Below are 72,089 nucleotides of genomic sequence, written 5' to 3'. Positions count from 1 at the left end.
CTTTTGGAAAAATTTTTATTTTTCTAATACCGCACACCATGCTTGCCATTCTAATAATGTCGGCCCAAGAACGCAGCAAGTGTGATTGTTAATTCATTGAAATGCTTTTCAGGTTGATTTCTTAACCACACGTGGCAGAAAAGGACTTTTATACACTTTCTTCGCAATGTTGGAGTGATTATATGGGAGGAGCTGCTACCCGGTCAAAAACATAGGTGTAGTATGTGGTGGGGTGACACTAATTTAAAACTTGTGAAACAGCCTCAATTTCTCCCAGGTAGTTCTGCTGTAGGTCGCACCGTCTACTACAGCATCAAGGATGAATTGTCAGAGAGGAAGAGAGGAGGCTTTATCACGTAGGGGCAATTGTGAGTGCGAACAAACTCGAGCATATAATACATTTTTGAGTATGCAAGTACCTTGGAACAAAGTTTTCCCAGTTTTAAAACACCGTTCTCAGTAGATACCTCAGTTTCGCATGATCTTGTATTTGGAACTTGATGTCAAGACCATCCGATTCCGTACGTGCACGCCGATAAACATCATAGTGTAAACAAAAAGACACGCAGTGTTTGACCTTTTCTTTCCACTTCGGTGTTGGGCCTTTTCATGCCACTGTCCCATACACTCTCTAGGAGACTCCCGGCAAATCGCCCATATATGTACACCGAGTGATAGAAGAAATGCTGCATGGATCATGCTTTTATTTTGTTGTGCTAGGTCTTTACTCGAAAAGCACTTCTGCAGCAAGCAAAACGGAAGTTAGCTGACGGAGCACACTTCCGTTTGCTTGTTGTCTGCCTTCTCTTCCGGGTCCATGCACACAAAAGCGCTGCGGGAGCAAAGCGTTCACGCGTGATGAAACAGAGAGCATCAATTTTTTCCCACCTGAAAGCAATCACGAACCTCCATTAAGGATCTTCGTTTACACACAGAACTATAGACATTTTGAAGTGCAAGCACTTTTCAAAAATAGGTTCAAGTGAGATTTCACTTAAAGGCTAGGGAAAGGCTGAAACCGCTATCTCGGTAAATCGTAACCGCTTAAATACGGGGCATGTTTTGCAGAACACGTACTAACATATACACTAGTAATAAATTCTTGGGAATGCTGTCTGATCCTTCAACAAAGCAAATAACAGCGCTTGTAATGGTGACGTGGCTAGCACGGAAAAATCTCTACGAAAGTGTGCCATAAATACGAAAAAAACATTTGTGTGTTATCTCGCCACGCCTCAAGCATTTTCGCGTTGTCAGAATGAATAGACTATAGGAATTCGATCTGTGCGCGGATACATCGTGGCATTACTATAAGGGGTATCTACTTTTCAAGAAGTGAAAACCTTACTGGCAAAAACATCCTATGTGAGAAGTTACCAATGGGCTTAAAGGCAGGCGCCTGTTTCGGCATCCTGGTCAAGAGGAAAACTTACGCCCAAGATATTCAAAAGGCTCCAAAAGGTGAGGCATTCTTTTTTGTTTACTTTTCTGCATCCACTAGGTTCCCGAGACAGGTCGCTTTTTGAGCTTGGAGTCACACCCCTGGCGGTGGCGATGTCAGTGCGAAGTCTCTTTGTTTTTCCTAAAGGCAACTCACTTCTAAAACTTTGGCTTTGTGTAAAGGTTTACTTTTTTAGGTTTCTAGAGATCTCTTCGTTTCGCTCACGGTTTTAATATTTTTAGTCATCTGCCAATTGTGTTCCCAACCTTTTGTAATCCACCACAAAACTTGGGAGAGCTCCCACACTCATTCCCTTGCCGAATCTTTTCCCCTAGCCACAAAAAAATTCCGGGCTTGTAAGCTAGCCCGGGCCACAGTGAGCACCTTTGGCTGGTTGAAAAGGCCGGGCAGGCAGCGACCGCTCGGGTGCTTTTCGACTCGTACTTGGTACAAAGAAACTTGATTCGTGCTCCTACTTGGTAATGCCCTCATAGGCTAGTTTTCGGTTTATTGATACCAGTAACGAGGTCGCAAGAAAATGCAGGCCTGCTTCTGGATGAGAGAAATGTAATTGCTGGTTGGAGGGCTCGCACAATGTGTATTTACATTTCTAAAGGAGGGCAAGGTGCATAGGGATAAAAAAAACATGTTTTTACAATAGATTAGATGAGCAAAATAAATAAGTACGATAAGAGCACCGCAAACAATTAGGCATTTCGTCTTATTGAGTAGAGTCTGTAACAAATTCCGTTTACGCAAATGAGGGAACTGCTAGAATGATGCTATCGAGGCAACTTGTGTTCCGGCGTTCGCACCGGTATGAGCCTCCGGCAACATAGCTTCGAAGTGCGTAGATGTAATGTTTATTTTCGCAATTACGGGCAGTAGCTGGGAAGCATAAAGTACTGGAAATAAAAAAATATGTACGACTTGCCGTACGCCTCCAAACCATTATTTGTTCTCAGTCATTCTTCTAAACAATATCACTGAGTCAAATCATTGTTTTAATAGTGGTGACGAAAACCCTAAGAAGGGACGAGTGATAGAGCGTCAAACAACACCCGAAAAGGTTCGGGCGACCCACCATCCTTAACATTAATACTGTAGGTGTTACAGGCTGAGCACCCAGACCAATCAAAACCGGGTGACAACAACCCGATTACCTGCATATTACGGAAATACGTTAACACACCCGCTGTTACCTCTAGAACAGTCTAGCAAAATCCTGTGAGGTAGTTATGCATAAGGTGGTATAAAATTTCGCGACGTTTAGAATAAAAAATAACAGGTTAATAAAGAAAGAGTAATTTATGGGATGGAAAGAAATCACATAGATGTCGGCCATATGTTAGAGGCTGTGGCCTGCAACTCTGTGGGAGGGAAAGAAAAGGAAGAAAACACCATAGAGAGGCGGTGACAAGTATGAAGATACGAATAAAGGTGAAGGTATATTATACAAAAAAGTGCCTGCGCCATGTACAGTACATAATAGCTCACCAGAACGTAATTCGGCTAGAATCGAGCTGCTTATTCGCTACTTTTAAGAATGCCAGCACTCGCTTCAAGGCCTTGTCCTAGCACTCCGGGTCTGGCCAGACATCAGACAGCACGTCCTCAAACAATGGTAGATTGTATAACCGGGACAGCAACCTGGCGAACCTTCCATGCTGATGCCCGCGGCAAAGGCAGTTGCACAGTACATGTTAAAAGTGTCTAGTATGAGACACAAATCACAGTCATGCGCACACGAACCACCGATGACGTGTTGTTGGCGATGAGTGAAACCTACGCTGAGGGCAGTCGAGAGAAAAACTAGCAATACCTTTGCTTATTCCCCGGGAGCATCGTGAGCCTGCAAACAGGGTCCAGTCGATGAATCCTGCTGTGAAAATGGTCAGGGTGTGCGCGATATTTCGTCGCGGCGTGGCAGAGAATAGCGTTAAGGAAAGTGGTCGTGGCCGGTCTTGCGAATGAAAAGCGCTCAACTACTGCGTCTGCTGAAGCCTTTTCTGCCTCCGCGTCAGCCCATTCATTTCCCTCCTACCCACAGTGGCCTGGAACCCACCAAATCGTAAAAACATATACTTGCTTCACTGAATAAGAGCATGGCTCCAACACTTCCGCAGAGTGCATAATTTACTCATTGCGTCATAACGCCATTAAGGACGTGGAGTGCTGGTTTCGCGTCACAGAACAGGGTCGAGACATGAGGTGGTCCACAAGACTAAAAAAATTGCCTGCGGGTTGGCTACCAATTCTGTAGCAGTATGTTGTCTTGTGGTCTATTGCGAAAACTCTGGTTACACCCACGCTTGTAATTAGCATATCCGCGGGTGACCTGGACTCAGTCACAGAACATCTGTGTAGACATGTGTAGTTATGGTATATGTGTTTGGCAAAAACCCTAAAAGCAACTGTTGGAAACCACTAAGGGCAAGCGAGATGTCTTAATATTTCCAGGGAGGGAAAGGTGAACTGATGGTCTTGAAAGCACCCACAGAGGATCCTCTGAAACCGTCATTCGGGCGTAACCCGAGGGAAATATGCATTGATCGCGCGAAACTGCTTTTGGAAAACTCATTTTGGAGCACGTAACAGGAATACTGGACAATGAATAGCGTGCTTGCTTCGTCAGATATCGGAGGTAGACAACAAAAGGTTCGCACGAATGGAGTGCATCCAGCAGATTCTTACGTGCCTCGGCAGTCGTACGCCGATGTTTAGTACTTCGCGAAAGATCCAGGAATACTCGTAGGAATCATGCTCGCATGCCTTACAGTGTCCTTAGACACGAAATGCGCAAGTTGGAGAGGACTGGCAGGTTATAACGAAAGAAACTCCAAAAAATCAGTGCATTCCCACTCCGTGAAGAAAAATTACCTGCGAAACTGGACGCAGTACACCAAATGCTCGAAACAAAACACGATAGTTTGTAACTTGCGCTCGCGCAATTAGAACTTAGCCCAATGAAACTATGAAGGATGCGAGATTAGTTATACTGGAAAAATATGGAGCTGTCTGTTTTCCTCCCACGTCGTAGGCGTCTTACTTTCTGTGTAACAAATAAACACAATCTGCACGACCTCTGAGGACGCCGGGAAGTTTGCATTTGGGTGGTGGATGTACACGTGTTAACCTCCCGCCAGCACAACGGACATGCCATCAGTGACGCCATAAAACCTACATATGGTCGTGCACACCCCCTACACTCCACTCCGTATGGTGGTTAGTAGGTAGCTGGAGGTGTGTGGCTGTAATCGTTTTCTTAATCAAAGTACAAACGTCTCCGCTTTTTTGGGTTGTCTGTGTGTAGTAGCACGGGAGTAGGGCACAACCGCTGATTCTGGAATCTCTATTATGTCTGGGGGTGCTTGTTGATAAGCAATATGCTGTTGAAGGTCGCCTTTCTTACTTTTTAATTTCCTACAATTCCACCTCCAAATGCAGTGAGACAGCATGCATTTCAGTGGCGACTAATGGTCATTATGATGGATGGGGACGCGGAATGATACGGCTTCTATCTGCGTACGAGACGGCCTGGGACGGACGTAGTCTGGAATTCGAGACTCTCAACTCCATATTGAGTATTCTGTACCTTCGCCAAAAGCTGATTAAGTTGGGAGGCCATGATTTGGAGTTGGCGCAGTTCCGGGCTGTAACATCACAGAGGCTGGCATATAATATTTCTATGGTGACATACTGGGGGTTTGACTCCATCGTGTCTCCTTCTTGGTTCTCTATTTATCGCTTATACTCCATTATTGGCTTTTCGTCTGGTGGACTTCCTGACAAAAGTTTTACAATTCGCCCAGCTCCGTCTCAACGCGTCCGCCTTGCGGTAAGGTGCTCGAAGTTATGGGGGATTATACATAAAACTGCGCATACGGACGGGACAGGGAAAAAAGACAGGGAAGTGCCATGTCACAACTAGTGTAATAAAAACTGAACACGCGAATATACCCACACCAGCACATGCGAGCACATGTCGCCCTTTTTATCACCTAATATAACGGCATAAAAATTCTTACTTAATTTTATACAAAGATATGGATGGTTCAGACATATTGTTCGACATGCTTTCTAGCGACAGGTGATGGTTGGTTTACATTTTTGCTTTTGGCTGATTGTTTACCAATAATTCCCCTTGTTAGCTGAATCAATAGCAGCAATTTCAAGAGCACATGCTAAAGAACGACATTAACGCTGTTCATAAATCAGCCAAACTGAACACATAGATGCAAAGCGTCTTGTTTACTTACAAAGGAATACTCATATGCTAATATTAAATATCCTCGGCTACACATTTTTTCTCATCTCATTTATGTTGACAAAAAACACCGCCAACCGAGAAAACATAGTCGCAAGGACTGGTCAAATATCCCCTCGTAACTTCTCCGGCAGCTGCGGCTCTTAGAGCGAGGGCAATGAATCCTTCAGGGCTACAATTGTTTTCTCGTAGAGAAAGCACTGCGTTGGGTACATCGTTTTGAGCTTTTATTGAGCAGTGTGCTCCTTACCTTCTTTTACTCGGATATGCACCGAAGCGACTAAGGATAAAAATAGTAATACAACTGGTGTTCCGCAGTGGAGTACATTTATAGCTTTGTCCTCTGAAACCTTCAAGAGTAATCTACGCTCTCTTCGAGTGTTAGACGAAGTACTTTCAGAGTTCCCTGCAAGTGAATGTGGGGACAAACAGGTGACGTCAAGCTTGAAAGTCCCCTCGTAAAAATAAGATGCTACTGAATAAGCGAAGCAAGCTCGAGGATTGAGAGATATACTGTCCTGTAGAGCGATACATTTGTTTCGTGGAGCATGGGGACTATGGGGCAACAAACAGCCCGGCATTAGGTGTTTTATCTCAAGCTTGCCTGTGAAGCCACATTCAATTCTCTTTTTTTAGGAACAACTAACTTAGGCTGTGCCCATTAAGATTACTGGCTTTGCGATGGGATGTGGTACCCTTGATACAGAAGTAAAATTCAGAGTCGAGCTAGATGGTGAACATACATTGTTGAAAATTAAGCCCCAACTATAAAACAAGGACAAGAAAGAAGGAGGCACCGGCGCTTACTAACAACTGAAAGGTTTATTATCACAGAAAACGCACATATATCTGGTTGCTGCAATAATGTTGGCCTTAGGGAGCATCACTGTTCTTTGTAGGGAAACCCCTGCACGGTTTGGCCTCGCATTGTTCGAAATGTGGCTGTGAACCGAGCTTTTACGACACAGAAGCGCTTTTCAAGCACCGTGATCGCACAACAAGAGAACTGGGCAAAGCATTCCACATACGAATTAGGGGATCGGGCTGTGTTAGCCATCCCTCTCTCAGTATTTCTGCGAAGGAAGTAACAGATCTTCAGCAAAGAGGGTAAAACCGGGTGTTAGCCCAGTGTTTTTGTCTTACCCACACGTGCGCATGTTCAGCGATGACACGTTTGTTATGTGGGCCCTGAGGATGTAAACATGTTTGTTTTCGGTGATAATAAACCTTTTAGTTGTTAAAGAGGACTGTTATTTGTGCGAGTTCGTGAACGTTGATCATTGAAAAGCAGCGCGGAAGAAACACAGCACAAAAAAGGAATGAGAAGTAGACAGGACAGCGCTGTGCTGTCTACTTCTCATTCCTTTTTTGTGCTGTGTTTTTGCCGCGCTGAATTTCAATGATCAGCTTTCAGTTGTTAGTAAGCGCCGGTGTCGTCCTTTTTTTCTGTACGTGTTTTATATTTCGCGCTTACTTTCCCACCTCCCATGAGACATTCAGCAAATGAAGTGTTCGGCGGCAAAAAACTTTGAACAAACGGGCGTCTAAAAATGTAGCAAACAAAAAACATTTTACCACAAAGTAAAAAAAAAAAACATAGGAGTGCTTCGGGCGCTAGCCTGTACAAAACATCCCAGTAGATGTGTCTAATTTTATTTTTTTTTTCATTTCGATCGAATACAGCCTATTGTTTCAGTAAGAGCAGACTTAGAAGATGCTTAGAATAATTGATGTATCACTTAAGGCCAGTACATACTCACTGGTAGTGATTAATTCATGTGAAGTGTCAGAGACCGCGCCCGCATCCACCGGTAATCACACAGAAAAAAATCCGAGTACAAATAACAGCCTCCAGGGGCTATGGATTCGCCACCGTTATGACCGCCGAGTCGAATGATTGGAAATTTTGTGAAGCCGGCTCATTAGCCCCTAGAAACTTCAATTCCCGGCCAATTGCAAAAGTGGTCATACGCCAGACAGAAAGCAATAACAAATTTATATTTACGGCGGCAACTAGCTTGCGTGTGTTTGCCTAAATATTGAGTCGACCAGTAACGCGACGTTTTAAAGTTCACTGGGCAGAGCAAACCTCCACAGTTTGTATTGCGGTAAGAGCGGGCCGGATGCGGAAGAGCGTCATAGGAGGGTGGGGACGGAAGAGAGTCAATCACGTTGGAGGAGCGGCAGTAGAGCATTGTCTTTTGATGATATTTGCAGCAACGGAAGCAAACATGCGTCCAGTTTTGTACTCATTTTTACCACAGAGGTTATTTTCTTGGTCGGACAACTATAACAATAAGACCAACAACAGAAACAACAACATTCTCTCTATCCAACAGGATCTTTCTTTTCCCTCAAATATTAGGTTATTTTTCTCGTACAACACAAAGACTGCCTTCGGTAGGGTTTCCTGCAGTCGCTGTACTTTTCCAATTTGCTCTTCGTCGGCTACGGGTCGGATTGTGAACCTATTTCTTTTGTTTTTCTGTGCTTGTATGGCACCAAAATAATCACTTGGTCTCCATCGGTAGTGTTCTATTATTATACGTTTTTTTCTGCTTTTTTTGTGAAAAAAACACACGTAAAAGGTGACTCGTGAACTCTAAGACCAAAATACCTTAAAATGAGCTCACTTTTATTTAGGTTCATATCATACAGTCCTCCAGAAATAATGAGTGAATATAGCGCGGGAAATGGCTTAGTTATCATGAACAAAATGAAAGCAAAGTCGACAATTATCAATAGTGCCTGATGCTTGAAAGGACTATGTTCAGAGAGAGATTATCTGATAAGTGAAACCAACACCACCAAAAAAAGCTTCATTTATAGATCTCCAAGGATAAACTTGACTTGCTCACTTTATTTTCTGGAGATATCGCGGCAGGTCACAATTTTAAGATAAAAAAAAGCAACTACTTGAATTCGGTGTCTTTATATTACATTTTTTCAACGGAGCACAACAAGAATATTTGGAAAGGGAAGAGCAAATCATGTCAAGCCCTGCAATTGCGTTCGCGCTGAACTGTATGGAAGTAAACTAGTGCCTTTTACTCAGTTAGCAATGCTTTCAACAGTGCAAACCGTAAAAGATAGAAGTCGCAACAAGTCCTTTACAAATAGCTCTGGGTGATTCTGTGACTCATTTGACGTGAACAAAGGTTTTACGCAACAGTCGCCTTATCTATGCTTGTGAATTTATTATTAAGCCATAAAACAAACAGAAGTCGTTTAAACCAATGCACGTAAAGAGATTTTGCTTTTGAAAGGTGCACTTGCTAATCCGGTGAACTACAAAAAGATCGTAAATATATTTTTCACCTAGAACAATTCTACCTTTCTAAGACAAACGGATTAGGCTCCAGTATGTTTCGAATAGCCGCGTGTATTCATACGCCTGTACGTACTAACACAATTCCAGAAACGAAGGGGTAGAAGTGCAAATTCACTGCATCCGTTTTTTTACAAAAAATAAATAATGCCAAATGCATTACAGAACGCACATTGGTATTTCTTTATCTTGGCGTAGTCAAGGTTAAAATGTGTGTTTGAAGACCGTATTAATTTTTTTTCGCTTATGGTTTATTTAAACGACGTTCACGGATGGTCACTCTAAACCTTTGAGGCATGATGTAATGCACAACTTCAAAAGTAAAGACTTCTGGAAAGTTAAAACGTGAACGGTCCGGCCATTGCAATATCGTTCACAGTTAAGAAACTTTTCAAAAAGGCTCAGGTCACAAGCATGGTTTCGGAGATTTAATCTGAGAGTACGCCATGGACTTTATAAAAAGCTCCCATGACTTAAAATGGCTTATTTATGGAAAGGTAGAACTAAATGGCTTTTACTTCTCAATAACGCGATGAAACAAAAACGATAGACGCGATAGTAATCCACTGTGCTTTATATTTAACTGATGTGCGGCAATACGGTACGCCTAATGGTAACTTGCCAGGCGCTGGAGGCCGACAATACCGAAAAGCCAATTCATGGCAGGGAGCATTGTAGCTGGGATTCAGTAGCCGGATGGCAGGCTACATGTTAGCACTAAGCAATGGCTGCTCCATTGCTGTTAAGGTTGGCACTTCCATTACCGCCATCATCAGGTCATGTTCCCTTCGACATGCCCTAAGTCATGATTTTAGGTCTGCTGCTGTACCCTTGACAAAAACCATAAACACTTTTCTTTATGCTATTGGCAATGCAATTCCCGTGTAAAGTTAGCGCTTGTAGTCAGTTGGGGATTCAATACAATTTCGGTCATGTGGCGCTACACACAGTAGCCCAAGAGAATCGGTTTGTGAAAGCATTTCGCATGTGGACCATTTTAGTTGCAAAACTACACCATCTTGCTCTGCGCGGGGCCGCCGTTTGACGTTTTCAACTCAAATATTGTTCACAAAGAGTTCACCATTCAATTCTTTCCTCCACCAACCTCGGCTTCTTACCGGACAATGATCGTCCCTAGCATCATCATCGGCTGATTAATGGGCGCTGCAGGATGACAAGGTTGTGCTTGAGCTTTGAACAGACCCTGCCTTGCGAGGTCCAAAGCTAATATTTACTTCGAAACCTGTGAACAAATTCTTTTCTTTCATATTTTCACCGATGGTTTTGCTTCTCGCTATCGCACGACTCTGAGTTTTGGCAATGGTGGCCAAGGAATATGACTTCTCTGCAATATCGGCCCTTCCACACAGACGTTTTTGCTTTGTTTAGGTGAACCTCCTCGCAGAAAAGGTATTTTCTTCATTTGGGAAAACCTGATTTTCAGTGCTTAGGAGTTTCTTCTATTAGCCAATTAAGAATATCGCCGTCAACAGACCGCGTTTTTAATCAGAGTGCTATTTCCCATTTGTTTGACCATATCACAGCACTGGAAGTAAGAATTGGTGGCATATCAATAGTTTAACGACGGAACTAAGTTAGTATCTAAATTTCGAGAGTGCTTTCTGAATGTAATGTAATGTCATGTAATGAATGTAATGTCGACTTACTAACTCTGTGATCTATTCACATAAAATTTAATAATCTTAGATGCTTTAAAGTAAGCTTCCTAAATTCGCTATGCACGGGAAATAGTTTTTTTCGGAAACACGCAAAAAACGTAAAGCTTTTACAAAAAACATTTATGAACTGATTTGCGTCGAAATATTTTTACCTAAAGTGGCTCTTGCAAAATCATCAAGCAATAAATCACCAAAAAAAGAGCTACCCACTAAGCCAAAAATTCCGCATGTTGCATGCTGTGTACGGCTCCCTAAAGTAGCCGTGTGCACATAGGATGGCAATGGAGTCATTAGCTTCCCACAGAAACGCAAACATTTTTTATCCAGTAAACACTTTTGGGAATTTCGTCTTTCTTTTAATTTAGGTACAAACTCAAGATTGCGTCAGCCTTAACCATCTCACCTGAATTGTCGTCACCGGCTATAAGCGGCGCACAGGCAACTATACCACTGTGAACATTTATATAAAACTTCATCTGCACTGGCAGTGCACGAAAAATAAACATATGCATGCACACAGAGAAACAGCTTATGTGGTTGATGCTCACGTTGTAGTCAGTACGACGTACTTATTCATATTTTGTTTTTAAAAGTAGCAGGTGTGAGCACAATTTTACCTGCAAAAATATTTATTACCTTTCGAAAACCGTGATACTTTCGCGCTCATAAATCGCACCGTGGTTATGTGGTACCGGTTGTAGTATTAGAAGATCTCCAAATCTGTATAACATGTGTATCACGATTATTATGCTCAAAGGTTTTCCTTTTCTGCCTTTTTAGGACGCTATTCTCATTCCCGAAAAGAAACGCCTACTACGCTATTGTCTCCTAAAACGACAATGTATTTTTCAGAAAATTCTGATCCCATGGTTTCGCGATTCCACATCTTCATACAGGATAACACTTTGCTGCTTCCCCATACAGTCTAGAAATAAGCACCGTTCGGGTGTTAAAAAGTCCTACTTCACTACAGTGCTCATTACTGGCCCGGCTCCTCATTTAAGACCCTTTGCCGATTAATAATCTGTCTCAGGGTCTCCCAGGGCCGCTTCAGAGCATTGTGGAGTGCGGACCGCCTTGAAAACAAATGAGCCTCGAAATTGGACGCTGTCTATATTGCTCCTTGTCTCGACTTGCGGTGTCTTTCACCTCTTTAATGAGCAGCTTTTAAGTATGCACACTTCCCCCCGGCTCCTCCACAAAAGCAGCCTAAACCAGTTCTTGTTCAGCCAAAATCATCTAACAATTACTCTGCAGTCTGAAAGAAGAAGGTTAGTTAACATCCCTCCTGATTTTCTACAATCCCGCTATGTGACATCTTTCATTTCTCGCACACGCCTATTTTAAAGATTCCAGAGGGCAGACGTGCAGAAAGAATATTCTCCTATTATAAACACAGCGAGTAGTCATTGCTAAGTATTTCTCTTTTTGCTCTTACTTAATTTACATCTCTATCCGCACATAAGTTCCAGACATGTGTTTTTTTTTTACCTGGAGCCTATGCAGATGAGGCTACAAATACAAAAAGAAACAAAGATGAGAATGGCCATACATTTACCTAATAGGGTACAAAGCTTGGGTCGCACGCAGAATTTGTCAAGTTTGGCGAGAAAAAAGGCAGCTTCAAGGCGCGACTAATGAGTGGGGTAAGAAAATATTTTTTATGATGGTGCTTGGATTTTTCTGGCGCAAGGGCAGCTGGGGCAAAGAGCGCCAAACAAAAGTAGATTACAGAAAATAATCGCTAATAACTTGTGTAAGCCAGAATAACAGTAAAATCAAGTAAAGGAAATGGGGATGGCTGGTGTATAGGGCCAGTTTTGATTACGCATGACAGGAAATGAGGATTAAAAGCTTCACATCAGACAAATATATAAAAATGCGTTTCACAGAAACCATGGTATTGTCACCCAAAAACAACAATTGGTGAAGCGGAATGTGTTATCTGTATAGTTCTCTGAAGTGTGTGTGTCCTGTTGTGTCGAGTGCCTTTCATGTGAATAGGATGTGGACTACCGAAAAGCCCTCCCTACACGTGCTACACACGAGTCTTAAAGACCCAGTAAGCAGGTGTGAGTGCGCCGCATGTGTGTGGCCTATCCGTAAACTAGCCATGGTGACTTCAGAGTGTCTGTTTCGTGTGTTCGTAGTGTATGGTCCCAAGTTTGGTTTTATGAGGTGTAACTTGTTGCCTGTCTCGGTATTCCAGTGTGCTTGCCATGTATTGCGAAGGTGCTTTCTGATGTGAGGCTTGAGGTCAGTGCAGGTTAAAGTTGGTATGTGCAGCCTATTTGAAAGTACTGCAGCAGCGGCCATCTGATCTGCGATCTCATTACCGGCAATCCCAGAGTGGCCAGGGACCCCACACACCGTCAGTTCATGATTTCAGGCATATGCAGAGATAATGGTGTTTAGGACGAGATAATGACATAGTTTTTGGATGACTTTGTGGATGACAATGCTTCCACCAAACTCACCAAGTCTGTATAAATTACAGACTTAGGGACATTATGTTCAAATATATGACTTGTAACCAGAAAAATAGCATATGCCTTCGCCGTAAATATACTGGGGTTTATATTCATAGTTCTAATTTCAGTAAAATTGGGACCGTGCGCGGCATAAGACATGGTGGACGATGTTTTGGACGCATCACTGTAAAAGTCTGCGCAGTGATAGTTAAGTTGTAAAAAAAGAAGTGCTGCAAAATCGCGCTTCTTGGAACTCAATTTTTCTCACTTTTTACGAATGACAAGTCGCATAGCACGGGTCGTACTTTCCATGGGGGTAAAAGCGTGCTACAGGACGTTTTAGAGGTATCTAAAAAGGAGACAGTCACTTCAGACACCTGCTCTTTGACTCTGAGTGAGAGAGGTGCAGAAATGGTTGGGTGATTGAAAGATCTGGGATGTGGATGTATCATTAAAAACATGTTTAAAAGGATGCTTGTCCATTAGTGAAATATTTAAAGGCGTATAGCAAGTCAACATTGGTTCGCTGCTCTGATAAGCACTTTTTGTCACACTCTGCGTAAAGCCTCAGGACAGGTCTAGTACGGAATGCGCCTCAAGAGAGGCGAAGCCCCAAGTAAAGCACTGGGTTGAGCATTTCAGGTCGTGTTTTTTGGCTCACCCATACACAACGCTCCCATATTCCAAATGAGATCCCATTAAACTGGTCAAAACACGCAAGAGGCGTTTATTATCGGGCCCATAAGATTGGTGTGAGAGGACCTTTAGAATGTTTATCGTTTTGAGGCATTTATGCTTGAGTTTTTATGCGTGGAATGAATTGGAGTTTTTTATCTAAGACTACACCTAAAAACTTGCGTTCCATTTTTATGGGAACCGAGTCACAATGGAGCTTAATGTTAGGGTCTGCTTGCATGCCGCGCGTCTTTGAAAATACGACGCTGGTACTTTTAGAAGAATTAAGTTTAAACCCATTTTCGTGTGCAGAGCGAGCAAGTTTGTTAACCCCAAGCTGGACATGAAATTCACATATGGACATGTTACATAATTTAAACGATATCTGAACGTCATCTACATACATCAAGCAGGAGGTGGTTGGCGGGTGTGCCTTTCGGAGAGAGTTCATCTTTACTATAAAGAAGGTGCAGGTCAAAACGCCACCTTCAGGCATGCCATTTTCCTGCGCGTGAAGCGTTTGAAAGTGCCGAACCAACTTGAACACGAAATGTTCGTTCCGACAAGTAACTGGAAAGAGTGTTATGCATGTTATCTGATATACCAAAGAATTTCAGGTCTCTAATAATGCCGCAGCGCTATGAGGTATCGTATGATTTTTCAATATAAAAAAATACTGTCATGCAATATTGGCCTTGTACGTAGGCATCTTTAATGTAGGACTCCAATGCAACCAACTGATGATTGGGGGATAGCCCCGCCCTGAAGCTTCCCTGGCACCTCTCGAGAAGACCATTGTACTCTAAGAAGTACACGAGTCTCCTGTTTATCATCTTCTCGAAAAGCGTGCACAGGCAGCTTGTGAGGGCGATCGGTTGATAGCCAGCAGGCGAGAATAGGTGGTTATCTTCCTTCAGGAAAGCCACTACAATGGCCTTCTTCCAAGACCTTGGAAGCTGCCCCGAAAGCCATATTTTGTTGTATAGGTGTAGGAGTGTCTGAAGAGTGTCTGGGTGTAGGTGTTGTATCATGGTGTATGTAAGGTTATCTGCGCCTGGAGCTGAAGATTTACACGTGGTCAAGGCAGCCCTCATCTCATAGAGTGTGCATTCAGAGTTGTAATAAGCTCTTAATTAGTCTTTGTCATGTGCGGACTTTTTCTCTGCAGATGTCTTGTATTGCATGAGAGTGTTAGTGTAGTGCGCGGAGCTGGACACGTGTTGGAAGTGTTGTGCTAGTGTGTAAGCCATCTCTACGAGTGTGTCCCCTGTAGTACTTACAAGGGGCAGGCAGTGTGTTTGTTTTCCTTTGAGTTTTCGTATTAGTGTCCAGACTGTGTGCGTCTGTCTATGAGTTGACGGAAGTAAGGAAGGTGCGCCAACGCTCCCTTTTCGCCTCCCGACGCACCCGCTTCCCAAAAGCCTTTGCCCGTTTAAAAGAAATGAGATTATCCAACGTGGGTACCGACGGAGGATACCCCACGCCTTGTTCAGGGCCTCTCGTGTCTGCCTACAGTCCTCATCCCACCACGTCCTCCTTGGGTTGCACGGTGCACCAGAGTCGTGGGGGAATAGACTTTTCGGTGGCGTCGAGGATGTGCGCCGTGATGAGTTGGGCTGCTTCCTCTACGTGTAGGTGTTTTATGGATGTGTGGTGGAGTTTAGATGTTTCTGTTAATGTACTCCAGTTTACTTTTGATTCTTTAAACCTGTTGTGGGAATAGAAACGGCTTGCGCCTTTATCTATAGACGTTAGTAAAGCGGACAAGTGGTCACTACCCTGTGGGTCTGTGCCCACAACCCACCCAAGACATGGAAAGGGAACTGCAAAACCAATAGCCAAATCAAGATGGGAGTATGTTTTTTGTCCTATGTTATGATACGAAGGCTGTTCTTTGTAGAAAAGGCATGCTCCATACGATATTGGCAACTTCTCTATCAGGCAACCTCGGGCATCCGTTCTGGAGGAGCACCAAGGAGACTTGGGCGCATTATGGTCGCCTGTGAGAATATATAGTTCGGGTAGCTGGTCAACCATTGCCTCGAAATCAGAGCTCAGAAGTGCAAAATCAGGAGGGATGTAAATGAATCATAGTATTATCAACCACTTAAATATTTTAGATGAGAGGCATATTTTGCTCGGGGGGATTCCCCGCATTCATTCCGCGTCCGCAGCGCCTCTGATGATGCTTGTGGCAGGATGCCCCTAGGGATTGGCCAACCCAAGAATCCATCACGAGATAGCTTCGCGTTCAACCACCGTCGTCATCTTCCCACAGGGAAACCGCTGAAGAAGAAGTTTAGATGCGAAGCATCTTTTGCTCAGGGGGATGTCCCGCGACCATGCCCCGTCCGCAGCGCTTCTGATTATGATTGTGGCAGGATGCCCCAAGGGATTGGCCAACCAAAGAATTCATCACAAGATAGCTTCGCGTTCAACCACCGTCGTTATCTTCCCGTAGGGGAACCGCTGAAGAAGAAGAACGTGAAGAAGACAAAGCTGCGAACAGGGGGGCGTGTACGTTGCTCTCAGCTGGTGCACCAACGTCAACAACCTTTACCTCACCAACGCAGGTGGAGACTACCGATTCTACCACAGAGACGACAACATCGACAAGAACACGATGGACGAGATTTGGCACATCGAGAACCACCGCCTACTCACTGTAACACAACAGTACTTGTGTCGCTTTGTCACCAATGTGGACCCGCACGCGGAATTCTCTCTGGCGCTACTAAACACCAGATTACTCAACATAATGCCAGCACAATGGAACCACACAGAACCCCCATGATGCTTCGCATCCTCATCAGGGTTCCCCACGGGAAGATGGTGTAATTTTCCGTAAGGATTACTACAGCCTCAAGCAAAGTGTTCGAAGTTAGAGGGTGGCATGCTAAGGATTTCCTGGTGAATATAGCCACACCGCCCTAAGAATTTGTGCAGCCAACCCTGTCTTTTCTGAATACCATGTATTATTTAGGAATTTGTTTGTTTCGAATTGAGGTGAGTTTCTCGGAGGCACATGATACTTGGCTTATTGGCATGCAGCATCTCATACACATCGTCAAGATGTTTAAGGAGGCCGCTGAAGTTCGATTCGATGATGTTTTATGTTCCCAATATTTACATTTAGGAATGACTGGAGTGTGTGTGTTTGTGTTGCTTTCGCGGCTTGTACTCTTGTTGAAGGATTGTAGGGCTTGTAGGGTTCGTAGGGGCTTTTTGGGCCTGTCTGTTGGCTTGGATGTCGGGGGCCACTCCTTGCGCTGCGTTGGAGGCAGGAGCGACGCGACCCGACCTCTTCAGATGTCAGACGGGTGCTCGACAGCCGGGCCTTCTGGACATGGACCCCCTTCGGGGGCCCTTCGTGTCACCCACCACCGCTGAGGGCGGCGGGGGTGCCAGAGGTGGCACGGGCGGTGCGGTGGCAGTGGGAGCAGATGCGGGGCCCCTGGTGTCTATCCCCTCCGCACCCTCCAACACACATGAGGACGAGCAGGCCGAGGCGAGAACAGCATCCTTTTCGACGAAAGCGGTTGGCAGCACAACCCCCGCTGCCTTAGCAGGCGGTGTGGTGACGTGTTTGGCTGCCTGCGGCAACCCAGCGGGTGGCTGGGATGGGACCAGGTCAGACTCACCGAAATGAGTCCTTGTGGAAACCAGACGCCGCTCCGCCCTCCGGTGGGCTGCGTTGGTGTATTTCCCCAGAGGGAAAGAGGCGAACCTCTTTCGCGCCTCTGTGAAGGGGATAATCTCAGTTACTTTGTTGTTGATTATCTTTTTCTTGAGTGTAAATTTTTCCCATTTGCAGGAGTACACCACATCCAGTTCATGGCAGTTCACACAACTGAGGGTGTCGGATGGACAGTTGTCGCTCGTATGATCTTGTGCCGCGCATTTTATACAGGTTGTTCGGCCACGTCAAGAGTTTGTACCGTGCCCGACCCCCTGGCACTTAAAACGGCGCCATGGGTTTGGGTTGTGAGGACGGATGGAGCCCCGGATAAAGGCTGCATTTATATGTTGTCGAAGAATCGTTCGGTCAAACGTCAAGATGATGTGCTTGGTGGGAATCTCCTTGCCCACTTTGCGGATGGTGATGCGCCTCACGGCAGTGACGCCCTGATCCTTGAAGCCCGCGAGGAGATCCACATCCGTTTCGTTCAGCACATCTGGCTCGGATATCGCACGTTGGGAGCTGTTGAGGCTCCGATGGGGTGTGAACCTTAAGTTCAGATCCGCCAGTTTACTTTGAGCTAGAAGCTTTGTGGGCTGCTGCTTGTCATGTACGTCGATGAGGACTTCACCAGTCCTTTGTTTTTTAGCCTTATACGATTTTCCTAAAAAGGTTTCAAGATATTTTGCGATCAAGAAGACTGACTGCAATACAACAGGGTGGGCTGGTTGGGGATAAAATGAGAAGAAATCGAGAGTAATTATCCGGTCGGGGAGGAGGGGTGGTTAGACAATACCATATAGCATAGTGTAGAAGCAGGGGACGGGGGTACTTTCTTCGCTCGGGTTACCCTGATAACGAGAGAGGTCTCGGAGCTCCCTGCCTGGTAAACAGACAGGGCGCCCACCGACGGCCACCGTTTGTGGTTTCTTACCCTTTACGTTTAAACACATCACCACGGTAGGTCACAGCTTTTGTTGGGGTCCGCGGTGTCGCCAATACCGTCGCCAAGATTTCTCAACGGGCCCCGTTTGAGGGAGAAAAATATTTTGCATGAAGCTAAATAAGGAATAAAGGTGCGCCTCTCCGCTTCCAGTTAACGTTGTGTCCTTTAGAACTCTCGCAAGTTACGTTATTGAAAAAAAACAATGGCCATTCTTTTACATTCCCTCAAAATAAATAACCACACTCCGTCATTGGGGAAGTAGAGCCTCCCAAATTTGTAATAATAAAGCGGGAGCGACGACCGATCGGCATGTCAACGCCTTATCATGGTGTTCACCGGAAAAATACGCGAGAGTACATACGTGCACCCGCATAGAACTATCTGCTGTATTGAGCGTCGTCTGCTCCGCTATTCTTCTCAGGGCAAAACACCTTCTGTGTTTCTTATCTTGCAAGGCCGTTTCGCTACTGCCAAAGGGAGCTAAGCAGTATGGGGCACAGGGTTTTATTATATATCTGATTTGCTACTTATCACATGATATCGCGCAGAGGTCTTCGGCCATTCCGGCCAAAAAAAAACCCGTCCTGTCCTACTTTTATTTATCTTTCCAGTGGCATTCCTCACGCTGTGTGGGACACGTGATCCGAACAAAAAATTAAACGCCCCTTTGATATGCCCATGCGCTTCAATAACCGCGGCTTCTCGTGAAAAAAGTCATTCAGATGCTCCAGCAGGGGGTGTACCACTCGTAAGCAAACAGCGTAGCAGACGACACTCATACACAAGCCAGTCCTATGCGGGAGCGTGTACTCTACCCTATTTTGCGGCTGAACATCATGATACGGCGCTGACATGCCGAAAGGTCGTGGCTCCCGCTATATTAATAAAGACTTGGGAGGGTGTACGTGTTTTTTATCTCATTTTGCAAACCCGCCGGGTAGGACGCAATGAGCATCCGTCGCCTTCGGCGACTTGGCCGCTGTGGAGCAGGGAGAAAAATTTTTTAGCCTGTTCTGGAATCTCGTTCCGGTACGTGCTCTTTGTTCAATGTCAGTATTCGTAGTACTGAAGATCACAGTTTCATTGTCCGGATTTACAAAGATAGTTCTGTGGCTTTCAAGCAATCTCGTAAAACACAAATTAGGCATTAGGATTCTTTCATTGTCCCAAGAAACTACAACACAAAAAATGGCTTCCACGCCTTGTTCAGAAAGGCGCGGACTACCTAAAATTCGCCAATACTGCTAGTGACGGAGCAGGCCACAAAACAAAAACAATTTTTAACGTATCTTTAAAAATCCTAATCCCTAAACCAGCATTCTTAAAATGAGATTTTGAGCCTCCCTCACGCGTGACCCAATAGAGAGCACGAAGTTATACAGCTGTATAAACAGCGTGGCAGTACATCGCGACGCAGACACTTATGCGCAGATACTACCACATTGTCTGCTGTACCGAAATTCCAGGACTCAATATAACGACTGCAGACCAACTAATTCTCGTTTCTTAAAAGAGCACTACGTTGCGTTAGTCCAGTAAAAGGGAGAAAAACGAACGCTGCGTTCACAAATTGCCTAATAAGACTTGTGGTGTCGAGTTTTAGGTAAATAAAACTTTCTAAGCGAACTTTTCTACCCCGCAGTCATGGCGTCGTTCGTCGCGCAAAACGCACTACCAAAAAGTCAAATTTACACAACGTGCTCTACAAGTGCTTCTTGTCCATTAGGCGACAAGAAGAGAGCGGAGTGGGTCAGGGAACAAACATGTGTTAAGGACATATTAGTACAGATTAAGAAAAAGAAATGGACGTGGGCAGGGTATGTAATGCGAAGGCAAGATAACCGCTGGTCATTAAGGGTAACAAAATGGATCCCTAGAGAAGGCAAGCGCTGCAGGGGGCGGCAGAAAGTTAGATGGGCAGATGAGATCAAGAAGTTTGCGGGGATAAATTGGTCACAGTTGGCACAGGACCGAGGTAATTGGAGAATAATGGGAGAGGCCTTTGCCCTGCAGTGGGCGTAGATAGGCTGATGATGATGATGATGATGCTCGACAAGAAATACAACGGCTCCTGTGGTCGGAATCGAGCATGGATCCCTCGCGTTATCAAGCCGATGTCTATCCGGATACGGCCTTCCCAAATGGTCAAAGCATTCTGCAATTTGGACTTCCACTTTGACTGAGGTGGCATGTGAGAATGCTTAATCCTTTAATCATCTTTCTCTTAAAAAACGCTTCAGTTTTTTTGCTTGTGTATTTTATGGCGCAAGACGTCAGGCACAAAAGCGCCCCACCTTTTCGTCTATTAGCTTCGTATTCTGCGTCAGTGCAACAAACCTTTAACTCAGTGGACATGACGTGCCTTGAACTTGAAACAGTCGTGCTGGTACACAATAATACCGCCTTTATAGTTTCTTGAGGGTGCTAAGGGTATTAACGTTAATCAAATACTTCAATTCTTGCAATGAAACTAAAGCCAACCATTGTTAAATGTGACTTAACACGAAATCGATAAAAAGGCCTAATCGGATCGCGTTTCACGTGATTTGTCGGAATGTGCAAAAAAAAATTATACACATCTACTACTACATTGCCAACGTGTTGGCATTGTCTTATCTCCGCCTGCACCGGTGGTTTTCGTGATAAGTTTGTGCGCTTCACGTTTACGTGCTATCGCGATAAACATCTATCAGTTTAGGTGCTTCCTCCTACCTTTCTTTTCAAGGACATATAATTAAGAATCAGAAAAAGTTGCGGAAACTTATGGTGACGTCAATACAGATTTCTTTTTTTAACCTAAAGGACCATAAGATGCAAAAGTAATGTGGCCTGCTACCAAGAACCAACGTTTTATGGCTACACACTTTCTATATACAACACACCCGAATAGCTGGAAACAGCGGTCAAGTAAAAAACGCATGTTTCGTCTTTGCGTTACCCTTCTTTGTGATTCGACAAGTCGTTTAGACAGTTATACGTTTTTACATTTTTGCCCCTAATTGCTAAAATAAAGTAAAAATGTTTTACACAAGGGTGTTTTAAAGAAATCTCAAGAAACAAGAAACCATCACAAGAAACCTTCGCATTGAACCATCATCGTGGTTAAACGGGAGTGTGAAGAATTTTTGTTTCGTTTCGCCAATGAAATAATATATACCATTATAGCAGTACCATTTATTCCGTTAGCTTGTACTTAAAGCATGTTTTTTTTGGATGCAAGACGTGGTAAAGAGTTGGTTCGTTTGCAGTATTTTTTCATTGTATTTTCAAAGTTCTTTCTCGGAATTTTGTTTACTCCTTGGTGTAAAATGTATAGGATATTTTTGATTGTGTCGATTATTTTTGGTAATTTTTATATATATAATTTATTTTTTGGTTTTTCAAAATTCTGTCCGAACTTATATCTTACTTTACGCTATTACAACGATTACAGGTTAAACCTCCGCCAAATCAGCACTTTATTGGAAATGCAGGACGTCACACTGTTTCACTTTGTCACCTTAGCCACTGAGCCACCGCGGCGGGTGACAATGTGAAACACTGTTTCACTTTGTCACCCGCCGCGGTGGCTCAGTGGCTAAGGCGTTGCGCTGCTGAGCACGAGGTCGCGGGTTCGTTTCCCGGCCGCTTTTCTGATGGAGGCGAAAAGCAAAAACGCCCGTCTGTACGAGATTTCGGCGCACGGTAAAGATCCCCAGGTGGTCAAAATCAATCCGGAGCCCTCCACTACGGCGCGCCTCATCGCCTGCGTTGCGTCGGCGCGTTAAACCCCACAATCAATCAATGTTTCACTTTGTCAGCTATTATTTATATCGTAGTGAACGTTTTTTTGCAGATGTTTTTTTTTATTCTTCGTTTGGGGGTGTAGATGTATAAGAAGAATATTTTGATTATTTCCGATCATTTTGAATAAATTTTGTTTTTCCATTTTCCAATAATGGGTTCCTAAAAATTTCTCCCACCAAATATATCCATTTACGGTAAAATAACCATTAAAGCTGTAACTCTTGGGGAATTCGCCTTCGTGTTTAAATGGAGGGTGCGTATACATCCGGATATTCACCACTTTCTATTTAGGAATTTGAACGGTCTTTGTATGGCTTTTTAATTTTTCAGTTTGTGCGGGAAAAGTATATTATGCATATCTTTTCATTTTGTGAGAACAGGTTTGATTAAATTTTACACACACCCACATATATATATATATATATATATATATATATATATATATATATATATATATATATATATTTTAATGTTTTCGTTTTTCAAAATTCTGAGCGACTAATCATCTGCAATAATGCTATTACAATTAATTAAAGTGGAACTTCCTCCAGATCTGCATTTTTGCTGAAATTCAGGTTGTTACATTGTGCCGGCTGTGGTTTGCAAAGAATGCTGTGGAGAAAGAAAGAAGCCGCCGTGACCCGTTCTGAAGAGTGTTTTATTGGAACATGATGGCACTGATGATGATAATGATTGCACGAGGGAGTCGGGTCGTCTTCTTTTTCTACATCCTCCCCCTCGCGAATATGGTTACAAGTTTATGTGTTCAGAGTCCATGTCATATAAGCAATCCTGGTGGCGCGCAAACGTCATTAATTCCCGTAGCAGCAAGCAGTGTCGTGCACAGGCGCTTCTGCTTCCACCGGTAATAACTGTGTTTCTTAGTGTGACAAAGCGTAGATCTTCTCATTTGGCGAGTCGCCGCTAAACTGTGGAAAGGAGTCGACGAACATAATTTTTTAATTGTCTCTTCTGGGTGGAAAGTTTCCACGCCAGCCGGCCGTCTGTTTGTCCCTCTCAGACCTTGGCCTTCTTCGTATCTTCTTGAAGCACCTGGCAGGCTCCTTTGGTATCATAGTTACTATATTGCAATTTGCCTTCTCTTTCGCTTTGAGCTGCTCAGAACTCGGTACATCATCTTCATCCTGGTCATCCGCATGCTATGGTGCCGGTGGCGTAGTGAATCTGTTCCATTATAGGGCAAAACAGTCTTCTGTTTACTTTTATTTCGAATGATTCTCATAAAAAGCAGTTATTGTGCGTTGTTTTAGATGTCCGATCCCCGGCGGTCAACTTGCCAGCATTATTTTCTGGACCCCCATGTTTCATTTCAGGCACGACTACTTCTGTTTCACCTAAGCAGTCTATGTACGTCCGATGGCGTTTCGTGTCTTCTGTGCAGAAATCATGACGGCTGTTGTCTATTGGCGATATGTCTTGCGAGTTTATTTTTTGGTCTCACTGGTCGCCTTGCTGTCGTTCGGCCACGAGAATATTAATTCCGTTAGCAGTTTTTTTATTTTCTGTAACATTCTCTGCTGTGTTTCGGCGTGGTGTGGGGTCTATTTTAGTTCGAGTTCTGATGGATGTAAGGACAGCTTGTCGATTATTTCTGACATTGGTCATCTTCATTTACAGTTTAACACTTGCCAATATAACCGTGCCTTCAAAGTCAAATGCTTCAAACATTGCATATTCGAGGTTCTGAATGACCATGTTATTTCAGGTTTTTTTTTCCAATCAGAGTTTTCAGAAGATCGGTTAACTCATGCATTGGTGGTTTCTCCCCACAAAAAAAATTGTTCAAGTTTGCAGATCACATCTGTAAGTTGCTTCCGGACGATCCGACACCTTTCTTATAGGGCCTCTATGGTCCCAGCCAGTGTCACAAACGTCGTTAAGTACTGGATCAGTCTCACGGGGCTAAGGGCGGCGTGATCACACCGGCAGTTACGCAGGCACAACGGCGCATCTCATATGTGGTTGTGGTGGTGCAAAAAGATATGACTCATACCCACTCAGGGCGATTGGCCAGGAAAGATCTCATATGTGTCGGCAAAGCCGCATCAACATGGAGTCCATCCCCAAGCGTTCACAACGGGTTTGCCGAAACGCAGCATCTTTCGTGTTCCCCAGTGGTGAGAAGGCGGTCACAAGGTAAGCCAAAATCCGCTCGGTGTGGTTCACCTCTGGAGGTCCCTTGATCCCGGTTTTCTTGCACCCAAAATATGGAGAAAGAAAGAAGCCGCCGTGACCCGTTCTGAAGAGTGCTTTAAAGCAACATGATGGCACTGATGATGATTATCATTGCACGAGGGAGTCGATGCGTGATGTTTTAGGGGCGAAGCTCCTAAAGCCATGGGTCTGTCTATCCCTTGTGTCTCGTGGTACGTGACCGCCGCATGCTTTCGGAGATGTCGCAAAGTGGGCCGCGTTGCACGCGCAAGAACCGGCTGCAACCGGCAGCGCAAACTCGGCACCAGGAGCACGAGCTTGTCTGTGTTCGCCAACGGAGGCGCGAGCGCACGTGCACTGCGAGGGGGAGATCACGCAAGAGATCACGACAGGAACGCAGGCAGTCGTTCTCGGAGATCGAACGAGACGCAAGGACCTTTGCTCGTTTCCTCTCGTCTTGTTGGGACACACGTTCGCCCTAAATAAAAGTTCTTTCTTCAAATACACACTCAGATGTATCCATATGAACCCTACCACGATCCGAGGAACGTGTATGGACTTAGTGTTTGCAAACTTCCCATTGCAGCCAGTACAAGAACCTCTCTCGCTTCATTCCACAGATCATAAAGCCGTCGTAATGAAGGTACCTCGCAATCCAGTCATAACAACGACGAAATGAAAAGAACAAACGAAGAAACAAAACAACAAACGAACAAGAACAAAATAAAAGAACAAAATAAAAGTTGATTTGTACAATGTACGCACACAGTGTTACGTCTTTCTTAATGATGTAATGGGCGAACTTTCACGGGAGAGTTACGGTTACCGATTATCTCCCTCTCTCGAGCTTCGCCCCACTTATCATCATTCATTCCGTGGATATGGCGTGATTTTTTTTACAAATGCTAGGTTATAAAACATGCCGTTGTTCTCCTGACAGATGTTCTCCCACACGCAGGCATTAGAAATATAATCGCGTACATAAATCGAACTATTCATTGCAGAAGGCATTACTTAAAATACGTGTGCTCATGATGAGACATTTTTTCGTCATAAAAAACCCTCTTCAGCATACACGGTATGAACTATCATCAATATAAAGCTATCCTAATAGAAAAGCCGTACATAAATAGTCATACCAGCCATGGATGATGAGCGGTGAATCCTTTAGTGCAGGACCGAGCGGCCAATGCACAAGTTTATGAATAATGCGTTCGTGCACTGCATTTACGCGTGCAGGACAATTAGGAACAAGCAAAAACGCTAGCTGAAATACTTTTCATCGGTACTGTGTTTTCTCCCACTCACAAAACTATCAAAAAAAACTTTCAAAGTCGAATAGGGTGTCTTATAAACGCCCACCTTTTAACGTGTTCGTGAGCACGGCTTTAAAATAAATATGTTAAATAGCCATGAAGACAAAACACACGTTTGTGTTATTCGAAAGATTTCTTCTTTTATAGTGCCGCCAGCGCTTGTCCGAATGCAAACGATGCTTTGCTCACTGAGAAAGTAATTATTTTAAGTAAAAATTTGATTTTACTGCGAAATCGTGCGTTTTCGTGGTCTGCAATTACATCACAGGGCCTCGTTTACAGTTGGTGAGCCTAGATGGCGCCACCACACCACGGCAAGCCGTTTCATGCCTTTGCTTTGTTTGTGAAAGTATTTGTACCTGGCTTGTTTTGTTCATGGAAACAATCTTTTCGTAAAACATGGTGCTCGCTCGACAAATATGGTCACGTAAGACATCGGCGCTTGCGTCAATTGGCCAGTGTCGTCTGAAACAACCCCAACGCCCGCAGTCCTGTGCACCTAAACCAAGCATAGTGCGCGCAGTACCAACATCAGTATACTCATCGGTACTTCTATGTTTACGTGTGCTTTCGTAACCACCACTGTTTGTCCCACCATTCTCAGGGCTTTAAAAAGAATGTGCCCGACATTTAGGCGCAAATACCTCTTTTGGCAAGCTTATATGCTCTGACTAGATTGCGTTTGCTTTTTCCGCCCTCCGCCATACGCAGAGCTGTCTGGTATGAGATCATAGGTTCTGTTGCTCGAAATGAGCTACTAGTGGCTCACATGGCCATTCTTTATTTTTCCTAATTATGTAGCTTATTTGAGCGAAGTTTACGTAAAAGAGGTGTCAGTATGATTCTAATGATGCAATAGTTTGAATGAACCAACCTTTTGTTTTCTCTTCATGGCTCCTTTAGGGTACAATAAGCATCGATCAAGTATTTGGGCCAGTTTAAGATTTCTTCTACTTATAGACCCTGAAGAAGTTCTTTTAATTATAGTTATGTAAGCCTGGCGCCATATCCCTGTTATATCTATTTTTCACTAGCACTCACTCTCTACACACTTGTTTGAGCATAGATAAACATATCTACCTTGTAGTAACTGGCTGATGGGGATAGGAGCGGGCAGTACAAACGCACATCTGCGCCATTTAGACCACTTTTCTGATTCAGCTGCTGCGTGTCGCGGAACAAATAGGCAAAGCAGTCAAGACAGTTTATTGATACGGCTTTGTGGTTGGCTAATAGGGATAAAAATGCAAATAAAAATCGTAGCGACACAGCACATCTCCTCCATCACAAAGGAAGCTTGTCATCACAAGGTTCCTTGATAAATTGACATTAGGGGAGCTGCCATAGTAATCAAGTTTTCACACTAAATTTTGGAGAAAAACTGTCGTAAGCAGAAGACACATGTTCGAAAGCTCCCAGAAAATACGAAAAATAATCTTTGTCCTTTTGCGGAATATGATTTGTAACTATGTTTCCTTACTGACATCAGATCGGAACATATCACTTTTCTGGTATTGTGTCCCCTTTATATTCTGACGTAGCTTTGACGCCCACCTACATGAGACAGGGTCACGCGAAGTCAGTGGATTAACAGCACTCTCCAGCGCGGCGCTCCCATGTCACTGACGAAGCTTGAGCCCTTAACCTAACCCCAATTGCAGAAACGGCGATATGTGCCGTGCTCCGCCTCATGGGATCGCCGCAGGCTTCGTCACTGAGAATGCTAGAAATTCGAGCTGCACGCCGTGCAAACTCCAGGCGGCAGCTTTATCGCTGTTTCGTATTGTGCACGAGGTCTCTATTTTCTATAACTTATCTTTGTGTCACTGCGCTACGCCAAAATAAGAAGTCTCGCTGGAAATAAAATTGGAACCCCATAATACAGAGACAGCTCCCGGTGAGTATTTACCTCGTTGCGGCATTTTAATTTCCACAGTAACGAAAGGTTCTAAAAAATGGCACTCCAGAAGTAAAAGGCGGGTAACTTGAATTTCTTTGAGCAGCCTTGAATTACCTTGAATTACCTTGAGAATTACCTATCTGCACTCGAGCAAGCTCATAGTGCAGATTGAACAAAGTCCATGATGGTGATTGTTGGTGTTTACTGGCGCAAGGCCAACAAGGACGACGAGCGCCAAGAACGTGTTCAGTGAGTGATGTAAGTAAACACTAAAATCTGTGAAAAAAAGTAAAAGTGAAACGAAACAAAAGAATATTTAGATGACTGGTGTATAGGGCCAGGGTGATCGTACCCGATAAGACAAGAGCTTCATAAAATTTATATCTGTTAAAAACTTAAAAACACCTTGGGCCGAAAAGATAGGTTCGTCGGCTAAAACGTATGATGGGTGCACTGAAACGTGTCGTCTATAGATTTCCTGGAAAATTGTGGCTTGTTGTATCAAGTGCCTTGCACGTGATTCGTATGTGATCTACCGATCGGCCCTTTCCACACCTGGTAAACAAGTTGAGCCCTTTTTATAGCGCTTGTTTTCCTTTCTCGGCACGCTGCATCGCTCTTTCTCGGGGCTTTTCGTAGGCTATCCTGCATCGCAGCTATTTCCGTTTCCGGCGTGTGACTCTAGCCTCGCCCTCCCTGCGATTACAGCTTAAACATTTGTCCGCTGCTTTTTCCGCACCTCACAACGTGCTTACTTGATACACCGAAATATAAAGTGCCGGTTTTCTTTGCCAAATAAAAAGAAGCTGATTAAAAAGTATTGCTGGCCGTCAAAAGTTTAGATTAAATTGATGAACAAATAAAGGAAGATGCAGACGCGGGATCCTAGATTATTTCCTCTTTTCTTTGCAATTGTCGTCGGTTGCTGTATGGCACCACCAGAGGCAATAATATCTACCTCGAAATCATGCTAATATCAATCACGAAAACACCCAACAATAAAATAAATTTATCAAAAACAGCTTTTAGGCTTTGTTCAGCTGTAGCCCACTTTAAGCAAAATCTTGACGTGTAGCAAGAAGCACAAAAACTTACATTGTGTGTTGGGGGGTATGTGATGGCTACGAAGCTTTGAGTTTCCCGCCAAAATTGTAGTAAATAAAATGATCCCTGTGCTTTCCGGTCATTCTGTGTAGGCAGCACAAGCCAAGCATCAATAAAAGCAGCGACCTCATTTTGGTGGCGGAATGTAAGCCGGGAGACATGCATTTTTCGACATAACGAGCCGGAAAGGCATTTTTTTCGCTTTCGGAGTGGCATTGTCCGCTACACGCGCCGGGCTTGTCATCGCCGCGCCGCAATTTCTCGCTTGGCGTATACGTCGGCTGGCTTTTCTGGAAAAGGCGGATGAATATAGGGTGGCAAGCGCCCACTGTCTCTTCTCGCTTTACAAAACGCTATCATCGTTGCATAGGGCAAACTTTTAAACTGCCGCTTTGGTTCTCCTTCTTGTCAGATGGCACCTAGTATTTCGCTGCCACAATCTTCTTTGCAAGCGCACATTTTTGCTTTCTTCCCGTGTGACATCCATACTTCTCGTGCCTGCAGGGGCCACGGGCCTAATTGTGCGATATAAAACTGCGCTGACGAAGCTGTTCTCCTAATTCAAGTCGGTCTCTTCTTCCTGTTCCTCTTATTTCATTCCGCTTTTGGCTAGCCCTGACAAGAGAGCCTTATATTCCAGTGGGGCATTTTGGAGGCTGTTAAAAGCGGCTCTTACATTGAAACGAGTCTATATTAATTATGACAACGAAATTGTAACAGCAAAAGAGCGTTTAGGGGTAGTTTCGGCGTTTTGAAGAATGTTGGTGCCGTTCGCGCATTTGCACGCGACAATCAAAATTTCTGCATGAGGTCGGAAGATCTAACGCCATAAATTTCCTAACATTCCAACTTTATTGTTAGAAAGCCCCCCTAGAATGCTGTAGATAAATTCATTCCGCATTTATTTCTCGCCTAAGAGCCCTTTTAGATGCGGGGTTACTCCCAGCACTGGGTGGTTCCCCGCGATACACTCGTCGCGGAACGCAACTCTTTTTTTCCAGTTGCTTCTGTAAATTGCCTTAATAGTCAGAATATCAAGCAGTACGAACAAACAGGCAGCAATATTCGCAATACACAATTGTATTTACGCATTGATTCGCTCTGATTTCTTATAAAAAAGCCTTCCACTGCTACCACAGGAACCTTCTTCGTGAAGTAATATGGTATAATTGTGGCCGTTTTTGATGCAATAAAAACAATGTCACATCGGAATATTTATTGATTAGCTGTCTCTCATTGCTTTTTCATATTCCTTGACGCTCCAACACTGCGTAAAATTATCAGGGTGGCGCACTTTTTCTGTGCTTTTGTTTACATTCAAGAATGACAAACGATACTAATCGTATCAAGAATGGCATCCCCGCAAATCTTGTTGTGACGTGACCACAACTCGTGTTTACATCTTTGTTCGATTCTTGCAGTTCTTATGTATTTTTGACGAACGAGTAGTGATCGATTTTGTCCGTTGGTTTATCGACGCTAAATCGAAATTCCTAAATACAGTGTTAAGTACTGTACTAAGTACTTCCGGGAATGATCTTATAAACCAGTTAAAAGTTTGTTTGCCGAATGGGTCCATTCGAAGAGGTTACGCAACGGGTAGTTTGGTTGACAAAATACATGGTATTGCGCTGACGGTGTCGCAACACTGTCGCAACACAAATAATAAAACCTAGTCATCGGCGTGGTGCAGATAACATGGCTGATATACTAGTCCAGCACGAGCCGGAAAATTTTCATCCAGTTACTACGTGCATGTCCTATGGCTCACAAGTACTGAGCGTGGGTCTGCATCTTACCGACAGGTATTTTAGGAGCTGGTGCTTCAGGTTGCGGAAAAATCTGCAAGCCATGACGGTCATTTCCTGGCTTGGTAGAAAAACATGTCAAGTAACCGTAAATAAAAACAGCAATTTTTCTTGAAACTCTGGAGCAGCGAATAACACGCCTGTGGTCTTAGAAGCAATATTGGTGCATTCAATGGCCTCACCTAATCAGCTAGCAAGAGCATGGTTTTTTGTCTTCTGTGCTCGTATACGCACGTACCCGAATACAGGTGACAAAGCGACGGCGATGAACTCATGGTAGATATTACAAGTGGATGACCGCACAATGCAGCCACACCCAGAAAATTTACCGCAGTAACAAATTATTACACCTACCTATATGCCAAATACAATACAAGGTATTAAAGTGATGTGATGTGATGTGATGTCCGAGTGAGCCATGTATGATCCCGCAGTAATTGTAGCAAGTCTTGCCTAACAATTAAAAAATGATGGACACAGGGAGGGAGAGAGAGAAATATTGAACTAAGCAATGTTAGGCAGTTTGTTGCAGCCAGTTTAGCCAGTCAGACCAGGTGTAAAAACAAGAAGTTGTGGAATATTTCTCACAAAAGATATCTGTGTGGCGACCACTGCGCACAAACCTGCGCAGCCTCCGTCTCGTCACTGTTTAGCCCAGCGTGACACGGCCACTCGCTGCAAGACGTTTCCGATAAGGGACAGCGACACCGCAGTTTCGCCGGAGGCTTACGTCACCACTGGGGTCGATAAAACCCAAGCCAGGGGGATGAAACTCCGCCGTCCTCCTGTCCCGTGACTGCAGCGATCCTAACGTTGGGGGGCGGTACTACATACGAGCATAAATGAACGTTGTTGTTGCATTTTATATTTATTTACAGGTTACCTATTAATAACGGAGTTTTTAATATGCAAGTGAATTTAGAAGTTGCAGTTCGAGATTGCGAAAATACGAGCGCCACCCGGAGTGGAAAACGGGAACCGCGCCTTTCTAATTCGCACCGCTGAAAAGGGGCGTTTCTTGTCGCGAGCACATGTATGATACCGTCTCAGGTGTTCGAAAGGCCGCTTTTAGCATCGTCAAGTTTCCTTCAACGAAATAGACGCATGCATGGATTCGCGCCGTCATCACAAATCCTGCTGTGCTGAGTGGTGCCGAAATTCTGCACGCCACACCGGCATAAAATTCTTCCGGATCCCGGCAGACGGAAGGTACGATCTGCATGCTACTCGTTTTGATTTTCTACGCTTGCGCGTCATAGCAGGATGTGGTTTGTGCAGTAGCTATGTAATTTAATTGAGCATACACGCAGGCTAGTTATTAATTACTTTCCGGTTGCCTGTTTTGCGTCTTGAGTTATACATGACATGCGCGGAAGATCATCTGGCAATTAATCCAATTACTACATTAGGTACACACGTTGTTGGTTTCTAATTTACTGTATTTCGATTGTGTGTTTTCCATTTTGGCTCAAGTGAATTCACGGTATGCAGAAAGTTATATTTGTAGCACCCTATAAATAACTAATAGAACAGCGTGGCCTTATCCGGACTCTTTTTATTGACGTTCCATTGCCTGCGTTGAGTTTATTTTCGTAGAATGCGTTATTCTTGTTGTTGTCGTTATTATTATTATTATTAGCATCAGCAGCATCAGCCTATTAATGTCTAAACCTAGAGGAAGGCATCTCGAGGTCAATGACTCAAAGGGAGGGTCCATAGAAGGTGTGGTTAGCACTATGTTAATTAATTCATGACTACATAAATTACTTACACATGTGAGTTTACATGGGGGCTATTTAAATTACTGCATCTAAATTGTGTGTTTAGCGTTTTGACTTCACATGAATCCACGGCATATAGCAGGAGTGATTGGTAGCAATTAATACTCAAACTAAGTAATTACTGCATATGTTTGTTATAATAATCATATTTATAATAATTCGAATACTTATAATTTATAAGTATTGAAATTCAATGTTTCAATTTTATGCTTTGGTTTTCAGCTTTAAGTAAAATTACAATAAACTCGCAAGGATGCAGTTACTACTATAAGCCGATAAATAATTGCAAAATGAAGGCATAACATATCCCAATAATTAATTACAGGTTTACTGCAACGCCCGAGAAATACTTGATGATTATGCAGTGCGGGAGAATATATATGCATGAATAATAGTTTAAAAATCCTAATGTGAGATGACTGCTCTTGCCTCAAGAAATATATATTCGGTTAAGAGGAAAGCTGGGTCGTTGCCCCAGAACATTATGATCACACACATAGAATTATGTATTCGCGTTTCTGAATAATAAAACCACGTTTTAATTTAAACGATCGATGTTCATGCTGCATTATTGATGTTCTCACAAGTCGTTCTTTTAGGAAAAATCAAATTGAGAAATGAAGATCTGAAATATATCAAATAACGTTAATTTCGAAAACAGTTTTCACTCAAAACTATTTCATGTGCCCCTGAAAATAGAAAGAAGCTAGAATCTATTATAACCGAAATACTACACATGCAAACGTTGGTGTTCCAGATCTCGCGTTTGGCTCCAGTATGCGAGAAGGCAAGACCTGGCTCATTTGCCGCCTCGTCAGATCTACAGCAGCTACCGGCTGTGCTCTGCCCATTTCACCAGCAGAGACTACGCGGACCCTGGACAGACAAGGCTTCTAAGATGTGCTGTGCCAACAGTTTCCATCTTTGGCGATGGGCAGACACACATCGAGAGCCCAGGTGAGATTACTGTAAATTGAACATACAACAGCAAAAACTTTATTACCTGCAACATCTGTTTAAAGAAATGTGCTTAATACACAATGTCTCCCTGCCAAAGTTATCATGGCGCAGTATTTTGGAGATTCCCCCGCAGATTACACCAACAACACCAATGCACGGTGCACAGAGCAACCATAAATTCGCCGGCATAACTTTGCTGCTAAATATAACTAGCCAGGTAAAAAAATTAGCCTTAAACTTAAACTAGTACATACCTAAACACTGAAAATATGTGAACAGTGATTTTTTCTCTTATACAAGGTTTATGCCTTTTTAAATTCCCTGAGCCCCATTTAAGTGGTGTAATAGTTTTTTGCATGAATGCTGTAAATGTTAGATATGAAACTAAGTATAAGTATTTAATGTGACGCATAATAGCAGCTTTATGTATGTCACACTAAAATCTGTGCAATTTTACTCTTTTCACAGGCTTCTCTCGGCCCGCGAATACCACTACGATGCCTGCTCACAGCGAAGATGGCCAAGTTCAAGATGAGCCCACCTGTAAAAAATTGTTTTACTTTATGAGCTCTTTAAAAATCATCACTTAAATTGCTAATGCGTGTTTAGTAATGCAGTCTCATTTAGCACCTCCAGGGTTAATTTTAAGCCTACCACGGTCCCTGAGCGAACAAGAAGTATGAATCAGCTGACCTTAAACTAGTACAACACTAAATACTGACAATGTGTAAACGGTCATTTTTTCTTTATACAACCCTTATGCCTTTTTAATTATGTCTTTTTAAATGCCATGAGCCACCTTTAAGCGGCGTGATAGTTTTTTGCATGAATGCTCGAAGTGTTATAAAAGAGATTATTTGTAATTGTTTGATGTTGCGCCTAATACCAATTTTAAGAACGTCACTCTAAAGTCTGTGATATTTTACACTCTTTCCACAGGCTCTCCTCGGCCCGCAAAAAAGAGCAGGATGTCCGCTGACAGCGCCGATAAACAAGCTCAACAGACTACGCCCTCATGTATGCAAATTATTTTAATTTTTAAGCTCTTTAAAACCATTCCACATACATTTTGTCGTAAAGTTAGCGTTTTAATGTCACGAATCATTTGACAGATCCTAACATGCACTATTATGGGAGATCGGGAAGCTCGTACATTGCTAGAAGACGAGAACAAGAGCGATGAACTACTTAAAGGCTAGAGAATACGAGCGCTTGTCTGATCCCTTTCTTGCGGGTTTGTCTACTAAACGCTATTATTTTCTTTGAAAGAAAAGTCTACCAATTCGTTATTTTTTCTTAAACATACAATTTTCAACGCATAATCAATAATGTTAAGAAGTAACATGCTAATGATTACTGATAGTTAGCCGGCACTTCTTGTTTTTCATTATGAAGATTTCTCTATACATATACATTAGGTGTTTATATAGGCCAATAATAAGCTTAATACCTAGCAATGTGCTGATGGGAGGCCTGCTCCCAATGCCTCAAGTTTGAATAAGGGAAGCATCTAGAACTAAATATAAGCAAGTGATTACTTCTATCACAGATAATTAAAATACTTTAATTGTAGAGGCGGCCCAAAGTTTTAGTGCGTTTAAAAATCATCGTGGCATTTCGGAAAGATACAGTAGGATATTGAGCTTTTATTTATAATTGTTTCAGGTTCCATGCCAGCGGGTCGGCAACACAAGGCTTCTGGGTGCTCGCCCCAGACAGCCAGAAAAATCGACAACCTGCGGAAGATAAACGCAAGGCTTCGGAAGGCAATGTCAAGAACTGGCAAGAAAAAAGTTACTAAGACTTCCAAGTCAGACGCGTTGAATGCTATCAGGCCCTACGTCAGCAAGAAATTCTTTAGATTGCTTGAGGCGCAAGTGAAAAGTAATGGTGTGAAACACAGAGGAAGGAGGTGGTCGCCCGAGCACCGTCAGTTCGCTTTAAACTTGTACTTTCATGGTCCCAAAGCGTACAGACATTTGTCTACACTGCTTGACATGCCAACTGTGAGGTCGCTAAAACAGTGGTTGTCAAATATTCCAATGACTCCCGGAGTTATTCGAACCGTTATTGAAGCCCTCGAAGAAGCTACTCGGGATTGGCCTTTAACGGATCGTGCGTGTACATTATTATTTGACGAAATGTCTTTGAAGGAAAATCTTCAGTACGATGCAAGGCATGACATTGTGATGGGATTTTCCGATAGTGGTACGCAAAGAACACCGGCCGTGGCAAATTCAGCGCTCCTGATACTTGTTGCAGGCATTTCAAAAACGTGGATTCAACCTGTTGCTTACACAGTATCAAGGACCAAGGCGCCCGCAGATACTCTACATGATTTAATCATAACGTTCATTAAGCAGCTGCAAGGAATCCAGTTGTTTGTGAAGGCGCTCATCTGTGACCAGGGTGGGAGCAACATCACCGTGGCAAATAAGCTAGGTGTGACGTCTGAAGAGCCATTTTTTGTGCTTGAAGGCCGTAAGATTTATTTCTTATATGACACGCCACACTTACTCAAATGCACAAGGAATAATCTTCGCGCACCTCACAAGCTCCATGTCGGGCAAGAAATTGTTGATTGGGCTTTCATTACGCAACTATACGAAAGCTCGCATCCTCTCAAACTAAAATTGGCAAAGAAACTAACCGACAACCACATTTACCGGAAGCCTTTCAATAACATGAAAGTTAAATATGCCAGCCAGGTGATGAGCGAATCGGTCTCAGTGGCCATTGACGTGTTCATTGCTCTTGGCGAGTTACCGGCACTCGCAAAACCGACAGCTGATTTTCTCGAGAAGATCGATAAGTTGTTCGACTGTCTTAACAGCTCTTCTGTGAAAAAAAACGGTGACAAGTTGCGTTATGCAATTTCGGAAGGGTCCGCACACCTAGCCTTTTTGCGGGAGTGCCTGTCATGGGTTGAAAGCTGGAAATTTGAAGGGTCTCGGCAACCACACACAGTTGAAGCATGGAAGGTCATCATAAAGGCTATCCTTCTCCTCTGGGACGACCTCTTTCAAGATTTTGATTTTCGTGTTCTGTTGACTCGCTGGTTACAGCAGGACCCCCTAGAGAATCTTTTCGGGTTGCTTAGGTTAAAGCATGGCTACAATGACAATCCAAATGTGCTTCAGTTCACATCAGGTCTGAAACACATTTCTGTTGGCAAACTGGTTGCGCTTTTTTCCGCAGGAAACTGTGAGCAGGATCGCTGCACTGTGCTGGCACAAATGTCAGAGCGACCTCCTTCACTTGCTACTACTTTTGATGCAGCATCAACAGTTGATATCCTTCCCCATGAGGAACAGCCAGCTAGCCATGATATAGTGGAAGATAACGTTCTCTACTATGTTGGGGGATATATTGTGCGACAATTTTTGTTGACGAGGCCTCGGCACTGTGCGTGCAGCGCCCTTCTGAAGAATGTCGATCGCCGGCTTAGTGCCTCACACCAATATTTTGCAATGTTGAAGGCAAATATGAACTCCCCAGATTTATTTGGAAGTATTACAGTGCCTTCTGACGATTGCTTTGAAGACCTTAAGGTCATGGAAGCTTGCTTTTTGGAGCATATTGGTGTTGTGGCGCACTTGCCTAACGTCAATCGAGTTTTGGCAAGCATTTTGCACGGTTATGTGAAAAGGCAAGAATTTTGCACGGTAGAGTGCAAGGAAGCCTTCGTGCACCTTTTTGCGAGGATTCGCCTGTTGTGGCACATTCGTTTTGTTAATATTTCCCTGGCAAAACAACGCAGCAGAAAATCTGCTGCAGCACGGAAGATGAGGAAATTTTTGTAGTTGTTAGTATTTAGTTTGTATAATGTGTCACTATTTTTGGCCTCGGGAGGGGGCATGTATGTGTGTACAAATTATTTGCTTGTATTTGGTTTTATCCTTAAACAATGCAGATATGTCCCGCTGAAGAATGCATAAACCCTTCGTGGTATTTTCCCATGTCACCTTGTAGTCGCTTCAATATATTGTATATTTATGCTTAAGTTTTTATAAAAAAATGTCTGCGGAATAGAAAATGTGTCAATGTCCAACTCAGGTACCTTAGGATTCTTCTATCCACTTCCTAGAGCTCCTTTACGTCTTAAGTGTGCGGGTATACCTCAATGTCTTGTCCCACTGACGGGATGATTTTATATCGGAGTAAGTGCTGTGAACTCGTGTATAGGTTTTGGTGTTTTTCTTTCGTAAAAAGCCTCCGTAAATAATGTATATGCACTGGATTGATACCTAGTTATTAGCATGCCGGCATGTGGCGTACCCTTTTGCATGCGACTAAAATTGTAAAATATTCATGTTGTGTTTTTACTGTACGATGGTACGTTTCTGCAATAAAACATTTACAAAAAATCTGCTCTTTGTTCTTCTCTAGTGTGTGTGTACAAGTACAAAAAAAGAAAGTCGTGCTTACAATAAGGGGTGCAAAAATAGGGGGTTGCAAACGTTTATTTATCACAACGCAACAATTTCCCTTTTGATCAGGTGGCGGGTTGTGCAACCGGAAGAAGGTCGCGCGCTCGCACATTGAATATCTTCCACTCGCTTAGTTTACCTTGCATGTGTATCCCAATTGAATTTGGCGCTGAATCGCCCCCCCCCCCCCTGCTCGGCTTCTCAGTCCTCATAAAGATGGCGTTTCGCAGTGCGTGTCTGCAGCGCGCCGCCATGTTTTTAGTACCGCCCCCAAACACCAGGGGTTTGTCCGGCGCTTCGATCGAATATCGCGTCCCATGCAAGGTATAGGAAGTTTCACTCCCCTGCCCAAGCCGCTAAGCTCGAGAATATGATTGTTCCTCTAACCTTTCGAGCACAGGCCGGCATGCTTGCCCCGCTGCTGCTTCCACGTTAATAAACAGTTATGTTTTACGTTGGGATACTGCCTTCTACCGACGCGGCACCCCACATCTGGTGACCCGGAAAACGAACTAACCGCACCGCCAATGGCCGACGCAGAAGCCCTCACCGCTCTCCACCAGCAAGTACAACAACTTCAACAGGAACTGCAACAAACCAAGCAACAGCAACAATCTCGCAACGCCCCCGCAAACGAGGACGTGCCTACCGGCTCCGCTGAGGACGCCAGAGCTCCTACAGAAGCCTTCCCGCACGCTGCTTGCTGGCGTGTTGCTGTCAAGCTTCCGCCGTTTTGGGCGGACTCGCCCGAGGTCTGGTTCGCCCAGGTCGAGGCCCAGTTCTCCTTGGCGCGCATCACGCAAGACCGGACCCGCTACGATTACGTCGTCGCTCACTTGGACGCACGTTACGCCAACGAGGTCCGGGATATCCTTGCCAACCCACCAACGGACAATCTGTACGAACATCTGAAGGCTGCACTTATCCGCCGCTTGTCACTCTCGGAAGAACAGAAGATACGACAACTGCAGTCAGCAGAGCTCGCTGAGCGCAAACCTTCGCAGCTCCTGCGCCCCTTGCGTGCGCTCGCGGGCAACATGCAAGTCCAGGATTCTTTCCTGCGATCGCTTTGGCTTCAACGGCTCCCGCCGCACGCCCAGGCGATTCTGCAGGCTCAGGTCAAGCTACCTCTCGACGAACTTGCGGAGATTGCTGATCGCGTCGTCGAGACCTCCTCGCCGCAGTTGTCGCCCACCATCCAGGCTGTCGCCGCACCGCTAAACACCACGGAGTTTACACGCCGTATCGACGACATCGATCGACGGCTCACTTCCATCCAACAACACCTGGATGAACGTCTTCCGACGCCACAGCACCGCCATTCGCAAAGCCGCGACCGTAACACCACCTCGTCACCACAACCGGACATCAACGGTCCGTGCTACTACCACCGACGCTTCGGTGACAAAGCCCGGCAGTGTCGTTCACCCTGTTCCGTGGGATATGCGGAAAACGACAGCGGCAGCTCGTAGAGACGGCCGCAAGCTGCCAACCCGGAGGCCGTCGCATCTTCGTCACCGACCAAATCACGAAGCAGCGTTACCTGGTCGACAGTGGTTCCGACGTTTGCTGCTACCCGCGACACCACCTTCAAGACCCTCGTCCGCCGACATCTTTCGAGCTCAACGCGGCGAACCAGTCCACAATGAAGACGTACGGCTCGCTGCGCCTGCACATCCAGCTCAAGAACCTATGCCGCGACTTTCACTGGAACTTTGTCATCGCCGACATCGCCGAGCCAATCATCGGCTCAGAATTTGTGGCTCACTACAACCTCCTTCCGGACTGCCGCAACGTCCAGCTAATCGACGCGACAACGGGACACTCCACACCAGGCCAGCGAACGACCGCCCAACAGCCAAGCATCAAGGTGCTCAGCATTGACAATCCCTCGCCGTACCATGCCATCCTGGCGGAATTTCCCGGTTTGACGCGCCCCAGCGGACTGAAACGCAAAGTGCAGCACACCACCGGGCACTACATCCGGACCACTTCAGGTCCCCCAGTTTTCTGCCGTGCCCGTCGCCTTGCCCCGGACCGCATGCGCATAGGCAAAGCAGAGTTCGAGGGCATGCTCCGCGAAGGAACCGCCCGCCGCTCTGACAGTCCATGGGCTGCACCACTCCACCTTGTCCCGAAGAAGACCGAAGGCTGGCGGCCCCGTGGGGACTACCGCGCCCTAAACGCTCGCACCATCCCGGACAGGTACCCCGTCCGCCACATACAGGACTTCGCCCATCGCATTCATGGCTGCCACGTGTTCTCCGTGCTAGACTTGGTGAAGGCCTACACACAGATATCCGTGAATCCGGATGATGTCCCGAAAACCGCTATCATCACACCCTTTGGGTTGTTCGAGTTTCCCTTCATGAGCTTCGGCCTGCGGAACGCTGGAGAAACCTTTCAGCGCTTCATCGACGATGTCGTTCGCGGCCTCGACTTCTGTTTCGTTTACCTTGACGACATACTGATATTTTCCCGCGACACCGAAGAGCACCACAGGCACCTTCGCCTGCTGTTCGAACGCCTCGATGACCACGGTCTACTCGTCAATATCCAAAAAAGCACGCTAGGCACTCCCATCATCCATTTCCTTGGCCACCACGTTTCGTCTGAGGGCATTCGGCCCTTGCCCCAACGCATCTCGAACCTGCACAATTACCCTCGACCCACCACCGCTAAAGACCTTCGCCGTTTCCTCGGCATGCTGAACTTCTACAGGCGTTTTTTGCCACACCCAGCCGAACACCAGGCTCACCTCCACGATGCTCTGGCTGGGCTACGAGGAAACCAACCCGTCACGTGGATATCAACGTTAGCGAAAACCTTCTAAGATTGCAAAGCCGCCCTCTGTACCACCACGCTCCTCACTCACCCTGTGCCAGACGCTCCCTTGGGACTCTTCACGGACGCATCTAGTTTCGCCATCGGCGCCGCCCTCATGCAACGCGTGGACAACACCTGGCATCCCTTGGCTTTCTTCTCGAAGAAACTCGCAACCCCGAAAACGACCCCTTCAGTCGCCAGTTCCACTGACGAAACCACGACCACCGCCCCGACCAATTTGCCAGCCTACTACAGAGAACGTCTGGCGATATACGAAGCAGTGCAACACTTTCGCCATATTCTCGAAGCACAGAACTGCACCATCTATACCGACTACAAGCCTCTCACCTACGCCTTCTCTCAACGTCGTGACAAACTCCCGCCTGTTCAGCAGAACCAACTCTCGTTCATCGCACAGTTCACCACCGACATCCAACATGTCAGCGGGAAAGACAACGTGGTCGCGTACGCGCTTTCACGTGTAGCCACCATCAGCTCGGCGCAGATAACAGCGGACGTCCTCGCCGAGGCTCAGACCACGGATGCCGAACTGCAGGAACTCCTCAAGGGCACGTCCTCACTACAGCTACAAGAAGTACCCATTCCAGGGTCGGCAACCTCAATCTGTTGCGACACGTCGACAGGACGAAGCAGGCCCTATGTGCCCCTGTCCCATCGCCGTGGTGTTTTCAACCAGCTCCACAACCTCAGCCATCCCGGCATACGCGCCTCTACACGTCTCGTAGCTGACCGCTATGTCTGGCCCTCTATGCAGCGCGATTGTCGCACGTGGGCGCGCTCCTGCATTCACTGCCAACGTGCCAAAATCATCAGGCACGTCACGTCCCCACTCGGAACATTCCCTCAGCCCTCTGGTCGGTTCGAGCACGTCCACCTCGACATCATAGGACCGTTTCCCCAGGCTGGACCCTACCGCTACTGTCTCACCGCCATCGACCGATACACTCGATGGCCCGAGGCATGGCCCCTCGAGGGAATCACAGCAGAAGACGTCGCCTCGGCCTTCTTCACCGGTTGGATTGCTCGTTTCGGCGCCCCCCGCCGTGTAACCACCGACCAAGGATGACAGTTTGAATCGCACCTATTCAGGCTCCTCGGGCTGACTATCGGTTTTGAACGCTTGAGGACCACCAGTTACCACCCCTGCGCCAACGGCATGATCGAGCGTTTCCACCGACAGTTCAAGGCAGCCATTATGTGCCACCCGGACTCTACCTGGCTCGAGGCCATCCCTGCCGTCATCCTCGGTCTTCGCGCCACCTTCAAGCCGGACATCCACGCTACACCAGCAGAGCTCGTCTACGGGGAACCACTCCGTCTCCCAGGTGAATTTCTCGCAGCTCTGCCATCCAGCACTATGCCGTCAGACCCCACCGATTTCGTCGCCCGGCTCCGACGCACCATCGCCACCTTACGCCCGTCACCTGCACCCAACACAGCAAGCCTACACCTTTTGTGTTCAAGGAGCTAGCATCGTGCACGCACGCTTTCCTCCGCGACGACACCGTCCGCCGGCCTTTCCAGCCACCCTATAGCGGACCCCACCTAGTCATTCGTCGCGACGACAAGAACTTCACACTGCGCCTGCACGGGAACGACGTCCGCGTCTCGATTGACCGACTCAAGCCCGCATACATCGCTGCGAACGAACCGGGCAGCGCCACTCCTCCCACAGGCACCCTTCCACAGCCGCCGACGTCGCAGCCCGCTCCTTTCACGACACGCTCTGGACGTCTGGTACGCCTCTCAGATTTCGACAGACCCTGAGGGCTCTGTAATCCGCGGGGGTGTGATGTGGCGACCACTGCGCACAAACTTGCGCAGCCTCCGTCTCGTCACTGTTTAGCCCAGCGTGACACGGCCACTCGCTGCAACACGTTTCCGATAAGGGACAGCGACACCGCAGTTTCGCCGGAGGCTTACGTCACCACTGGGGTCGATAAAACCCAAGCCGCTAAGCTCGAGATTATGATTGTTCCTCTAACCTTTCGAGCGCAGGCCGGCATGCTTGCCCCGCTGCTGCTTCCACGTTAATAAACAGTTATGTTTTACGTTGGGATGCTGCCTTCTACCGACGCGGCACCCCACATCCGCAAAACGCCTAGACAGCGGCGCGCTTAATCATTCCCTACACATCGGCGACGCGTGTGACCCAGCAATGTATTGCTGTCCTTTTACGAAGGCCAAGAAAATCCTAAATCACAATGTCGCGTATAAGGTTTAAGCACAGTAGTTATGGGGTTTTGCCTGAACACTCTAACAAAGAGCAGAAGCTAATCATACGATCGATGTATTTTCGTGTAGCAAATGTAGAAAAATATAGTGGAAAATCTGGTGAAGTTTAGCAAAACAACGTGTACCACCCCTTCCTATTGAGAGAAGCGCGAAAACTTTCTAATATTCAAACTACGTCAAAATTGCATAAAAACCTATGCTAAACGTGTATCGAACCATCGATGAAAGTACGTGCAATCGATCGTATATCTTTCAGAGACCTAAACTGAGCGAGGCACGGCATCGCTAATAAATAATATTGTTGTGTAATAAAGGTTGGGGGCAGTTTTCAAAATCTGACAAACAAATGTTTGGTTATTCATAAACACTAAATGCTTTATGTTTCGGCTTAACATAGTTTATCCGTCAACGCCTATATGCCACCTTAATAAACACAATAGAACTGAATCTAAAATTCTGATTTAATAGAGGAGGTGTGTAATGAACGTCAAAGGATGAACTTTCCTAAGCTAATGATATAACATAAGTGAAACCAGCCGTGCTCGGTTCTGGTTATGAAAAATTGCCCTTGTGTGCCAAAATGGCTTGCTGCTTCTTGCAACGATTTCGTTATTCCTTATAGCGCAAGGGCGATCTATGTCTTGTCATGTGAATCGATTAATGCTGTTCTTACTCAGGGAACACTTCTATAATATTATACAAAAAACCGCTTAAATTCCAATTACGAGGATTTGTCGACAAAATTTCTACATTTGCTCTTCCTGCGTACTTAGCAATGTCAGCGTTCCTTCACATTCATATCTCGAGGAGACACGCACGCCCATACAAATGAGCTCATTACGTTTTAGTTCTAGCCTGTTTCGCCAGACCTATTCCCGACAATACCGGGTACAGGAAGCCACGTTACACGTTTTCGAAGTTTTTGGCATGCAAGCGGCGTTGCAGTGAAGAAAACTTTGCAAGCAAGGAGAAACCCTTCGTTTAAGAAGCTTGTGTCAGAAATTTCCGGGACCAAGTTTTGTTGAAATTATATTTTCCATACCTCTCCTAGGCATATTCTGCCAAACCCGTGCTGAGATCCTAATTTCCACATATCCACGACTGCGAAAAGCTTCTAGGCCAATATAAAGGCATATGTGGTTGGTCGTGCACGGGTTGTGTTCATGCGAGTTTGTGTCTAGAAAATATGCACGATTATAAAGAAGCAAAAACCGAAAATAACGCGTTCAAGACGAGCGAAAGTTGTGAATGTATTATAAGTGTGCATCTTGAGAAACCATGACAATTTAAATATCTAATTTTGGTTGGCTTTACGAAACATGTGATCGAGCAGAATCGCTGTGATGGCATTGAAACAAAATAACTAATAACTATAAAATAACAAGCCCGGTATCTGTCGCAAAAACAAAAAGTGTATGAAAACTAAAAATTTGGCCTGAGTTTTTTCTGTGTGTTTTTGTTTACCCACCAGAATGGTCTGTATATATAGGCCGAGCCTAACAGAACCGGACTGCCAGAACGGCACCAAATTTATTTCATCTCGTACATCAAAGATGTCGTTTACCAAAGGGGCAACACTAACTTCAATGTCTTTAAATTTTGAAACGCCTGCTGCTCGCTTCGGTCTCAGCCTGATCTTTAATTGAACTTTAACTGAAAAAGTAATTTTCAGTACGAGCTCCACTTGCTTTCATTGCAGCAGCGTAGTTCCTACCGGTGAATTGCATTTTTAGTTGAAAAGTGGTCAACGCTATTTTTAAGTTCAAAATTTGCAAAGAAGCACGTGGAGAAACTGCTTCTGGAGTGCTGTGCAAATATCCTGCAAACACCAGATTTTCTGCATGGCACCGTGGCAAGCACGGTGTCTTTGTGCTTCTGGCTTTTGAGAACACTCCCGGTGCACGCTGCAGAGAATCGTGTAAAGGAGAGGAAGTCTATAAGAGTGTCGACCAGCGCGATCAGTGAATCGCGCACAACGCGTTCGCTGGCGGTTCTGTATCTGCACCAACCTTTGCACCATCGCAAATCACGCGTCCGAAAAAATGGTGTCATTGGCGTTTTCTCTGTGCCGGGCAACTGTCACAAATGTGCCAGGGTGCCAGAAAAAGCCCTCGGTCCGGTTATCGATTCGAAGGTTGGCATTGTATGCAAATACGTCTACCCGATGAAAATTCTGCGGGTGCGCAAACAGCACACACACACACTGAACCTTGCCCTAGTACATAGAACCTAGTCGAAGCCATAACCATGTCTGATCACTGCCGTCACCGAACGTGTACAGCATAGTTCCAGAGGACTGTCGTCGCCCGCCGTTTTCGTGCACAAAGAGATAAGTTACCCCAGCGTACCGAATTAACAGTGAGGCTAAAAGGTGTGTAAGGATTTCTTCAATGCCTCGAGCGAAAAAGAAACCCGATTATCGTAAGAAGAAATTAACTCAGTAATAATGTGATCTTCGCTAAAGCGGGTTCTTCTGTTTGGGGTGAGGTTACCGTTAAGAACTTAATTTGGTAAAAACAATCAGCTGCTTATTGTGCCTGTCTCTACGCATTGCACGGTTCTCCATTATTTGAAGTGTAGAAAAGCATTGCTAATTTATCAGAGTACAAACTTTACCTATTTGCGCTTTATGTATAGATGCAAATAACTTTCTGCCACATTAGAAGCCTCTGAATGGCTTTTATAGATCCTTCAATTTTTGCAACGCAGAAGTGCTCATTTGTTTTTGGAATTTGCATCCCGTTTAATCAACATGTTGGGACATTTGTGTCGCCCGTACTTGTCTTTCTGCGCGCAGAGGCTCCCGCGCTTGAGGGTAATCTGGCGAAAAAATACACAAAATTTTAGAATACACTTCTTGAAACTAGTACACTCTAGAGGACAGGGCCTTCCTCTAATCTTATTTTAGAACCGGCTGTCCCATGTTTCAACGTTCCGTTGTAATGTACTTGAAAATGGTTATTTGTGGCTTTATATTCGTATACGAAGACTTTTCTATGAATAGGCGGGAATGTCATTGCTTGCATCTTTTATATGCAGTTTCGATAAAAAAGCTGGAAATTAACAAGGAATATTTCATTTCCTTCTATGCGCAAGTGCATATATGTTCAGAAACGACCCATGTTTGCGGGGCAGGTTGCATTTGTAGCTTATGAAGGAACAGGGAGGGTTATACCAAGAGGGCAAAGTCCGTCTATGACGCAGACAGACGGCTTATCACAATTCATCCTACAAAAACAAGTGTAGTTTTCTCCCTCCGTCGCGAACCCTTGCGTTGGACTGGAGATGCCATCATGTCCTCGCTAGCCATCATGTCCACGCAGGCTTTCTGAGCAGTGCTCCCGACGGCGAGGAGGGCGGAGCTCCTCGCGTACACTATACATGGTGTCAGTGGCAGACACGTCTCTTAGACGCCCGCCAAGGCGTACAGTTAAATCAAGCGAGTGATATTCGCATAAGTTACCCCAGCGTACCGAATTACAGTGAGGCTAAAAGGTGTGTAAGGAATTAAAAATGTTATCAACGCAGACTGTGCCCAACGCCCGTAAAAAGACGGAGAGTCTCGCATCGGCGTTTCTTTTGCAGAACCTTCAATCTCAACGCTTGTGTATCTTATTGTGCGCTACTTTATGAATACACGTAAAAATATAGAAGACAGTAAACAAGAAACAACAGCCACTCTCGAAGCTGTGGATTCACGAAACTCCGATAGGTTCAAGTAAACCAGTGCAAATGCTTTGACCGCTCTGAGGAGTGCGACGCCGTGCTTTGCTTCGATCCGATTGTGTGGGCTTATAGGCCTTCGTAGCAAACATGTATGCAGTTACGTTGGTGGGTCTGTCTGCACTGGCGGTTGCATTTGCATATGCCAAGTTTGGTTTGATCAGTGACTATGTAGTTAGGGAGGCCGCATTTTTTGCCAACGTTGCACTCAGTTTCTTATAAGTTGCTGGTTATGCGGGAAAAAATGTCGTAAACCTTCTTATTTGTATTCATAGTGCTCCTACCACGACATGGTTATGTCACTTTGAACGTACTGACACATGAGTCAGTTTATAAGGGCTACACCCTTCACTTTGGAGCCAAGGAATAACAAGCAAGCACCGTTATTACCCTACAAGCCTTATTTGTTTGCTTAAAAGAGAAACAGCTATGGGCTACAGTCGACGTCCAAAAACTCCAATAAGTGCTCCGATCTGTTATTCCGTTAGGCAGCACGAGAACATAGAAGGCACGCAGTATATTCTAACTTGTGTCCGGGTGGTTCTGGAGGATATATATTATACTGTATAGAATCACTGCCATTAATCTTAGAGTAGAACAACCGACAAACGAAAATCACTTACTGTAAACAGGCTGCGGTATTTGTAAGTGAACGGAGAATTCCCGTTGTGCGTACAGTGTGAACTGTCTGTAACGTGCTCTGTCTACAGTGTGAGCCGGTTTGTCTACAGAGTGAACTGCGCATTTCAGTGTGAACTGTGCGTTTTGGTGCCACGGACTGACTTTACTTGCTTTACTTTTGCTTTCATATCGCTCTCATAAAATGCCCCATTAATATCCAAATATCACCATCATCTTAACAAAAAATGAGTCGTAAAATATAAACACAAAGGTTGTGATATAATGGTCGCTTATAGATCAGTTGCAACGTCACTTTTTTCTGGTTTATCGTATCAAGGTTTGTTTTGATAAACCATGATTCGTCGATTCGAGCAATAGCGTTGACCTTAGGTTGCTTCCTTTGGAAACTATTTCAGCGTTGTCTCAGTTAGTGCCTTAGTGCTTGGGAATCGCATTGTGTTTTTTACAGTCCACGCCTATTTTTATTTTACGTGTTTTGAAACATATTGTAATTTTCATAACTTTTTATATTTGGTCAGTAACTGTTCTGCTGTTATCTTGAACACGCAATACCGAAATCTTAGCTTCCTCTATTACAGCTTATGCCAAGCATTCAATATTATGGTCCGGTGAAGAGGAAATGCCTCTTGGGGAACTAAAAGGACTATTCAGCAACGCAGTACCACGAATCCAATGTGATGTGGGGAATACGTGCTGGACTCCTATTCCAGAGCCCCTAGAAAGTATTCGCCTACAGACCCCCCATTTTTCTAATATTCTTAAAAATTAACTTACAATTTTTATTCTTGCTGCGTCAGCTGTTACTGCAGCCGCTGGAGGCCGTCTTTCCCGCCGAATGTGTCATTTAAACTTCCGCAGTATGAAATTTATACTAATCTTGTTATACAGACTCTGGTCACGGAAGAACAAGAATGATCACCTTTAGGAAGTATCCTAAAGAAACCTAGCAAACTTAACTTGAACCTTCTCAGAAACCTTCCGATTATTCTGATATTTCGACAAATTTTAAATCACTGTCGCCGGAACCTGAAGAGATCTAAGACCACCAAAGTGATATGGAAGCATGCCCCAGAAGTTTTGAAAATCGGCGTTTCTTAAAAAAAAAGTAGCTTTAGTTTTTTATTGCGCATCGGACGAGAAAACTAGTTGCTCGTGCTTTCTGCCTGCATATGCGTGCGTCATGCGCATGCTAGAAGATTTAAGGCCCGCTGCATGCGGCTTCGTCCTGCGTAATTATCTCGCGGGCTTCCGCGCTTTCACGTCTTAGTTACTGAACAAGCACACCCCTGTAAACGCAAAGGAGAGAAAAAGCGCCGGAACTAAGCACCTACCATAAAGAGGCTACTAACAGACTACAACAGCACATACGTCTTGAAGTATTATCAATGAAACATAGTATAAGTAGGAGAACGTACGTTGGTGTTTTCTCAGAAAATAATTATTAAATCCCGGGAGTTGAGCTAGTTACAAATACTCCATTCAGGGGTTGCTCCTCGCCACGATTGGATGCTTACAAACTTGGAAAACTTTCGTGGGCTCAAGAATGTCCTTTCCAACTTATTAAGAATCTGTCATGGACAGCCAATTTTCTTAAATTATTTCAATTGCTTAGTTGCAATATTGAAACCCTAGAATATCGACATTATGGAAACGGCTAGATAAGAAAATTGCACAGTATTGATACCGCAGGCGCTAAAGGAAGGATAAGGACACTGCATAAATCGCTTTATTGATGGGGTGAAGGAAACAACTACAAAACAAAATTACTTGAATCGAAATAATATAGTCAATTAGTTCCCCAAAGAATGAATTCTAATGCTAGAAAGACGACAGAATGAAGTGCTATGCTCGCTGTTCTGTTTGCAGCTCTTGGCTCTGCTGTGAAACGCGGCATTTTAGGAATTTCCAGTGCATTGTATTGAGTTAACAGCGGTTACCTTTTGGCTAAAAAATTACCTGCTCGCGTCAGGAGCTGGTATTAAAGCTGATATACGCATTGCGTTGAAATACTAATCTAAGCTTACACATTATTTTACTGTATAGTATTTGCATAAGTAGTGGACCTTTAAGAGTTGAATTATTCTGAATGTTCGGGTTTGGAACTGCTTTGAGACTGCTACGGCGTACTTCCAAATTGGCTGCATTTTTAAAACTGCCGGATTTTTATATTCTGTAGTTATAGAGCCTTATTATACAATTTATTACTTCCAGTGACTGTAGTGGGTAGTAAAGCCAAAGGTTGGAAAAGCTACGTATTTATGAGGGCTAACAGTGCGAAGAAGTTGGGCCAGCGCAAGAATTAGACATCCGCCCTTTGTTATGTTCATGAATATCAATAAGAACCCCGATGATTATACGACAAAAACCCTCAAAGGCAACCTTGGGGATCATCTATACACTAGTGCGGAAGAAAGTGAAGGATAAACACAACCTATAAGAATAAACAAGAAAAGGAGGGCGGCACACGACGGTATTGGGAGCTGTCCAAATGCGCTCTGGAATATTCGGCCATATACGCAGCCTTATGGACGCGCGGCTCTTTCCATCAACCACGATGAGTTTGTCTAACTCCCCAATTGACTAGTTCAGATTCTTTAACTACATGTTGGTGTGAGAAAATCTTGAAAGGCTTTTAACATCAATAGCGTTGCGTCTACATAAGATTATTTTTGTTGTGTGAAAATCGTAGTTATGACTTTTCCAAGAAAATCTAAGTAGGGTTCCTGGGTAAAACCTCCGCCGGACAAATAAAATCAGTAGACAACCTTTCAGAGCATGCGATATACAGAGAAGCAAGGTTTCTAGTGCGTTCTTTAGGCGCGGAGAAAGGCGCTTTTCTGTCCTTTAGTTTTCCTGGTGGTCTTGAGTCTTTTTTTGTTTCTGTCTGCGTAGCTTCACTGTATACCTTGTCACATTATATTGCCACGCATGAACCTGTGCTTCAATGGTCGGAAACTTTTGTAGCGCAGTGGCAGAGACGTCTTTAGTTATTAGAATCAGTCCCCTTTGAGGTGTATGTGTGAAGTGGTGCTAGGTAACCTGGCGACAAGACAGAATTTGGTGCTCGCTCTGACTGCCGGAACGTACGGTGGCCCGCCTTCTTCAACCTACTCATTCCCGTCCCTCTCTGTAAATGAACCCTAAGGCAACGCAAAAGTTTGTGGTGGAGGATGCGGGTATCCTTACGGTTCTAGGTATTTCCCGTAAGGTTCTAGGTGCTGGTTCTAGGTGATAAGAGTGTTGGCACAGCTACTGCCCGAGTGGAGGCTGCGGTTTTAAGCGGTAACGAAAAAATCCAGCGAATTCGCTGGTAAACAACTGTAAAACAAGAATACAAAGAAAACGCTCAAATCGCGTGTAGAGTGCAAGTGCTCCTCGAAAGCTGTTGCCCTGTAAGCGGTGTTTTTTTTTTGCTCCGTCCTTCTACGGTGATTCCTAAAACAATGAGAATTATGAAAATCGCCACGATGTCGAATAATAAAGCAGTCACTTTTATTCGGACAATGGGAGGTATTGCTTTAAAAGTGAATGATGTAATAAGTGGTGAATGCTGCGGCGAAGTATGCAGCTATATATTTGAAACGCCCTCCAACTTCACGCTGAGCCATTAACGGTTCCTGTGGTTGCCTTGCGCAATGAAGCTCACAACGGTTGTCATCATAATTATAATGGTGCACGTAGGAAGGATTCACTATAAGATTACTTAGTATGGCTGCCTATGCAATTTCGCAAAATTACTGCAGAGATCATGCGCTTTTGGCGGAGGATTAGGCAGCGACAGATCCACTTTTATAAAACGTCACGACATGTTTATTGGGCTCCCTCGGCATCGTCGTCTTTATTAGGTTCAAAAAGCGGTCACAGCATCTAGAAACATGAACCCCACAAAAAATATATTTCACTTCTCGCGATTATTACTATTCACCTAGAGGCAGCAGTATTCATGAATGGCCAATACACTGTTGCCCTTTTACAAAAAGTCCGCGTCCTAATTTCGTGTAGCCTCAGAAACTGAAATGCATATAAAAAATTACCGCGATGTTTAACAAGCGTAAAATGCAGAGTCCTGGACCGTAGAGACTACTTTCCCGTTACTTGTTATGCTATATATATGAGCTGTATTTAATTTCCGATTTAAAAGCGAACTTATATTGGAAATTCCAGGTTATCAAGCTATAAAAAATGTGCAAAGCTGCTAGCGCCTACTACTACAGCAACTGGTTACAAAGACCACAAAACTACTACTACTACAAAAACCACAAAAAACTACTACTACAAAAACCACAAAGCTTCTAGTTTGAGATCAACTTGAAATTAGCTGCGCTGTTGAATATACAGAATCAACGAAGCATCGGCAATGGTTTGCTTTATTTAAAATAGTAATTTTTCTACGCTTCATGAACTGCAACACTAAAATATCTTGCTTTTTCTTGCAATGTCTGGCGCGCTGAAGTCTCTATACCACACTTAAGGGAAGAGAGCGTGTTTTGTAGTGTAAATAAAAAAACAAAAATATAGGGTACCGTATCACCACGCTAGAATGACTATATAACAGATACTAATTAAAATCAACCCACTTTCTACTGTGAAAAATCTGCATTCTCACACATTTCTGCTGAACTTTTCTTGACGTAACCGCATTATTTTCCGCCTTTTCTGTAGACGGACCACCATACGAAACGCTGAATCAAGGCAACAACATCCGGGATCCCGAGCTACAAGAAGCACGACGGGAAATCACGCTACTCAGCACTATGAAAGACAGAAAAAAACGATGCTACAGAATCAACAAGGGCAACACAAAAACACTTTGGTTTTCGTGCTTATATTTCGCGTTTGGCATTACATCTTCTTCTATTTTTAGTTCACACCTGTGTCTGCCTTTTTCAGTGTAGGACACTGCGCATATAGTGTTATCCCAGTGGTGCGCTTCCAGGGCTGAGAAACCGGAGTTTTAGTTTACCTTTGTCTTGGCTTGGCACTGGCACATACCAGCGACAGTTGCCCTAGGCGGCACCTCGCCAACTTGTCTGCTTGGCTTGACTTGACTTGCTCTCCGCGACACTTCCCTCTCCTCGCTGTTCTTCGCGGCATCCTCTGTCATAAAAGAGCAGAGACTTCCGGGTTTCCACCTGCTACAGTCAACATTCGCAGCCTAGAGGCTCGTTCTCTCTTCGCCCATTGCCCGCGTCACGGTCCGTCGACGGCAGAGGCCATAACTTCTGTAGACGGTGTTCTTGATGGGCCGACTCTCGGAACGCGGCACAAGAACCCTTCGGTGCAAACGCGATATGTTTCGCGCTTTTGCCGGAAGCTATATTGCTGTAGGTAGGTTGCGCGAGTGTGTGAGTACTCTTTTTTTAGCTAAGTGACGTTGTCTTTCTCAAGTATAGAACCACACACCTCTAGAAGAAGCAGTGACGCGAGGATGCAGGGAAAACGTATTTTACTAAACTTGGCCAAGGCCTACACCCCTGATACATTGGAAGAGCGAAAAATAGCGCGTGGTAGCTTATTACATCTTTGCTTGAGCCAGAGAAACCATTATTAAAACAATGAGAATGGTTTAAGCACCACACGCTGTGTGACACAGAAAATAAACGACCACACATGAACAAAAAAGATGTACATAAAAATTAGCGAAGAGTGAAAAACAGATGTACATAAAATGAGCGAAGGTGAGATATTCTGCATTGAAAATACCATTTTCCTAACGAGTTGAGCCTGCTTGAAAAAATGTGCATTTATATTTGGCAACCGTAGTTCGTACGTGTGCAAGGTCTTTTCCAGGTATCTTTATTTCGCGTGGTTTATGCCTTATTTAGAATATAAGGGTAAACAATTCCTGTTGGTACCGATCATTTCTTTTTATACCAGCGTGATAACGTGACATGAGAATTGTTTGGTACAGTTTGTGTACAGGCAACACTCCAAGTTCGTCAAAAATAGGCCCAGTGTAGGCTTCATAAGGCGAAGCTGAAATTATGCGAGCAGCCTTTTTTTTGTAGTGAATGAAGGTCTGTTAGGTTAACGGCAGTAGTGTTTCCCCATACCAAAACTTCGTAGGTGAGAGTGGAGTGAAAGATGAAGTTATAAATGGGCAATTTATGTGTTTTGTGGATGAAAGTTTACACGGGATAGAATGCCGACTCTCCTGAACATTTTAGTAATAACTACCGCAGTATGCTCCTTCCAAACCATAGTTTCATGAAAAGAACACCAAGGCTGTTGACTACTGGAACCAGTACCACGCAAGAAGTACTGAGAATAAGGCGTACGTCCACATTTATTGCTTTGTTTTTTTTGGCCTAAATAACGCTGCCTATGTCTTTGAAGCATTTATCAATAATGAATTTAATCTACTACAGTTGTTCAGTTGAGCAAGTGCACTGTTTGCTGTATTTGTAAGCCATGTCAAGTGCTGTCGGGAAAAGAATAAGCTGGGGTCTTCAGCATATACAATGATTTTAGTGTTTTACACAATAGTTACAATGTTTATAATACATATGGTAAAGAGCAACGGCCCCAAAGTGCTTCCCTGAGGAAAACCAACCTGGAGTCTTTTGAAGCTCGAACTGAAACCGTTGATTTTACGTACTGCTTCCTGTGCTCTAGATAACTTTGCACAGAGCTAGAAATGTACCGCGGCAACCTTAATGAGCCAATGTTTTAATGATGGTTGTGTGGTTTACCCTGCCGAATGCTTTGGAGTAGTCGATAAATATTCCGAGTGTCAACTGGTCACGTTCTAAAGACTGTAAAATTATTTCGTTGTGTAGTAGAAGTGCACTTTCTGTTGAACGACCTTTGGAAATGCAAATTAAAGATGTGTTATAATCTTGTGTTTTGTTAAAAAGCTAGTCATGCGGCAATGTAAGCGTTTTTAAATGCCCTTAGAGACCACTGGGAATATATAAATTGTCCTGAAACTCGATGGGTTGTTTTTGTCGCACCCTTTAAAAACGGTCGATACCTTAGCAATTTGTAGTCTTCTTGGAAAAATGTGAGGGAGGATCATTAGGTTAATTATACGTTCCAAGGCGGGAGCTACGATATCAATTACATGCTTCACTGGGGCTATTTGGACATCGCCTACATCAGTAGATTTACTATTCTTTGGGGAAATAAATTTGCTAATAATTTCTGGCGTGTTTACAGGATACAGGTACACGGTATCACTTGTTCTATAGGGCATGTATACATGCAGTTTCAGTTATGTGTGCTGTTTCCAAAAGAAGCGAAGAAATCATTAAACGTATCTGACAGCTGTGTTCCGGAGACAAGTTTCCCGTTCATGGTTATCTCAGACGTGACTGAATCCTGTGTGCGAGAACGATTAGGCAATGCGTTTAAAATTTTCCATATAATACCTGGTCTCCCCACTGCGTACCTACTCAAAAAAGTTTCTAAATAAAGTTTCTTGCTTGTGCGCAGACGGATGTTTGTTCCGTTTTGTTGCGTTCTGAATACCTTCCAGTCAAGATTACTTTTCGGTTTACTGAAACAACTATACAGGGCGTTTTTTTTTCACGTATTGCTTGCAAACATTCTGGTGTCACCCACGGTTTTCGAGTGTTACGAGGTTTAATACGTGTTTTGTAAGGAAACATTTATTATATGCTGTTAGAAACATGCGAATAAAAGATTCATATGCCGATTCTGCCTCAGTATAACAAAGAGCACTTTCCCAGTAGATTTTAGATAGCGCTTTCCTGAAATGTTCCACACTCGTATTATTTATGCTCCGATAGGTGAATGATGTACCGTTTGTCGTATTTTTAGCATTTTGGAGCGATTTAGTACCAAGTAAATGGGTACATGTTCACTTATGTGTGTCTTTACAACTCCGGCAATGAGAGGCTAACATTCTGCATTAGCGATAAATACATCAATCAAGGACGTCGTAGTAAGCTGGACGCAGGTTGGTTTAGTAATACATTTTTTAAAAGCGTTAGCATCAAGAGTGGTATAAAGATCGGTACATCGTGAGGATGGACACAGTGGGTTTACGTGTAGATCTCCATCTAATACTAACATGTTTTTTTATTTCCCCTAACTGATGTAGGTGTCAAGAAACAAAAGAAACGTCTTCACGTTTCCTCAAAGGGGGCAGTATAACAGAGAGAATATATCATAGTTACACTGCAGAATGAGTATTTCATAATTATCGGTAATTTGCGGAAAATAAGGGACTATTTCACACCGACAACTGTTTTTTTACTAACATCAGTACTCCACCGCCTTTTTTTCTGATTTGGTTTCAAAAGTATGATTATAACATCGTAAACGAAAAACTTCGCTGCTATCACGATACCCCATTTCCGTAATCATTAAAACGTCGAAGGGAATGTTGGAACAATCCCGAAGGGTGATAAGTGGCGGAAGTGGTACCGACAAGAAAAAATGAATTCAAAACTTACCTGCAAGAGACAATTTCGTGCGTGAGCGACGTGCTTGCTGCGCTGCCACTTCTGCCAGTGGAGTGGGCCCGCATGGCCGGCTTGTTTTTATGGTGATGTTCAACGAAGGTAGCAATCCCTTGTGGTGATTTTTCACCGATCATGCAGTGCATACAGCTGGTCACTGCACACCCAGTCCGCTCATCACGTGCAGGTTTGCAGCGGTCACAGGCAGGACTTCCAACGAAGGGGCGACGCAGATCCGGCTTTCGTTGATAGGAACAGCGGCCAGCAACGGACACTGCAACCACAATTTTGTGCGTGAGCGATGTGCTTCCCGCTGCTGCCAATGGCAGCAGTGGCAACAGCGATTGCAGCGGCAGTGTGGGCATGCCCCACGCTGTAGGCAGTGTTTTTGACAAAGAAAGGATGTGTCATTTCACGTGAAGTTTTTTTGCCGGTCGCAGTCTTAGCCACCGCATCATTACGGTGAAGGCGCACAAACCACGAAGGAGTTAACGAAAGTGTTCTTTAGGGAAGAAAATGTAACCGAAATGCGCCCTCGTGTACAATACAATAGTGTAACAAACCCAGTTTTGTTTCAGCTGTTTGCTTATGTCTGCTGCTAAAGCGTGCGACGGCCTCATCACTTGCAAGAATACTACGCATGATAACTTGGATAAACAAAACAAAGTTTTTGTTTGCAACGTTAAGAATATGCGACTACCTTTTCCGAGTGATTGTTGCATTTGTATATCAATGCAAAGGCAACATTAGGTTAATGAAGTTAACAAAATGTAAGGGAAAGGGAGGGGGAATGGCGTAACTTCGCATCTGACGTTGAATTGAGATGTCCTCATTGTGCTTAAGAAGAACGTATGCCAGAGGAAACAAATTCAACACAACAATCACTGGTTAGCTCCCCGTCCAATTACCCATGACAAGAATAAAGCAAATCCTAAAAGGGATAACAAGTCAAAATACCAGTGGTTTTCAATTAATAGATTAGCTTACGAAGAAAACAAATATCACGGCACTTCCACTTCCGGCTCTCCCATTTGCGGAAGAAGGTATTCATGATGAGCAGGTTATCTCGTTTTGAGAACTGTACTAATAAATCCTCTTGGTTATTTCTGCAGCCCAGACCATAGTTCCCAACGGCCTTCTGTTCAGCCGGCTTCTTGCCTACTTTAGCAGTGAAATCTCTAATAACTACTGTATACTGTGTCTTTACTTTATCTATTGCCGATTTACCTTTTCATAGGAGCGTTCAACCAGCTGGTTGTCATTTCTGGATGTAGGCGCGCAGCCATGTACCATCTTGAATTTGTACTTCTCATTATACCTACGTGGAAGACCGGATACCCTTCCAATATAGCTATAGTATTTGTGGATGTTGCAAGCTATGATTTTATTGACTATGAATCCCACTGCCAGTTCTGTTCGGTCCACTAGACTACGGTTGCATAGGACGTGTCCATTTTTTCAGCACTTTAACAGCTTCACCTGTACCCCTAACTTTACTAAGCCCCATTACATAGCATTTATTACTCTCTAATTCACTAAACAACTTTCCTAGACTCGCCTCGCTAGATGAAGTTCTTGTATTAAACGCCACCAGGGCCAGATACCAATGGCGGCCTGTCCTGATCCAGTGTTTATTAGCACCCTCTGGTGCATAATAGGTCTGAGCACCGCCGTGGTAAGTTACTTCTCAGCCGCTGGGGACTGAGGGTCGAGGGTTAATTGGCGCACTCATCGAAGGTTGTGGCCATTACAACCGTATGGTAGAAAATTCTACTCTTGTCAGGGAGTGCGTTACCATATATACCCGCTAGGATAAAACCGCGCGCCAAGCCTCTTTCTGCAATTTCATCCGTACCTCAAAAGGTTAGTGTTGAGGTACTATCGTTTATGGTTTGTCGAAGGGCCTTTCGGGAACTCTCAAGCGGATGTAAGGTCTGAATCATGCTGCGTTAGAATTTAACTTTGCCAGATATAGGGTCAATCAGATGTCCAAAGAATTTTAAGTGTGGTTTAGATCCCATGAATACAATCGCCTAGCTAAAACCAATTCTCTTTTATTGATATTTGCGTGGCATATTCAGTGGTGATTTTATTTATTGGAGCCATTTTATGGGAAAGTCGGTGATTGTGGCGGTGCCATCTCCATCACTTGGGGATGCTCCGACGGGCTTCCCGAATGTGAAGGAGTTTAGGGTCGACATTCGGTGTTTTATAGGACATGGTGATGCTTTTGATGAGCGCCTATACTGTTTGGATGAAGTCGTCAATATAGGTGCTAAGGGGTTGAGCGGGGTCTAATGAGCGGGAGGTTGTAACCTTTGTAAGATGTATGAAAAAGGGATACAGTCAAACCCAGCTATAACGAACCCGGATAGAGCGAATTATGCCATATATCGAACAAAAATGAATCAGTTACGGAAATGCACGCGATACACATTCCTTTTAACGAACTTCACATCTGATATATCGAACTCGGCGTACCTAGAATAGCCGCCAAAATGCATGACCTCGGTGCGGCGATTGAGATGTTGATTTGCCGCGACTGAACAAACGCCGTGACTGAAACATTGCGCCTTGTATGGAGTGAAATCACGCCCGACACTTTCCGTAACTGTTTCCGACGCGCGGAACTCCCGACCAAGACGGCAGCTCGCCAACCTTCGCGATGCTGTGCCGAAAGGAGTGTCCTTCGAAGATTTCCTGAGTGTCGACGACGGCGTTGCCGTCACTGTGAGCATTTCAGACGCGGGCACCGTCAGCAGCACCATCGTAATGCTGATGAAAAGCACCGAGGAGGCAGAGGATGTCGCGAATGAAAGCCGTCCGACCTTTAATGAAGTGATTTCGGCAGTCGATGGCGTCCGCCATTATTTTTTCGATATTGAAGGACACGCACTCGAACTGGTGCAAACAATGTCTCGAGTAAAGAATGTTGTGCTAGTTGACGCTGCCAAAACGAAACAGAAAACAAAAATCACCGCTTTTCTTTGGAAGTAGGCATTTAAGGCGTTAAGGCGGAAATATCTTTATTATTTGCAATAAATCGATTGTTTTGTGTATGGTAATGAGTACTTTATTTTGTTCGTTTCTGCATGCGGGGATGGCAAGGGGATTCCCGCGTATTGCGAACTCGTAACAATAAACTCCTTATAGGCGGGTTCGGTTATATTGAACTATTGGATATATCGAAATAATCATGGCGCATATTGCAGTTCGCTATAACCGGGTTTGACAACAGGTAAAACCTGCTTTGAAGTTGTACTGCTTATTCCGGATGGAGAGTTGAGAAATGTCATGACCAGAGCCCAAATGTTTATGAATTGACTCGGGAGTTGCTTCAAAAGGCTGGGACTGTGTAATGGCACCGGTTGTAGAACAGCTCATCCTTCCGTCTTATTGGATTAATTCCTCCAGCCCTGCCTGGAGCAGGGCTGTCCCCTCTCCCTGTGTATTGCGCCTCTCTGACTTTCCAGCTTTGTGCACAGCCAGCAGCGCTAATTTTTCACGCTGCCATTCATACATCTTCCGCCATTATGGCTGTGGTTGTTCGTGTTTCGGCAACGACGACTGCATTTTACTTTGTGTCCGATTTCCGCTTATTATTGTCTGCATTCTTCAAATCAATGCTTTTAACTCGCAGGTACAATGTTTCCGTGCGGCATATTTGGAGTTTACGTTGCCGCCGTTCTATCCGACGGCGCCTTGTTCCGTCTAAAGACGAAGAGAAGTCTGCTTTTTTTTACGCTGGCTTTATGTTGCCTAAGTAAATGATGTGTAGGTTCGCTGTCGTAAATTATAGCGGCGCTGAAGCCTCTGGTCACTGCGGCAAATGCAATTTTAAAGCAAAGCTTTCTAGCTCTATCCGCCAATGGTTCTTTCGTGCCGTGGGGGATAAGAAACTGCCAAGACAGCTGTTGAGCGAAGGGCGGTTTTCACTCACGGAGCACATGTGTAGATGGCGTGGTGAATTTACCCAGTGTTCCCAACGCACTCATGCAGACGGGCGCATCGGCGCGACCCAGCTTTGTCATCTGCTTAGCGACGGTTGTTTTGGGCCATTGCGCGCTTCCTTCGCACGGCTTTATTAAATTGTTCGACAGCATCTCTTGGGTAACCCGGACACAACAGAATTAAATGGTCGTGCGGCAAACGTACGTTACGGATTGGTTGGGGGGGGCGCGAAAACAAAATGTAGGGACCACTTACAGAATTCTTGCCGCTGAACAAACACTACCTCTTTCGCATTGCTTGCACGAATGGGACTCTGTTGTCTGAATTCTGAATATCCATTCGGTTTTGTTTTAGCAGGTACTACAAAAGGCGAAAGGAGCAATTGGTTCTGATGAATTGCGATTATAAGAGTTCCCTCACATTTATCGCAATTCTCAAACTTATTAAACTAACCTGTTTAAATAGGTATAAATGAGAATCACTGAGCTAATATGCCTAATTATTTCGGTGTCCGCGCTTCTGTGGCTCGGTGATGTAGCCCCGAGCTAGCGCATCGGGATGTCTAGGTTCCGCTGTCTCACCATTCGAATAACTCTCATCGCTGTTTTCTTTTTTGCCAACGCACAGCCGGGCGACAGCGGGCAACGTCCCTCGCTCTAGTCCGGCAGTGGCCGACGATAACGCGTTCGGGACTCCACCCCTAAAAAAGCAATGTGTGTGAATTCAACTGACGTCGTATGGGCAATCTTTTTGGGTGTCGTTTACAGCTGTGCGTTCCAATCACTTCAGAGAGCGAATTGGAGGTTTTTTTTCGCCAGCGCTTTCCCCGAAGGGAATAATATGGAGTGGTCCCCTGCACCAAAGGAATAGCGCAACCTAGCAGCCACGCCGTCTAGTTACATTAGCGAAGCTCAGGCTACAACGAAATTGCCATACGGGGTTCTCTATTTCCCTGCAGGTTTCCTGTTTATCCGGTTCGTTCTAAATGTGTATTTTCTAAAATATCATCCGGGTAATTTTAGCGTGCCTATGAAGTAGCAAAGCGGAACGGAACTGCTGTACTCGATTGTAGGAGTCTTGAATAATGTACACACCTACATGTAACGTGCAAACACAAGCAGAGACACGCGCACTCATGCACAATGAGAAATATCGCGTCTATTCCCACCAATATTGTTTTTTTAAAGGAGATGTATGTGCGGTGAACATTGGTAAGGCCAGCTATAGAGGCCCGAGATAGAAGAAATTGTGTAGGAACTTTCACTTGTTTGTTCTTGCAGGAAATAGATGGGAGCTGACGCGGCCGTCCTGTGTTAGCTTTTGGTCGGCAGAAAGGCTTTTGGGACAGTGTGCACAAATACGATGTCCGTGAAAGTTCCAAACGCTGACAAAGAGCACAAATTTCTGCAGAGTTCCAAAGAATCTTGACGGAATTGTTTCTCGGGCCTGGTCTACTTTATGCCCTTCGCCTCTATGGAACGCAGAATCGCCCTATAGAGAAACAGAGTTAGTGATTACTGAAATGCCTGATGTTTATTAAACATTAGCATCCCTCGTGATATTGTAGCTGCATGCTAATAATAGTTTTTAAATACCCCAAATAAAGCGCCAGATATTTCAAATGGAATTGCTTGAGGTATGAAGAATTACCACTCGGAAACTACGTCAATGACAGTACGTATCCTCGAGGCATAATGCGTCGAATTCTTGCAACAGTGACCTACAGAAAGCTTTGTTTCAGGTGGCGGCAACTCTCTAGAAGTCAGAGAAAAAACAAGAAAAGATTGACATTACTCGCTAACTGTAGGTAAAGCGATAACGTCTCTAAAAGAAGTCAATCAAAAAGGTTGTCGATGGTGTGTGCCCAAGCACTTTTATAAATAATTTATTATATCGATTTTCGTCGGTAGAAGCTGAGAAGAGATGTCATCGAATTTATTGAATCTACACTGATCATGGGTTAAAAAAGCGCACAGAAGAACTATCGCCAGTGAAGTAACCCCGCCACACAAAAGAATAATTTTAACGTTTCTTATTTTTTAGTCGGTCTACGCGCCTTCACAGCCATCTCCTACAAAAGACTGATACTCACTACAATAAAACAGTGTTACACAATCCACAGTTGGGTGAACATGAAGGAATATTCCACAATGGGCTATTTACGTGCAGACGCTCTGCATATAACATGACATACGTATCATACAATTAGCTATAAATGACGTATTTCGTGGTGAAGTGATTCGTCTTTCATAAGATGACCCGTGTCGGCATTCACTATGCAAAACTAACCTCCGCAGGGATGGGTCATTTTACCTCCAAATCTGAAGCCGTGGTAAGTCTAGCCTATACGACCTCATTTTGTACCTCTGAGATTATATAGGCTGACGCAGTAGGACCAAACACAATTTCATTCCATGAAGAGGCCCATGTCCTCAGAACAGATAAGGTGCGGGGATTACTCCGCTCAGCTATTTCCAGAAAATCTTCGCCAAGATTGCGGTACAATTCCTAGGGATAAGGCAAGATATAGTCACGTTTTATCCGTGAATTTTCCTTAAAAAAACCCGTTTTCCGGTAATGTGATATTCTTCGTTCCAGAGCGCAAGCAGAAGCCGCTTTTCTCGGACAATCAGGCGGCGCTTCTCATAAAGAACAATCAAAATCCTTACTGATGTCATGTGGGTGAACGTGTGTTTTTCGGCAGGAATACAAACGTAATCAACCCGCTCTACCGCCATTAGGCACTGCACTGGACGCAGGCGACATAACTGCCTGATGGTGAGAGGCAGAAAATAGAAGATCAAAGAGCTCTCATAGTCTCAGCTTCGATGGTTATCACAGGTTAAATACCAGTTGCGTTCTTTTTCGAAGTACAAATTTTGTGATCTATACAACCAGAGAGCTATCTAAGAGGCTCTGTGTCACGCGATGAACGTCCCGTGCTAGTAAGTTGGCGCAACGTATATCCTCAGTGTTATACCTTAGTCGAATAACATTTTGCAAAAGAATATTTCATGTGGTTATGACCTGACTACTACCACCATCTGCTCTCTGGATTTCTTGTCCGGCGCTTGGACTTACCGCCTGGAGAGAGAGAGAGAGAAGCCTTTTTATTAGAGGTCAAATCCGAGAAATTTGCCGGAATTTCGACACCGACATGCTACTCCGCGGGGGAAGGGGGAAAGAGGGAAAGAAAAGGCCCGATAGATTAAAAGGCTGAATAACGAGGAATAAATAGATTGAAATAAAAGAGAAAAATAAGAAAAAGATGACGTTCAGTTCGTGTCAGTAGTGGGATTGAAAAGTCTGTTTTTTTTTTTACTTCGAATTACGGCAATGACGCCAATCCTGTTTAGATAGGCGAACAACGCCGACAGTACTTTGCCTTGAGCTTGTGGGGGTGACCATGGACCGAGGAGTGCTTTCAAAGTAATTGGTCCTGGGATGTGCTGCTGTAGTTCCTGCCCAAGACTGCACCTTGCGTTGATATATGCGGGGCATTCCAACAGCAGATGCTCCAGGGTTTCCAACGATCCGTAGTTATCGCAGTAAGGTTTTTTGTGACACCAAGCCGAAAACGGTATGACTTCATGAACGCTGCGTTGAGGCGAAGTCTCTAATCGGTGCGGAAGTACATCTGGCAGCCTCATCTTGAGCTCAGGGTCTATGTGGTGCAGGAAGGCATGGTGGTGATCTGGAAGGGACCAGGAACGGTTCCGTTGCATTAAAAAGAGCGCCTTCGCCATATATGTTGCATCACGCTTAGTGAAGAAAATCTTCCTTACATTGCGCATATCCAGGCCCCTGCGAGCAGCTTCATTAGCCTTCTTATTTCCTAGAACACCACCGTGACCGGGAAGCCACTGAAACGTTATACGGTGCCCAGGGTCATTTGCAAGGTGGTGCAGGTATGTGATGTCCCGGCAGGCATGTCCATGAATGGTGAAGCAGTCGCTGCATTGCAGGCTTTGGAGAGCTGCCTTGGAGTTCGTGAAAACAGTCAATCGCTTTGGCCGCTGGCGTCAAATGTAGCGCATAGCTTCCTTGATGGCGTGAAGTTCGGCAGTCATAGATGATGTAGCACGCTCGCGGCGATAAGAGAACGTGTGGCCACTAGAGGGAATAAATATTCCGGAGGAACTGCGCTCAGATGTGTCGGAGCCATCTGTGAAGATGTGGTTTGCGTCAGAGTACAGCCGGCTCATATGGTGAAGTGTTAATTGTAGGAGTCCACTTTGAGGATTCTTTTTGAAGTCAATTCAGGGGTGCTGCATCTGATATGTAGGGGCGAAAGGGTCCAGGATGGAAAATTGGATGCCATTGCTTTTAGTGTAAGGGTGGGAATGGAAAGATTTAATTTGCTAAGTGCTTGCCCGAAACTCGAATTAGATTTTTCAGCCATGCGTGTTAGCGTATGGCTTTTGGCATGCAGACGATGGCGCAGATGAGTTCGCACAGTTTCCTGGAGTCGAATCGCGTCCAACGGCAGAGAGCCAGCATCAGCGATCGTACCTAAGCACGACGACCCTTTCGGGATGCCGAGGCAGATGCGGAGGCAGTTGTTTGGCCGCATCTAGCGGCTGTCTGCTTGTGGGCGGAAGCGTCTGAAGGACAGGCAGGCTGTAACACAGTAAACCGTCGACATAGGCTTTGCAGAGCAGTACCATAGAGCGATAGCCACTGCCCCAGTGACTGCAGTTATTTTTGTACGTAGTTTCTTCACTTCGGGAGTCCACGAAAGATTTCGGTCTATTAGGATTCCGAGGAATCTTTTGGTTCACACATATTGTAGGGTGCGGCCTCCGAAAACCAGTGGATATCACTTCAAGTGCTTGCGACTAAAATCAATGGCGACACTTTTCTAGAAAGATGGGTGGAGTCCTCTGGGTGAAACATACGCAGAAAGTTTTGCGAGAGCTTTCAGTAGCCTTTGCTGCGTGGTACGACGCGATCGCTACGCACACCAGATGCAGATATCGTCCGCATAAAGTGTGACGTGGACGCCAGGTGGGAGTACTCGCTTTAGATGGACAAGACTAAGGTTGAATAGCACAGGGCTTAAGACGGCTCCTTCAGGTACCCCTTTTTGTGTGGTACAGTAGAAAGTTGGGCCTTCCGGCGCGGACATAAAACGTGGTCGCCCTTGTAGGTAACTTGAGATCCACCCGTAAACTTTTCCAGCAAATCCATTAACAGCAAGGGATGTTAGAATGGCATCATAAAAAACTGAATCAAAAGCCGATTTAGTGTATAAAAATACCGCAATAGGAACGTGTTCATTATGTAATTCTTCCAGAGATGAAACTAGTCTAATCACGTTTTCAATGGCTGCTCATTTTTTGCGAAAGCCGTTTATTTGAGGCGGATAGAGTTTGTTGCTCTCAACATACCAGGCCATTCTTCTGAATATCATTTTCTCCATAATTTTGCCGATACAGCTTAGCAAACCTATTGTTCCGAAAGAGTCACAGGTCGTTGGTGGTTTACCAAGTTTTAGGATGGCCACTAGTTTATCTAGATTCCATTGGGAAGGTACTATGCCACCGCGCCAGATTGATTTATAATATTCTAGGAGACGCAAGCGAGAGTGGTGGGACAGGTGAGAAATGGCCTCGTAGGTTATTTCGTCTTGACCCGGTGAAGAGCGTTTGATAGCACGACAAACGGCTGCGTTGAGTTCGTGTATAGAAAAAGGAAGATCGATGGCGGGGCAGGCTGTAACAGGGACTTCGGAGGGGGCAATTGTAGGGCGTGTCGGCGGTACTGATCTCGGAGACAGTAACCTAAAGAACTCTTCAGCCGCCTCTTTCAGTGAAATGTCGTCGTGCAATGCTAGCGCTCGGAATGGGTACAGCTGCTGAACGTTGCTGCGCATTCCTAACGACGCGCCAAATTCGCGATAGAGGCTTGCAAACATCCAGTTTTGAGTAGAAGTCCCGTCATCGCTGTCTGCTCAACTTTTCCAAATGGTGTCTTACCTGCCTCGGCATTCTGCGAGCCTCTCGAATGTCTTCTGATTTCCTAGTGCGTCGTGCCTTTCGTCCCGCACGCCTGCGAAGCGCTCGTAATCTTTCATAGTCTTGGTCTGTCTTCACGTTGAGGCGCTCGATCGTGGATCGGGAGGACTCCTGAAGGCAGTCGGTCATGGTTGGAATAAGGTCGTAGTCTGGAGTTGCTGCCGTAACTCTAAGATTTACGCGGGCTGTGTAGGCTTCCCAGACCGTGAGTTTAATCCTCCGTCCGCCTCGACACACGGCCGCATTGGGAGAAGATATGAGAACGGGATAGTGATCGCTCTCTCTTGTTTCTAAATCTGTTCTCCAAGCAAAATTTTCGCACGAAACGACTTGACACAAACGAAATATTAATGCAGCTGCTGATTGCTGCGTTTTTCAGGGACGTGACACTGCCGCTTTTCAGTGACTCTATACAGTATTTCATCATCAGCTTGGTGAGTCTTGCTCAGCGAGAATTTGCTTGTGGGCTCCCCAAAAGTTTGTTGTGTGCATTAAAATTGCCGCAGATGAGGTGTGGCGGATAAGGTGACCGCCTGTATATCATACATAGGTGTGTGTGTGTAGTTATGTGTGTGTGTATGTTCGTGTGTGTGCGCGCGTGTTTGCAAGCGTGTGTGCGCGTTTGTGTTGCGCGTGCGGGTGTGCGTGTGCGTGTGTGTGTGCGTGCGCAATCACGTGCGTGTGTGCGTGCGCGCGCGTGTGTGTGCGTGTGTGTGTGTGCGTGTGTGTGTGCGTGCTTGTTTGTGTGTATGTGTGTGTACATGCGCAAAGGCATTAAATCATGAAATGTAAAACACAAAGGCATGGACATTCAGGTGTTTACTGTGAATATGTGAGGTAGAGGCACTTGCTCTATATATTATTCCTCTGTATCAGCGCAGAAGCCCAACAAACAATGTCTTTTTATACATTTTTGCACTGGACATTGTATAGGTGTTTGCATTTTAGGGGTCTTCGGCCCCCACACGCCGGAAATACTACATTACTACAAGACAACGCTGAGACGAGTAGTAACTGTGTGTAACATTTCGGCAGCACATTCGCTTTGGTGGGATAGGCCAGAGAAGTTCATGACTGTTTAAGACGAATAGAGCCATTTATCCAGACAAATGGCCTAGGTATGTCGATAGAAATTTTTTCGGCACTTGAACTTTACAACCCGTTCGTCGAGGGCTTACTGATGTATAGGTTATTACTGGAAAAGTATCATGATGCGTTACAGATAAATGACAAAGCCTTACTTAAGCAGTGCTCTTGGACGGCACCCGTTGAAAAATTGCTTAATTTAGGGACCGCTAATAGTGACAAAGTTTAAACACACCGCGGTCTTTGAAATGAAACAACCGTAATTATTGATGACGCCATAAACATAGATTTCATTCATTTTCGGAAATAAAGTTGGTGTCCATTACTGCCACAAAAGCGTAGAGCTGCCATATCATTATTGACAAAGCGGTCGTTTTTAAGAACCTCTTCATGACCTACAAAATCTTTGATCAAGTGTTCTGTGGTGTTGTTTTCTTTGTTTTTTAATTGTGTGTTGTTTCCACGCTCTTTCATTTGTGTGCTTTTTAATTAAAGAGATTTCCTCTGCAAAAACAAATAGTTATAAGAATTTCTTAGGGCAGGAGTCTTTTTCTATGTTTGCCAATTTCTAGCTTTCACACCCTCGAATTCAATCCCGTTGGATGGTATCAAGGGTTCCTAATTCAGTAACATTGGTGGTTTTTGGTCCCAGCATCATTTCAACAAAACGATATTCAATACATCTGGTATGAAGAAATTCAAAATAAACAGTATCGGAAGTTATACTGGTCGCAAGAAGTACTCAAAAGCCGAATTTTTATTTTGGAGGGGAAGGGGGGTTTCATAACAGCTGGCAGTTTTTTTCGGCTTCTCATTTGCGGCTTTTCAAACTTTTGCTCAGATAGATTATATTTTTCAATATTACCTCGCCAATTTAATAGACAAGATGGGTTCTTAGAATCGTCAAGTTTAGTCCGAGAGTGCATTAACCCCTGTTGTTGGGAGATCATAGCACAGCACCTACAGCTGTCGCACGGGTGGGAGGGATAAAACTGTTAGCCATATTTCAGCCTCGCAAGACATTCCTCGTACGGCTAACTGATCCCCAGTGTAGATTTTCATTTAGGCCTTCGTCGTAATGCAGTCAGACTAACCAAAGTAACTTCCCCGTCCACCATTCTCGAGTTACACCAAGACCAAGATAACTCGTTTTATACTAATGAACCATCATTGGCACGGACACATCAGTTGACTTCGGGACAAAACAGCGAAATCCTTCCACGTTATGTATGTCATAGTCTTAATCAGTATTAGCCTTTGACCGAGGGTCGACGCCGTCGGCAAAGCGTTGTTCAATTTGCGTTGTTTGAAAAAGGCAACACCTCAATTCAGCGACGTTGAAGTCAATTTCGAATAACGTAAAAATTGCTCTCTGCCGCTGTGTTGTGACACGCTCTTGTGCTACTGTATCTTCGTTATCACACAATCGGTACTTTCTAGCTGTTTAAGTCAAGCCGATAGGTAATGGTGGAAACTACCGTTCGCTGCTTCCTTTTTTTCTTTTTATCAGCACTCTAGCCGGGCAGCCTCATCGCGAACGAGCAGGCTGCCACTAAGAACACACTACGCCAACTTGTCGATGCTTCGAAAACTTGTGTTTTGCGCCACTGCGAGCTTCACTTTTGCCTAGCTCTCGTTCTTTGATCTGCCAACAAGAATCCATCTGTCGAGAGAGAACTGTTTCCGAGACAACATTGTCTTCCTGGGCGCGCGAAAGTTACCGCACTCTAAGTCACTAATCGTCGAGGCGCGTTTTCTCCCACTTCAGGTTTTGTCAGTCAGAAAGGTAGTTTTTCTTACTGGTGGAAGAACAGACTCCTGAGGCTATTTGCATGCGTTTGTTTGGGAGGGTTTGTTTAACTTCCGTAAAAAGAGTTTCAAGCGGGGTTCTCCGCTTGCCCTCTTCTAGACAGGCGACGCAAATATGCACTCTTTTCTACAAAAAAAAAACAATTATAAAACGAGCAAGTGTCTGTGCTAGAAAGGGAAACATACGTGCGAGGAGAGAAAGTTTGTTTTGACTTGCACAGCCTGTTCAAAACTTTGCAGGAAATACAAATATTTAAACTGAAAAAAAGAAATTCAAATACTTTTTTTTCCATTATTATACTGTCAGACAAAAAAATTAGATACATTCTGCGTACGATACCAAACACCATAATGAACATTTTTTAGTAAATGAGTGCAAAGGCTGAGGGGATATCAATTTGTAGGTCTGGAAACAAACATCCGTTAGAACCAGTAACCGTTCATGTTATAGCGTCCAATATTAAGCATATGAAACTCTCGTATCTGCACAGAATACGCTTAAACATTGAATTTCCTATGCTGTACAAGACCTGCTTGCGTACTATGATTGAACAATTTGAGGAATGTGAAGTCATACTAATAAAAATTGCATCTTCAAAATCCAATTACTTCGAACTGTGTGTTTTTTTTTACGCATGTCGCTCCTATTTGCCGTCAAAATATTTTGATTTGGAACTTCACCTTCAATGTGTGTAAGCCGTAAAAACCTTTTAACAGACGTGCAATACTAAATAGGCCAGCCTTTTTATATATTCTGCCCTCGCGAAAGCAGAAGTCTTATATGTGAGAAAAAAAACTGAAATGCAGGCCACACCTGTTGGGTGAAAATACTCAACGATAATTTTTTATGCCCTATATATCTGGGAGGGAAGGCTATTGCATGTTTGCTTTTTAATTTTATGCATTAGTAGGGTATTACGAGTTCTTGGTTTCATCAAATGTTCTCTGGAATTTGACCAATATTTTAACACTAATATTTGTAATTCGGAAACCTTGGTCAGGTATGTGGAGCAGCAATGAAATGTCGATAAGCGTCTCTAATAGCATTTCATTACTAGAGTGCTGCTACCAACGCTACCCTTCTTGTCAGCCCAGAAAGGCAAGACTTTAAGGACCGTTTACACAGATTAACTCTAATCGCTGCTCGTGCGATTACCAAATTTTATAATAGTTTAAAATACACAATCTCAAAGGCATGTATTATTGGACGTAGAAGCACAATGTCTCTGGACCTCATTTTAATGCCTCAGTTGGTAGGAAGGAATGCAGGTATTGATTGAATAAAATAATTTTATTATTATTCCTTTTTCTCTACCCTTGGCCACATCAGTTTCCGTTAGCACTTAGATCCTTTGGTTGTTCTTAGAGACAACGAGATCTAAAATTCTCAAAACTAAGCATCAGGCGATGTTACACAAAACTAAAACCACTCGTAGATGGCAGCTGATGCAGAGAAAAAAATTTGGGTTTCTTACATATGGATAATTTTCTTGTTTTTTTTATTGCTTTATCTATTTTATTAACTCGCCAACAGTATTCTTCTACCTGTAAGTCTGGTTTTACATTCGGAAGTGCACGCGGGTGCTCGAAACTGCGACAGTCTCCGACCTAGTCTCTTAGAATGCCGCACAACGCGATGACAGCCATTAAGAGATGTCAACAGAAGGGGCATAAAGAAAAAAACTTTACTAGACATGAAATTGATACCTGTTCAAGCCTGTATCCCCGTAGACGCTGTCCAAAATGTCCCGTCCCTCGGTTGAGTTCTAATTTGAATTAGAACGGGAAACCTACATTTTTCTCGTCGACGACCTTTCAGAACCCATAAACGTTTTCAGAAACAGAAAAAAATATATTATCTCAGACCTATTACGCCTATTTTAATGCGTGGTTGCCGGATATATTTCAAAAAAACTACATCGACATTGTCATTAACCGCCAAAATACCAGAAGTACTCCAAAAAAATGTTGCTTATTCCCTCTATCCACTTTGTTTGAAATGAGGACGAACAACATTAAAGAGTGAGTGCCATGCCACCGCACGAAGCAGTATTCACCACGCACGGCTGCACAATTTGCGTAAGCGCTAGCTCAGTGCTGCTCTGACGAGAGGTAAGCTGACCAAATTTCTTCGGCGTATTCATTACATGCAAAAATATCAACAAGGAGATATGGACTGGGAATTAAACTAATTTCGCAAACCTGCCAGCATTTTGAATCAAGAGCCTTGCCAGATATTTGGAGACGCCGAAGAGAAAAAAAAAACTATTCATGGCGACCCGACAAAAATAAATCCTCGCCAGACAAATCGATAACTTAATTTGCATAATGAGCGATGGATGTTCCCCCTTGCCTCACATCCTACCTGCATACTGGGGTTTCTCTTTGAGAATTTTCCCCGAAAAACCTCCATGCGGAACCATGAACACGCTTGGCTTGCTTTGCACAGCTCTTAACAATAATTAACAAGCGAGGCGTCGTTCATGCGGCGTTGGAGCGATTTCAGGAAGCGTATGTTTGTTTTAATTTCCTACTTGGGGGTTTTCTAACTGCACTGAAGTTGAACGTAATTCGGCAGCGGACATCACTTTTGTGTTGGGAACTGCTCTAATTAAAAGTTGTATGAAGCACCGCTAGGAGTCTAAAAGGTTCTTGTGAAGTGTCCATTGTAAATTTCAGAGAAGGTATTTCACAAGAATGGCTTCGTAGGTTAGTTGGTGATGTATATAATGGGGTTAGCAGCGCACGCAAACTGGGACATGAATAGAAGACACGACAAAACGATGCGCTGAAGGAAGCACCTTCAGCGCCTTGTCTTTTTCTTTCTTCCTTTCGCGTCCCCGCCTGCGTCCACTGGTAACCTGGTTAATGTATTTCAGTATTACTGGGTATAGCAATCATCCCCGTCTACCTACATTTTTTGCGCAAACTGTGCCGTCGAACGGGGCAGTTAAAACTAGATGTTCATTTTTTTCAAGTGGTCGTGTACGAATACAAGGACTATACAAGGACTGTATAGTCCATGTAACATACAAAAACATACAAGGACTGTATAAGCGTTTCGTATTCAAGACGCGTGTGCCGTAACTCACAACATCGCAGAAATTTGAATATTCATTTCTAAGAAACATTATCGAAATAACTGAAAAATGCCGAAACGAAATCATGCCACGTCGAGGCGTCCTAGTTTGGATAGTTAACCAGCGGTCGTAAGCAGCAACTAATATTGTTCTAAAAATTATTCCACTCAAATCAATCTGCGTTATCTTTAAAGGTGGTGAGCTTTGCCAGAATTTCACAGCAGAATAGATAGGTGACAAATTGTGTTAGGATCCTGAATGCTAAAATAATTAGGTGATATATATTGATGTTAAAAAAAATTTTATTAAAAAAAATATATATTAAAAAAAATCTACTATATTTTTTTTTTTGAAATGAAGCATACATGTCGTAAGAGGTTTCCTCTTGCGAGATGAATGTTTCACTTCAGAAAATTTATTTCAGTGCAATAGCCCTGGTTTTTTCTGTAATTGTCATTTCGCCTTTATTCTGGCGGCATGGTTAAATGAAAGCGCTACCATGACTTGAAGGATCGTTACGCATAGAT

General features: G+C 44.4%; 2 protein-coding genes across 2 annotated transcripts; both read left to right on the top strand.

Annotated features, from left to right (window-relative positions):
- Positions 1–38,273: 38,273 nt before the first annotated feature.
- LOC144153247 (uncharacterized) lies at positions 38,274–39,218 on the top strand. Its single transcript, XM_077684896.1, has one exon. It carries the CDS (start codon positions 38,274–38,276, stop codon positions 39,216–39,218), a length of 945 nt encoding a protein of 314 aa, XP_077541022.1.
- Positions 39,219–41,749: 2,531 nt separating this feature from the next.
- LOC144153246 (uncharacterized) lies at positions 41,750–42,360 on the top strand. Its single transcript, XM_077684895.1, has 2 exons — positions 41,750–41,955; positions 42,033–42,360. Exons 1-2 carry the CDS (start codon positions 41,750–41,752, stop codon positions 42,358–42,360), a joined length of 534 nt encoding a protein of 177 aa, XP_077541021.1.
- The last annotated feature ends 29,729 nt before the right edge of the window (positions 42,361–72,089 follow it).

This window comes from Haemaphysalis longicornis, unplaced genomic scaffold (genome assembly GCF_048455015.1).
Source record: "Haemaphysalis longicornis isolate Haplotype H1 unplaced genomic scaffold, Haemaphysalis longicornis Haplotype H1 scaffold_9, whole genome shotgun sequence".
NCBI lineage: Eukaryota > Metazoa > Arthropoda > Arachnida > Ixodida > Ixodidae > Haemaphysalis > Haemaphysalis longicornis.
This window is presented reverse-complemented; position numbering and strand designations above follow the sequence as displayed.

Coding starts and splice junctions, on each gene's coding strand:
- LOC144153246 (XM_077684895.1), top strand. CDS start 41,750: ATGATCGAGCGTTTCCACCGACAGTTCAAGGCAGCCATTATGTGCCAC. Junction 41,956..42,032: donor CTGCCATCCAGCACTATGCC/GTCAGACCCCAC, acceptor CACCCAACACAG/CAAGCCTACACCTTTTGTGT.
- LOC144153247 (XM_077684896.1), top strand. CDS start 38,274: ATGGCCGACGCAGAAGCCCTCACCGCTCTCCACCAGCAAGTACAACAA.